We start from the raw sequence: 60948 nt of genomic DNA on the forward strand, positions 1-60948 counted from the left end.
GAAACACTACATACAAAGTGTAGCGTTCTTTGCTTTTTTTTTATGAATTATGAAACACTGCATTCTTTGTTATAGAATGCGACACTCCAGTCAGAGCATTTAGCAAAGTGCTCAAAATGATGTCATATATATATTAGTTGTTTAAAGTGATGTCATATTTTATTCGACATAAATTTCAAAAGATCACACTTATATAACCTATTTTAAAATATTACATATTGAAATATATGTTTATTTTTATTATCTTGGATAATTTTCTGTATAATAGATAATAGATAGGTAAATAACATATTTTCCCCCTATAAATAAGATCATTATTTCTTGTTATTTATTTGATCTTATTAGAAAACTTCAGTTAGCACTTAGCAATTAGCTAACAAAATAGTAGATAAAAATATATTAAAAGTGAAAAAATTTGGCCAAAAAAAGTTGATTTATTGATGCAAACAGAATTATAGCATTTTAGTTTTCATCAAAATCTGAAGAAGTTCTGTACATTACTGGACAAAAATCACCTTAGGTTTTTCTTTTGAATTTCAACTGATGAGAAATTTGTAAACTACTACACCTTTATTGGTTTTCAATAGGAAGGGGTCAATGTATTTTAGAATTTAGAGTAAGAAACGACAATATCATGATAATCTTGGTTTGAAAAAAAGAAAAAGAAAAAATTAAAGTGTTCTAAATATTAAAATCATTAGCCTAGACTTGTTCATTTTCTTTATATTACTTTTGTGTTCATTGTTGTTTAATCTATTTCTTCTGTATTATAGTGTGAATTTGTGATGGATTAGATGATTCGGACAACAGTGTATTCCTTGAAATTGCATGCTTTTTCAAAGGAGAATGCAAGGATAATGTCTTAAGGTTTCTAGACTCATGTAGTTTCTATGCGGATGTTGGAATAGACAATCTTGAAAGTAAAGCTCTTATAATTATTTCCTACAATAGAATACAAATGCATGACTTGATATAGCAAATGGGTTGGAAAGTCATTCGTCAAGAATCGAATAAAGATCCTACAGAGCTCACTCGAATAAATAAGCCTGAAGATTTCCATAATTTATTGAAAAATAGCAAAGTAAAAACACACAGTACACTCATTTTGTTTTTCCTTGTTTTGAATTAATACAATAGCCTTTTCTTACCATAAGTTTTTGTTTTTAAGGAAAAAAATTTAATTGAAAGTATAATAATAGACTTGTGTCAAATTAGAGATCTACACTTAAATGCTGACAACTTCAAAAATACGCCTCAACTAAAGTTTCTTAAGTTTTATGCTCCATGGGATGAAAAACAATTGAATGTGTACATTCCATACCCCTGAAGCCGTTTTCTGCTAGACTCAAGTATTTGGAGTGGAATAGTTATCCTCTGAATTCTCTATCATCAATGTTCTGTGTGGAGCAGCTTGTTGAGTTTAGGATGACAAACAGTCAAATTTCTAAACTTTGGGATGGAACGTAGGTACTAATACCAACATGAACTTCATTTTTAGCCGTTTTGTTTTGATTGGAAATTGAAGATTTTTGAATGTGATGAATGTATCTCTGAATTGTTACAGGAACTTCCGAATTTGATAGTGCTTTACCTTTATGGATGTAACAAGTTGGTAAAGCTTCCAGATTTCAGTAAAGCAACAAAGCTTAAAATGATAGATCTTTGGAATTATGAAAAACTATATCAACTTCATCCATCTATTTTATCCAACCAAACTCTTGAGGAATTATATCTTACTCGTTGCACAAAATTGGAGTGTGTCAAAGGCAATTTGAAGTCTCTTAAAACATTTTATGGTTATAATTGTTCAAGCCTAAAGGAATTTTCAACGTCATCAGAAAACTGCCGGATTTGGATATCTCTTTGTGGAGAATTAAAAGTATACCAAATGAAATAGGTAGCTTTTTTTCTTTTGAGTATCTTTGTCTTAGTAATTGCAGAGAACTAATTGAGTTCCCAAACAACATCAAAGCTCAATCAAGGTTAAGGGCTCTTGATGTAAGTGGTTGTAGTGGTCTTCGATCTATACCAGAGCTTCCACCAAAAAATGTCACTCAGATTCAGTGTTGATAGACCTAAGAAAGGGAAGAGAGTCCAAATAAGGAGAGAAAATGATGGGGTTATTCCAATGTATGCCTCAACTCTCTTGGATGCCATTCAAAATCTTGAATTGGAGTTCAACTTGAAGCCTCATCATAACCCCATCCCAAGGATAAATTTGGACGAAGTAAAAAGTATGATGATCTGGAAGAGCAGAGGAAAATCAAAACTCCACTGATATCGCTTGCTGTATGAATATGAAATTAAAAGAAAATTCTTCATCAACTTATGACAAACTTTCCTGAGAATGATTCATTGGTAAATGATTTTAATAAGAAAGTTGGAGTGACTCAGAAGAAGAATGAAAGAAAGTTAGTTACTTCATCAAAAGGTATTATTAATTAACCCCTGTATATATATTAGGGACGATGCAAGTGCCTGCGATATACAACATTTATGGTGGTGTTTTTATTCCATCCTTTAAAGTTCAACTAAACAGGGAATTCGAAAATGTGCATTCATTACTAATTACTAGTACATACTAGATAGATTTCCATGTAAATTATCAGAATAAGCTATATACTTACTCCCATGAATGTATGTATTTGGGTTCCTGGTGATTGGGAACTGCTTCTGAATAAAGTGTGCCTAATTTCATTTAAGATGTTATTGAAATATACTTATTTATTTGCTGAGGCAGCAAGGGGGAACACTGCATTAGCTTTTTTAACATTAGCAAAAGCTTCATGGCTGTAATTCCACCTTGTAGTACAAACTGATGTACCTACATTCACTTTTGTGTATCTCAATGGCTGTCTGAATACTGGGCATTAATGTGGATGGATAGTATCAAAGGCAATTCAGGAATTCTTGCATTTGATGTCATCCCCTAAGTAATAGTATAAGGTAAATTCTGCTTTTTTGAAAAAAGTACTCATTGTAAATATGTATACAATAATATTGTATATGCACCTTCCTTTTATATCTTCTTTTACCAAAGTATTGACCTTTAAACAGATCAAGGTACACATTCCTAGTAAAAACACCACATTTTAAAATAAGTTTTGAGATCAGTTTGCTCTCAAACTAAGAAACCTATATGATCTGTAATGATTTCCATACAGAGTTGATAACAGAATGCACAAAAGACTATACCATAGCTAAAAGAAAGCTAGTGCATCTAATTTGAGGAAGAAACTTAAAAAAGTATGTAATTACAAGAAAACAGAATCTAAACCAGTGAACCCTCAATCCGCATTCTCCAGGTGATTTCATATGCCCCTTAGATCAGCCTTGTCAGTTTTCACATAGTACTTTTTTGCATTTTCTTCTTGGTTAATTTTGAAGACTAGTTCTTGTCACATATCACCTTAGTTTCTGCGTTATTGATACTTATAGGCCCATGCATTTCTGTAGTAGTTTACAAATTGCTATTTTTTCATCGTAATTTGCAGTGATAGTTTATGCATATTATATTATAGTAAGATGTGATTTCTATTTGTTACTATGTGACAATTGGCTTTGCTAGGTAGACAACGGAGAATCTAAACGACGTGAATAATAGGTTGGAAATTTATGGCGTAATTGAAGGGGGATGAGCCCACGGAAGAAAAGGAAAGCAAAGCATGGAGTTACATCAAATTTATGGCGGATTGGGAAAAAGTAGCCACCCACGAAACAGAGGCACAACCACACGATATTCTGTTTTAGATTTCATTAAAAGCTATCATAATAGAGAGCTCCAAATCTCCAATAATGAAGAGGAATCAACGAAGAAACAAGAAGGAATTGAAGAACCTAGCTACCTATATATATCTTGGTTGACTTGACTTAACTTGCTTCTTTATTTAACCCTTAGCAAGCTAAGGAATCACACGCATACAACAACACTACAAGCATCATCAACTCCAACTTTCAATGGCATCTTCTTCTTTCGATGTTCCTTTAATCAAACATGATCTCTTCATAAGCTTTAGAGGAGAAATTCGCACTTCTTTTCTTTGCCATTTGATAAAAAGATTGCGCGATGACGGAATCATTCGTTTCTTTGTTGACGAGGAAAATCTTGGTGCTGGAGATGAGATCTCATCCGCACTTCTTCAAGCAATTGAGGAATCTTCCATTTCATTGGTCATCTTCTCGAAAGATTATGCTTCTTCGAGATGGTGTATGGAGGAGCTTGTGAAGATTATTGAATGCAAGGAACAATATCAAAGGACTCTGGTACCTGTTTTTTACAATGTTGATCCTTCTCATGTAAGGCACCAGAAACGAACTTTTGAAGAGGCTTTTGATGTCCACACTGAGAAGTATAGAGAAAACATGGCAAAGGTGCAGAATTGGAGATCTGCATTAAGAAAGGCTGCTGATTTGTCTGGAATCCATTATCCATCAACCTTGATCAGGTCAAACTTTACTTCCAAACAAAGGAAAAAACATGCTTTCGTTGTTTAGACTCTTTATTTTATGTTTTAATTTATTATTCTGGCATATGCATGCATGCATCCTTAGATCCTTTAAACATGTTTTCTAGTTTAAATTCTTCACGTAGTATAGTGTTACCCCTAGTTTAATACTATTGTGTTACATTTACACACACAAAAAAAAGGATACATTATATATATACATATCTAGTAGTTGTTAGCTCATTTTTATGTAGTTTTCAAGTATTCATCATGGAATATATGCTTGTGTGTAATAACTAGGTTTAGATCCAAACAATATATATAAATTCAGGATTGCTACACATTCAAGTATTTTTTTATCCAAGTTCATTCAAGTAAGTCTAATACTAACAAAAATTTTCTAGTAGTGTATTAATTTTAATTGATCTATTGTAATATTATATTATAACACAGAGAAAATTATTCAAAAAAATTAAAATATGTATTATAATATTTTCTTAATTTTTTTATATTTAAGCTTTTTTGAAAAATTTAAAATAATGGATGTTGCAAGGAAAAAGAAAAAATGAATTATACATACCTCTTCAATACAAGCTTTGTTATTATTTAATTAATATCTTTTGTAGATGAAACACTACATAGTAGTACATACAAAGTGTAGCGTCGTTCTTTGCATTTTTTTATGTATGAATTATGAAACACTGCATTCTTTGTTATAGAATGCGACACTCCAGTCATAGCATTTAGCAAAGTGCTCAAAGTGATGTCATTCATATATATATATATATATAGAATGCGACACTCCAGTCATAGCATTTAGCAAAGTGCTCAAAGTGATGTCATTCATATATATATATATATATATATATATATATATATATATATATATATATATATATATATATATATATATATATACACATTGGTTGTTTAAAGTGATGTCATATTTTATTCAACACAAATTCCAAAAGATAACACTTATATAACCTATTTTAAAATATTACATTATTGAAATATATGTTTATTTTTATTATCTTGGATAATTTTCTGTATAATAGATAATAGATAGGTAATAACATATTTTCCCCCAATATATAAGATCATTATTTCTTGTTATTTATTTGATTTTATTAGGAAACTTCAGTTAAAATTTAGCTAACAAAATAGTAGATAAAAATATATAAAAGAGAAAAAATTTGGGCAAAAAAAGTTGATTTATTAATGCAAACAGAATTATAGCATTTTAGTTTTCATCAAAACCTGAAGCAGCTCTGTACATTACTGCACAAAAATCACCTTAGGTTTTCCTTTTGAATTTCAACTGATGAGAAATTTGTAAACTACTACACTTATTGGTTTTCAATAGGAGGGGGTCAATGTATTTTAAAATCATTAGCTTAGACCTGTTCATTTTCTTTATATTACTTTTGTGTTCATTGTTGTTTAATCTATTTCTTCTGGATTATAGTGTGAATTTGTGATATATCTGCCTTTTTTTTGTTCTTTATGGGACATGATAGAAATGAAGTTGAGCTCATTGAAAAAATTATTGAAGTTGTGAATGAGAAGTTGCCGCCTATTTGTCCAAATAAATCCAAAGGTGTTGTTGGAATTGATGAACAAGTTAAGTCTATTGAATCGTTATTGGCAAAAATGGAGCCGAATGAAGTTGGAATCCTTGGAATTTGGGGCATGGGCGGTATAGGTAAAACAACCATTGCTCAAGTTATATTCAATAAATATTCCTCACAGTATGAAGGTTGTTGCTTCTTGAAAAATGTCAGAGAAGAATCAGAAAGGCACGGTCTGGATTATTTGTATGAGCAACTCTTTTCTCAACTACTGAAGAAACAAAATCTCCTTGTGAAAGGTTCTGCCAATGCAATATCTGCCATTTACGAGAGAAGATTGAGTCAGAAAGAAGTTCTCATAGTACTTGACGATGTGGATACATCAGATATATTAGATTATCTAACTGGAGAACAAACCTGCTTGGCACCAGGTAGTAGGGTCATTGTAACAACCAGAGACAAGCAGATACTCATTGCTGCAAGAGCACATGGAATATATGAGGTCAAGCGATTGAGCTTTATGAGCTCCCTTGAGCTTTTTTGCATAAAAGCCTTTAACAAAAGCTATCCTGAAAATGGATATAAAAAGCTTTCACAAATGGCAGTTAATTATGCAAATGGCATTCCACTAGCCTTAAAAGTATTGGGTTCTTTTTTATGCTCAAAAAGTGCAGTAGTTTGGAAAAATGCACTAAAAAAACTCCAGAGTTGCCCTGATAAGAGGATTTTCAATGTGTTGAAATTGAGCTACGATGGATTAGATGATTCGGACAAGAGCATATTCCTTGACATTGCATACTTTTTCAAAGGAGAATGCAAAGATAATGTCACAAGATTTCTAGACTCATGTAGTTTCTATGCGGATGTTGGAATAGACAATCTTGAAAGTAAAGCTCTTATAACTATTTCCTACAATAGAATACAAATGCATGACTTGATACAGCAAATGGGTTGGGAAGTCGTTCGCCAAGAATCAAATAAAGATCCTACAGAGCTCACTCGAATAAATAAGCCTGAAGATTTTCACAATTTATTGAAAAATAGCAAAGTAAGAACACGGTACCTCCACTCATTTTGTTTTTACTTGTTTTGAACTAATACAATAGCCTTTTCTTACCATAAATTTTTTGTTTTTAAGGGAACAAATTTAGTTGAAGGTATTATGATAGACTTGTCTCAAATTGGAGATCTACACTTCAATGCTGACACCTTTAAAAATATGCCTCAACTAAGGTTTCTTAAGTTTTATGCTCCATGGGATGAAAAACAGTTGAATGTGTACATTCCCATACCCCTGGAGCCGTTTTCTGCTAGACTCAAGTATTTGGAGTGGAATAGTTATCCTCTGAATTCTCTATCATCAATGTTTTCTGTGGAGCAGCTTGTTGAGCTTAGGATGCCAAACAGTCAAATTTCTAAACTTTGGGATGGAACGCAGGTACTAATACCAACATGAACTTCATTTATAGCCGTTTTGTTTCGATTGGAAATTGAGGATTTTTAAATGTGATGAATGTATCTCTGAATTGTTACAGGAACTTCCGAATTTGATAGTGCTTTACCTTTATGGATGTAAAAAGTTGGTAGAGCTTCCAGATTTTAGTAAAGCAACAAAGCTTAAAACCATAGATCTTTGGAATTGTGAAAAACTATGTCAACTTCATCCATCTATTTTGTCCATCCAAACTCTTGAGGAATTATATCTTACTGGTTGCACAAAATTGAAGTGTGTCAAAAGCAATTTGAAGTCTCTTAAAACATTTTATGCGTATAATTGTTTAAGCCTGGAGAAATTTGCAGTGTCATCAGAAAAACTGTCGGATTTAGATATCTCTTTGTGGAGAATTAAAAGTCTACCAAATGAAATATGTAGCTTTTTTTCTCTTGAGTATCTTTGTCTTAGTAATTGCAGAAAGCTAATTGATCTCCCACGCAACATAAAAGCTCAATCAAGGTTAAGGGCTCTTGACGTAAGTGGTTGTAGTAGTCTTCGATCTATACCAGAACTTCCACCATCTATTGAAGAGCTTTATGCTGTTGATTGCACATCACTTGAAACAATATTCAATTTGAAGGCAGTATTTAGTTTGAATAGGAGAAAGATCTCATTTGCAAATTGTGTGAGATTGGAACAAGAGTCAGTGAATGATATTATGGAAGATGCTCATCTCACAATATTCAGAAATGTTTTATTGTTGTCAGCAGATCCAGATCAGATGATAAATTATTATTATTATCATAAAATGTTAGGTTGTGTTTGTTATCCTGGGTACAAAGTTCCAAAGTGGTTCGGATGTGAAACAAGAGGAGCATCCATAATAATTGAACTTCATCAACCTTACTACGAGTTGTTGGGTTTCTTCTTCTGTTGTGTTATTTCTCAAAACTTACCTTCTTATTATTTTGAAGAATTGGATCTTGTCAATATCAAGTGTGAATACCGCCACTTCGGAGATGGCGTAAAGGACACATTTGTAAGTAAAAATCTAAACTTTGTTTCTAAACGACGATGTAGCTGTGATCATGTTTTAATATGGACTGATCCATTTGGTAGTGAAAACATATTGGGTGAAATTGAGAGGTGCAGACTCAGAGGTGGCAGTGATGATGATGATAGCACTTGCAACCAAAAGATGTCATTCAGATTCAGTATTGATAGACCTAAGAGAGGGAAGAGAGTCCAAATAAGGAGAGAAAATGATGAAGATTGTTTTATCAAAGGGTGTGGGGTTATTCCAATGTATGCCTCAACTCTCTTGGATGCCATTCAAAATCTTGAATTGGAGTTCAACTTGAAGCCTCATCATAACCCCATCCCAGGGATAAATCTGGACGAAGTAAGAAGTATGATGATCCGGAAGAGCAAAGGAAAATCAAAATTCCACTGAGATCACTTGCTGTATGAATATGAAATTGAAAGAAAATTCTTGATCAACTTATGACAAACTTTCCTGACAATGACTCATTGGTAAATGATTTTAATCAAGTGCTTATATAGTGTTTAATATAAAAGAAAGTGAATATTCAATCAAAGATTCTTATTTCATTTTTAACGTTTTCAATTGTGTATCGCAGTTTAAATCACTAAATCAGAGACAATTCAAATATATTTTTCAAATAACATTCTACCTTATATAAATTCTTTGAGTCATTGTCAACTATAAACTCTGAATATTGAAAATTTTTTATTATATAATTTATGGTCAGTTAATCTCTAGTCTATGAAATCACCTTTTCTACCAACTTTCAATGGAATCTCCGATAAACTATGCTGTGGCTAATGATATATGAGTGCAATTCAAAATTAATTTCTCAACCAAAATTTCTCATATTTATTTATTGTTTTGTGTGGCTGACATATCCATGTATTCTAAGAACTAAAATAATGACCATATAATAAGACAGCAATATCTTTTATTAGTAGATATGAGTGTATGGTTTGAGTAATCATTCAAGCCCTGAAACCAACATAATACAACCAATAATCCGAGTCTGCCTCCATTGAATTTTCAAGAAATAACATATCCTTACTTTTAACTACCATGTTTCTTCATAAAAAATAATGATAACATTCTTCAACTTAAAATGAACTAAAATCCTACATCCACATACCCGAAAACAAAAGAGAAAAATTTACTATGATCAACTAAGAATACAAAGAGATTACAAGAATTTGAACTCAATTGGGGAAACTAGCCAAAGCTTCTAATTATGAGAGCTATATTTTTTTTTTTTTTTAATATTTTCTCAAATAATTAATTACGAACTTATTTATTTATATAAATAACAGCCTTACCATTTTCTGATTTCTCATTTCTCTGTACCTTCTGTTTTCCGCATTAATAGTTAATCTTAAACTCTTAACCATGGAAGCACATATTAAAGAAAGTAATAAAAATAAGAGAGACAAAACTTGCTCATACCTATTAGTATTATGTATCTTTTTCTACTTCCTAAGTCTCACTGTCACTGATGAGACTTTCTTTGCATGTTAAATTTAAATTTTCATATGACACACTACACTTTGTTTTGCTGCCACAATTTTAAGAAATTACTATATTCGTAGCTTGAATAATTGAATCTATGCAATAACATAGCCAACTGCTCATCAAGCCAAAACATTCACAATCTCAGTGCTGGAAAGTAACCAAGACTTCTCAGCTTTGCTATCACTTCACCAAAACCCATGGCCCATATACATCCAACAAATTCAGTGTTTCTTCGAACTTTTTCGCAACCACGCAGTTGGAGGTAGTACTCAAGCAAGCCTCAGTACAGCCAGAGCTAGTAACACCACAGCTCGAAAGCAAACTTCTTTTACACTCTTATCCACCTTTCGAATTGCTCCCTCATCTTTTAGTCCTAACTTCCCTGCATGCTTGCTTATGTTGATGATTGTATCCCTTAGCTTGCTTACTGCCCAAGAAAGCCAAACTAGCCCAAATCCAAATCCAGTATTTAAGAGCTTAGATGTGCAAAAGGGAACTCTCCCACATGCGAGTTTACAGATGACAGAAAGCAGGACAGCAAGGTCAGTACCAGTAATGCCAACAGAAAATTGTGTCAGAAGGTGTGGAAGCTCGGGGCAGGATTTCTTTAGCGAGAGAATTGCTGTTTTCCGGTGCTGTCTCTTGCAAGGATAGAAGACTCTCACACGCGTGTAAGTAGTTCTTCTTGTAGAGATCCCTCTCGGTCGCAACTTTCTTGTTCTTTTTCTTCAATGGCTTGCCTTTAACTCTCTCAGGACTGTAAATCAAGAGAAAAGCATTAACTTAATACATTTCGTTATCAAGATATTACATTAGCCATTACATAAGAAAGATTATACAATTTCTTTTGTTCTTTTTTGGTTTGGCAACACAAGTGGAAGTTACGCACAATAAGTGGTTCATCTTTAAACAGCAAAGGAAAAAAAACACATTTTAAATGCTACGAAAGATGGAAAAAATTAATTTTCTCAGAGTAACATTGAGCAAAAATAAGGAGAAGGGTTCAACTGTCAAAGAAATCATGTTTTGAATACCTTCTTAAAGGAACAGTTATTGTAGAATGAATATCCATTGTGGAGGAATGACTTCTGGTTTCTGCTTCATACATGTTCATGATCAACCTGTCCATAGAAAAATCTCAATAAATTCTGTTCGTTGATACGAACTGAAAAATCTACTCAAAAGAAGGTTCATTAAATAATGATTAGTAGTGTGTTACAAACACAGTTGACATATTCAAGTGCAACTACAAAATAGTATGCTTTTAGTAACATAAATAGTCCTTTTTTTTCTAGAAACAATCAGAATTTCAAGCATGGAGTTGAAGCTAAATCAACAAAATTATACCTACTGAAGTGTGAAAAAAGAATAGACTGTTTCTCTCCCTTATGAGATTTGTGATAAGTATGACTCAGCAACTAGAGAAAGAAAATCTTTCATCTCAATTGCGAAACCCAAAAAAGTAACTTGACCATCTGGATGAACTTGAATCTTTGAACTTAGAGCAGGGTCTTGAAAAACATCTAGCAAAGGCTTCAATGTATAGCCGATTTGATAGCTAAGAGGTGTAAACAGTTGTTGACACTCATCAATGTGAAAGCTGAAAATAATTGTGTTTGGGAATGTTGCTGCAACAAAAGATGAATGAAATTAAGCAAAATAGATTTCATCAGAATAAGTTACATTTATCAGCTAATGAAGTCTAAAGACGACAAACATAGTGAAGAAGCTTTTGTAACCGGGTAAACACTAATAGTTAAACATCATGGTCATGCTTTCTTAATGCCGGTGCCTTAACCCACAAGTCCTTGGAGCTTATACTCTAAGAGAACCTTTGATCACCCTTCTGAGAGTTGAAATAGGTTATTGGTGCCTTGATCAGCATGTCGAAATAACATAACCTTTCTTGTAACTACAATATTTTTTCATAAAAGTAATGATAACATTGTTCAACCTAAAATGAACTACAATCCTACATCCACATACCAAAATACAGAAGAGAAAAATTTAATATAATCAACTAAGAATAAGAGGACATTACAAGAATTTGAACTCGTGGAAAACTAGTCAAAGCTTCCACATTTGCCATGAGACAACTACGAAGAAAATAGAAGAATACATAACTCATGTACCTCACAAATATTCTAAGTTCTAATAGTACACGGAAAAGATTCGCGAAACTATATAACACTTCAATGAGCAGCATGCACACCTTGGGAATCAACAAGCATAGGCCTTTGAGCTGTGAAGTCAACATTGGCAAACTGGTTCAAATTTCACCATTCATTTTTGTGATTTTCTTGATTCCTCGCCAAGAATAGGACTAAGACAAGGATATTGATATCTAACGATGGTTTCCATGCAACAGAGGAAAACAGCTGTTGAGAACCCTGTCATAAACAAGAATTCAAGAACAAACAAACAAATTATGTTAATCAACTGTAAAACTATGCATGTATTGATGCTCAAATTTATCAGTCATACAACTGTAACAAAAAAAGTTACTAAAACAAAGTCACAAAACATAGCATAGCCAATTTTGTCTTTTAATTGAGCTACTCTATTATGATTTGAGTTAAGCCAGCTTACAATCCAAGTTGCATTTGGAGGAAACCAATTCATTACTGCTAGCATACTTGAAATTTTAAACAAAATATAAAAATTATACATCAAAACCCCAATATTATTACACATTAAAAAAACTAAAAACTTTGCCATGACTTTTGATACTATAAAAAAAGGTGTTAGTTACCTTGAAAATGTTGCTAAACATGCAAGTTCTTGCTGTAAGACAAGCCCTGCTGAAGAGCAACCAAAAGAAGCCATCAAACACAGCTTCTGAACTATTTTTTGTGTTTTATATGAGAGAATTAAGGTTTCTTTTTAATGTTTTCCTTAAAATAACAAAAATTCTCCTACTTGTGTGACTTTGTGACAATCCCATCAGTTTATCCCTTTCCTGCACCTCAGAATCAAAAGGATATTTTTACAAATTGGACTTTTGGGTGACACTGAAAAAGTTTAAGTAGGAATATAAATAAATGAAAATAAATGATTTTCTTCTTTTAAAAAAAAAAGAATAAATAAATAAATAAATAAATAAAGATTTTTATGTGAGCCATTGAAGTCTGAACCGTAATCATCCAAATAAATAAATGAATAGAGGTTGGAAATTAGGAACCGTTTTTGACTTTTTGCTGTAGCTTAAAGGATTATGAGATGAGAATTAATTTCAAACATGTTTCTGCTAATCAGTCTAGCCTTTGGTCGTAGCTAGTTTCTGCTTTTTCTTTCTGGACCCTTGACAATAAAAGTTTTATTTTTCTTATGTAGATATGCTTCCGAAAACTAGTAGGAGTTTTGCACTATATTTATGAAAGTTGTTTAATTCGATTTATTTTTATTGTTTTGAATTGCATGATATGAGTACCTGATATTCAAATTGTTGTGCATGTAGAGATTGGTTTCATAAAATAAATTGCTTATAAATATAGTCATACTTGATAAATAAAATTTTGTGTTATTTATCAAATTATCAATTGCATCGTTTCGATTTATTGTTTTCTGGTGTTGCTATGCACTGGAGTGGAGAGATTGTCACTGAAACCGGAGAAAAGAAAGTACTGATCAGGTTAATGATTTTCTACCATTATAATACTGGCTACTAAATTGGATAGCTTAATACACTGCATATCTATCATCATCAGGTCTTGTTCACTATTCACATGTATGGTATACTTTTTAGTTTTCTTTCTCTTAATCTAATAAAATATGGATTTGCCAATTGATGAATCAGCTTAACTTAGATACAAAAATATTATTTGTGTCCATCTTAATCCTGCATCTTGTATTCTTAATGTAAAAAAAAATTAAAAATACTATTAATAACGTCACATTCATCCCAAATTGAACAATTATTGTGAAAATTGAATTACAAAGGAATTCTTTCAAAAATTCAACCCAATTCTTTTTCCAAATCTACAAAATACAATTAGAAGTAGCATGTCTTTTTAATTCTTAAACCATAAATACATCAAAGCAAAACCTAAACAAAATATCAATAAAAGAAGTATGTTAAAATAGAAATAACTCTAGAAGAGCTTTGGCCTCTTTTGACTCAGGAGAAAGAGAATCATTTGACTCCATCCAAGAAAATTTCTTAATTTAATCTATAAATGGGTACAAGTCATCCCTTCTTAAAAGAGCTCTCAAATCATCTACCATGGAATAGACATGTTTACTCTTTATATTAACAGTTAAGAAGTTTTGAACCTTTCGAGAAGCAGAACTGTTAATGTAATACATATCAATAGCATCCTCCATGAAAGATAATTGAAATACAGATACACAAATCAATGGACATTTAGATTTATGATGCTCATCTGCAAAGCCAATTAACATGGCACAAACCAAGTTGCTACAAAGGTAGACGAGAGCCGGACATGCAGCAGAAAATGCAGGTTGGATGCCCTTAAAAGAACCCTTGATTGGCTGAACAAATCGAACACCTTTTTTGTTCACAAGCAAGGCATGTAAGGTTGCTTTATACCCATTTTTCCATTCACCAAAATAATCGGATCTTTCAATGTGAGAAGTAGAGAAATGAAGACTATAATTCCCGAGAACTGCAACAAAAAAACATAACGAAACTGCTTTATCGTTATGTTTTTTGTTGCAGTCCTCCGGGATTATAGTCTTCATCTCTCTACTTCTCACATTGAAAGATCCGATTATTTTGGTGAATGGGAAAATGGGTATAAAGCAACCTTACATGCCTTGCTTGCTTGTGAACAGAAGAGGTGTTCGAATTGTTCAGCCAATCAAGGGTTCTTTTGAGGGCATCCAACCTGCATTTTCTGCTGCATGTCCGGCTCTCGTCTACCTTCTTAACAACTTGGTTTGTGGCTTTGTGCCATGTTAATTGGCTTGCAGATGAGCATCATAAATCTAAATGTCCATTGATTTGTGTATCTGTATTTCAATTATCTATCATGGAAGATGCTATTGATATGGATTACATTAACAGTTTTGCTTCTCAAAAGGTTCAAATTTTCTTAACTGTTAATGTAAAGAGTAGACATGTCTATTCTATGGTAGATGATTTGAGAGCTTTTTTAAAAAGGAATGACTTGTACCCATTTATTGATCAAATTAAGAAATTTCCTTGGATGGAGTCAAAGGATCCTCTTTCTCCTGAGTCAAAGAGGCTAAAGTTCTTCTAGAGTTATTTCTATTTTAACATACTTCTTTTATTGATGTTTTGTTTAGGTTTTCCTTTGATGTATTTATGGTTTGAATAATTAGGAAGAAATGCTACTTCTAACTGTATTTTGATTTGAAAACTTCACACCGAAGGAATTGGGTTGAATTTTTGAAAGAATTCATTTGTAATTTAATTCTCACAATAATTGTTCAATTTGGGATGAATGTGATGTTATTAATAGTATTTTTAATTTCTTTTACATTAAGAATACAAGATGCGGGATTAAGATGGACACAAATAATATTTTTTATCTAAGTTAAGCTGTTTCATCAATTGGCAAATTTATATTTTATTAGATTAAGAGAAAGAAAACAAAAAAGTATACCATACATGTGAATAGTGAACAAGATCTGGTGATGATAGATATGCAGAGTATTGAGCTATCCAATTTAGTAGCCAGTATTATAATGTTAGAAACAGAGATCATTAACCTGATCAGTACTTTCTTTTTTCCGGTTTCAGTGACAATCTCTCTAGTACATAGCAACAGAAAATAATAAATCGAAACGATGCCATTGATAATTTGATAAATAACACAAAACTTCATTTATCAAGTATGACTATATTTATAAATAATTTATTTTATGAAACCAATCTCTACATGAACAACAATTTGAATATCAAGTACACATATCATGCAATTCAAAACAATAAAAATAAATGGAATTAAACAACTTTCATAAATATAGTGCAAAACTGCTACTAATTTTCGGAAGCATATCTACATAAGAAAAATAAAACTTTTATTGTCAAGGGTCCAAAAAGGAAACGATCAAAGGCACTGATTAGCAGAAACATGTTTGAAATTAATTCTCATCTCATAATCCTGTAAGCTACTCCAAAAAGTCAAAAACCGTTCCAAGTTTACAACCTCTATTCATTTATTTATTTAGATGATCACGACTCAGACTTTTAGTGGCTCACATAAAAACCTTTATTCATTTATTTATTTGTTCTTTTTTTTAGAAGAAGATAATCAATTATTTTCACGTATTTATATTCCTACTTAAACTTTTTCAGTGCCACCCAAAAGTTCAGCTTGTAAAAAAATCCTTTAGATTTTGAGGTGCAGGGAAGGAATAAATTGATGGGGTTGTCACAAACTCACATAAGCAGGGGAATTGTTATTTTAAGGGAAACATTAAAAAGAAACCTTAATTCTCTCATAAAAAACACAGAACATATTTCAAAAGCTGTGTTTGATGGCTTCTTTTGGTTGCTCTTCAGCAGGACTTGTCTTACAGCAAGAACTTGCCATGTTCAGCAACATTTTCAAGGTAACTAACACTTTTTTCTATAGTATCAAAAGTTATTGCAAAGTTTTTAGATTTTTTTTTATTGTGTAATAATATTGGGGTTTTGATGTATAATATTTATATTTTGTTTAAAATTTCAAGTATGCTAGCAGTAATGAATTGGTTTCCTCCAAATGCAAATTGGATTGTAAACTGACTTAACTCAAAGCAAAATAGAGTAGTTCAATTAGAAGACAAAATTGGCTATGCTATGTTTTGTGACTTTGTTTTAGTAACTTTTTTGTTACAATTGTTGACTGATAAATTTGAGAATCAATACATGCATAGTTTTACAGTTGATTAACATAATTTGTTTGTTTGTTCTTGAATTCTTGTTTATGACAGGGTTCTCAATAGCTATTGCCCTCTTGTTGCATGGAAACCAGAGATCGTTAGATATCAATATCTTTGTCTTAGTTCTATTCTTGGCGAGGAAATAAGAAAATCACAAAATGAATGGTTAAATTTGAACCAGTTTGCCATTGTTGACTTCACAGCTCAAAGGCCTATGCTTGTTGATTCCCAAGGTATGCATGCTGCTCATTGAAGTTATATAGTATCGCGGATCACTTCCGTGTACTATTAGAACTTAGAATATTTGTGAGGTACATGAATTATGTATTCTTCTATTTTCTTTCATAGTTGTCTCATGGCAAATGTGGAAGCTTTTACTAGTTTTCCCAATTGAGTTCAAATTCTTGTAATATCCTCTTTTTCTGAGTTGATTATAGTAAATTTTTCTCTTCTATATTTTGGTATGCGGATGTAGGATTGTAATTCATTTTAGGTTGAACAATGTTATCATTACTTTTTATGAAAAACTATTGTAGTTACAAGAAAGGTTATGCTATTTTGACATGCTGATCAAGGCACCAATGACCTACTTCAACTCTCAGAAGGGTGATCAGAGGTTCGCTTAGAGTATAAGCTCCAAGGACTTGTGGGTTAAGGCACCGGCTAAGAAGGCATGACCATGATGTTTAACTATTAGTGTTTACCCGGTTACAAAAACTTCTTCACTATGTTTGTCTTCTTAAGATTTCATTAGCTGATAAATTTATTTACTGCATTTGATGGTGAGATAAATGTAACTTATTTTGATGAAATCTATTTTGCTTAATTTCGTTCATCTTATGTTGCAGCAATATTCCCAAACACAATTATTTTCAGCTTTCACATTGATGAGTGTCAACAACTGTTTACACCTCTTAACTATCAAATCGGCTATACCTTGAAGCCTTTGCTAGATATTTTTCAAGACCCTGCTCTAAGTTCAAAGATTCAAGTTCATCCAGATGGTCAAGTTACATTTTTGGGTTCCGCAATTGAGATGAAAGATTTTCTTCCTCTAGTTGCTGAGTCATACTTATCATAAATCTCATATAAGGGAGAGAAACATTCTATTCTTTTTCCATACTTCAGTAGGTATAAATTTGTTGATTTAGCTTCAACTGCATACTCTAAATTCTGATTGTTTCTAGAAAAAAGAAAAGGACTATTTATGTTACTAAAAGCATACTATTTTGTAGTTGCACTTGAATATGTCAACTATGTTTGTAACACACTACTAATCATTATTTAATGAACCTTCTTTTGAATAGATTTTTCAGTTCGTATCAAGGAACAGAATTTACTGAGATTTTTCTATGGACATGTTGATCATGAACATGTATGAAGCAGAAACCAAAAGTCATTCCTCCACAATGGAGATTCATTCTACAATAACTGTTCCTTTAAAAAGGTATTCAAAACATGATTTCTTTGACAGTTGAACCCTTCTCCTTATTTTTGCTCAATGTTACTATGAGAAAATTAATTTTTTCCATTTTTCATAGCATTTAAAATGTGTTTTTTTTTTCCTTTGCTATTTAAAGATGAACCACTTATTGTATGTAGCTTTCACTTGTGTTACCAAACTAAAAAAGAACAAAAGAAATTGTATAATCTTTCTTATGTAATGGCTAATGTAATATCTTGATAACGAAATGTATTAAGTTAATGCTTTTCTCTTGATTTACAGTCCTGAGAGAGTTAAAGGCAAGCCATTGAAGAAAAAGAACAAGAAAATTGCGACCGAGAGGGATCTCTACAAGAAGAACTACTTACACGCGTGAGAGTCTTCTATCCTTGATGGTTGACAAGAGACTGCACCGGAAAACAGCAATTCTCTCGCTAAAGAAATCCTATCCCGAGCTTCCATACCTTCTGACACAATTTTCTGTTGGCATTGCTGGTACTGACCTTGCTGTCCTGCTTTCTGTCGTCCGTAAACTCGCATGTGGTAGAGTTCCCTTTTGCACATCTAAGCTGTTAAATACTGGATTTTGATTCATAATAGTGATAATACTAATAGGTATGAGCGAAATGTGAAATCAGAAAATGGTCAGACTGCCATTTATATGAATAAATAAATTTCTAATTAATCATTTGAGAGAAATATCAAGTGAGAAATATTAACCAATCTAACACAAAGCATCATTTTAAAAAAAAAAATCTAGACCATTCAAGTTGGGGGGATTGTCACATTTGTCTAGACTCTAGACCAATAATTATATTGGGTACTTTTTCTCAAAAAAAAAAATCAGAATTATTTGCCTTATGCTGTAGCTTCTTGCTTGCTGTTTCTTCACGGGTTCCTCTTCCTGAAGGGGAAAAATTATTAAAAAAAAAAAAACAAAAAACGATTTGCTTTTGTAGCTTTACTTAATTATTAATTAATTCTTTTATAATTTAAAATAAATAAGTTGTGTGCATATATATATATATATTGAAATGAAATTTATAAATATTTCAAACAATATACTAGTTATTACGAAAATAATAAAAGAAATACTAATGTGACATATGATGTGGTATTACCCAATTAAAAACAGTTGTTACTTAAAAAAAAAAGGAAATAAGGTTGCTTGAATTTTAATATCCGATGACAACCTATATGAATTATATCGATTTAATTGAGTTCTTATTATTATAAATAAGGCCATGATATAAATCAATCCGTTTGTCCATTACGATTTCTGTCTCTATAACTTGATTTAATGAATCTTAATAGATATTACCGGAATAAAAGCTAAATTATATTAGTTATTATTAAAATGACACTCTTCTCTCCTCTATTTGTAAAATATATATTTTTCTCTCTTATAACTTTTAAAAAATTTCTTTAATCAATTTTAAATTTTTTGTCTTAACTTTATCTATTTTTGAAAAAAACATTATTTTTTACAAAAATACCGTTTAGCAAAAATTTAAATTTTTTTATTAAATTTTAGTTATTATATTTTTACCAAAATATTTTAAAACAAAATTAATAATTAAATTTTTTTTTCTAAGATACTCTTCAATAATTTTTTAATTATTAAATTGTGATTTTGTTAAAATTTTCGTTAATAATTATTTTTTATATTTTACTATTAATTTTTTTATATCAATATCTTACTTTAACATTAAATAAAAAATAACAATTAATATATATTATTTTTTATGAAAAATGAATAAAATTAACATTAGTTAATACACAAGATTGAATGAATTTGAGATGAATTTGAAAGGTTTTGAGCAAATAAGATGATGACAAGAAGGAGCTCTTTACCTTCAAAGAAGTGGACTCAATCTCTAAACCACCTATACATTTCGGTAAGAATGTGTACGAAAATTAGAGGAGATTATTATTTTATTGTGTTCTATACTATCAATCTCTACCGTCTCATCCCCTCTTGGACGTCAATCTTCATAATGTACTTATAATTTATTTAAAAGATAAGGCACAAAAAGCATTTATAAGCAAAAAGGCTCACATCCTATATTAGAGATTTTGAAAGTGTATTTTTCTATTAGTTTGATACATTCATGGGAGATAAGACATGCACTATACCTTGTGAAATTGATGAATTCCTAAAATCTTTTGGCTTCATCGATTTCAAGTATAACTATCAACAATAATAATGAATGAATTAAAATTTTTATGTATTTAGCTTTGAATACATTGTTAAAGTATACAATTTATTTTAATTGAATTGTATTAGATTATTAAGGATGATAATATTCATATTTGTAATTGAATTCAAATCTAACCATTATGGTTTTTTACAGACCTCAAGAGGAATTATATCTCTCTATTTCTCACGTTGAAAAATCCGATATTTTTGGTGGATAAAAAATGGGTATAAAATCACCTTACATGTCTTACTTGTAAAACAAAGAGTTTGAATTGTTCAGCCAATCAAGAGTTGTTTTGACCACAACCAACCAACATTTCAAGTTCTCATTTACTTTGATTACAACATGATTTGTGTCATGTTAATTGAATTTTTAAGAGAACATCATAATTACAAATGTCCATTTATTTGTGTATCTATATTTCATTTATCTATTGTAAAAGATGGTATTTACGTGAATTACATTAACAGTTTAGTCTTCAAAAGTTTTAAAATTTCTTCATTGTTAAGATAATGAGCAACCATATCTATTACATGGTTGATTATTTGAGATGTCCTTTCTCCAAAGAAGATTTTATTTATTTTAGATGAAAATATGAGATTTCTTTGGGTAGAGTTAATGGATCTATTACTTCCTCCTTTCCTAAGCCAAAAAGACCAAAGTTCTAGAATTATTTCTATTTTAACATGTTTCTTTTATTGATGTTTTGTTTAGGTTTTCTTTAGTTGTGTATATGGGTTAAGAATTAAAAAGACATGTATAAATTTAAAATTAATGTAATGTTGTTAATAGTATTTATAATTTTTCTTTACTTTAAGAAAACAATATATGTGATTAAAATGAACACAAATAATATTTTGACAACCAAGTTACGCTGATTCATCCATAGACAAATACATATTTAGTTAGTTTATGAGAAAGAAATTTCAGTTTATCATACCCTACGAGAGAAACTAAGAAAAAAAAAATTCATTTGATGTATTCTTACGAAAAAAATTACTTAGAGGTACTAAAAAGTATATTTTCTCTCAATTATTCTCTAATTAGTCACAATTTTTCCCCTATGTTTTATCATTTCCAAAGAAAAAGTACATCTTATTCTAATTCTATCTGCTTTTTTAAAAAAATATTTTATATACTTCTATTATTAGTTATAAATTTAAATTGTGTTGTTTAAAATATAAATAAATATCAATCATTTTGATACTATTAGTATATACTTAGCAACTCAATAAAAACAAATTAATATATCATGAAGAGAAATTTTCTAAAAATAAATCATATTGTCAATCCTTTTCATTTTTAATGGATAATCAAATAACATTATAAAATATATTATTAGCAAATTAATATTTTTTTTTTTTAAAATAATGTTCCATCCTAATATACAAAATAATTGTTTGAAAAATGGTAACCCTATAATGAATTCATATATGTAAACATTATAATATTATATGTGTGACAAAAATATACCCGTTCTATTTTCTTCTGATGACAGATGTGCAGCGTTTCAGATTCTTAAAGCATCAATAAGCAAATCAGCATCTCCATGTTACTTAGGCCGCCAGACTCTTCATAGACAGGAATTTGGTATGTTAACTCATCTATCTAAGAATAGAACATAGAGGTGCATGGGAATGTTGAACAATGATTGGTGTGTAATTCTGGGTAGGTTTTTATAATTGTTTTATTAAATTGGTTAACTAAAATATGATTATGATTTTTTACCAGTTATTTATATACCCTAGTGCTAGAAAGTGAAGAAATCCCAAGTAATGTCACAAATCACAAGACCACATATTTCATCACTAGTAACTTGGTAAAAAAACACAGGTATCGCCAGTAGCAATTTAATAATACATATGATCACACTATAATAACAAGTCATCGATACTAATCCAGGTGAATATAAATCCACACAAGTACTAGTTGGAAAGTCCTTGGAGAAATAAAAATTAAACTACATATTAAATATAAATATAAGTTACACAGAAAAACATAAGAGGTATGAATCATGCAAGAAAATAATTAGAAACATAAATTCTGAAGCAAAAACTCTCTTCCAGAGATAAAAGTTAAGCAAAAGAAGTGGAATAAGATGGCAAAGAAAAAACTTTAGAACATAAATTTAGATGTGAACTTATGCAGGTTTCGATCAAGAACTGTGAAGCCTTAATAATCTAGGATTGGAGAATACTCATTCTTTAGGTCCAAGTATATTTTTTATTTTATTTTCCTCTTCATTTGCCGTTCTCTTGGTTTTTTGTTAGAAAATTCGTCCAAAAACATAGGATAGACGTTGAACAGAAAAAAAAATGAGGAAAAAAAAGGAATATCTCAAGACTAAATATAAAATTTGAAATCTTCTTTTTAAATTAAAATTAGGCCAACAGTTTATGAATTGCAATCCATTTCTTTTTGTAAATATATATTTGGAATGAAATAAAATTAAGCCATAAAATTTATCATACTCTAACACAGAAAAATACATTTATTGAAATGCAATGTTGCAAGTGAAATGCAAATATTCTAACACAGAAAAGCTAAGGGAATGAGTAAATAGATAATTTAAGCTAAGGGAATTAATTTATGCAAACATTCTATGCTTATTGACTCCAAGGTTCTCTTAATTTTTCATATTGACGCAGAGTAGTATGTTACATAAAATATCCTATTGGAAGTATTGGCATTCAGGTAACATGTTTAGATAAAAAACATTCTTTTAGTGTGTTTGAAACACATTAAGAAATAAAAGGCACTAGATTCGGATAACATTAGCATATTGGTAGTTCAACCCAAATATAGGATAGAGAGACATTTGTATCTAACCTGATTCGGGACATTTGTATCTCAAGTTGTTCCAACTCACCATTACTCCATCCACTTTGGTCTTCCTCAATTGTTCCTTCTCATCCTCCTCACTATAATCATTGACATCAAAATCATCTTTTGCATGCTCCATCTGCATTACAAAAACAACCTGTCAATCACAAATAGAAAATAATGAACCACTATACTTGCAAAACATTCTAGAAATCTTGCATCACCAACATTTACCTCTTCAAGATTGATATCACTGTACTCATCCGAAACATTGTCACTTTTTCACATCATCTTAGATTTCTTTGCGGAAAATCCCACTATCAAGCCTAACTTTCAAAAAAGTAAAAAGAAAATTTTCCATCAAATTCAGAATAAAGTAAAACCATCGTTAGGAAACAAACATTACAGAGAGAGTAAATGAGTAAGCAAACAGCTAAAGTAGGCCTTAATCCATGTAAAACCTTAGCACTAAAAGTAACCCCAAAAAGCAAGTAATCAAAGAAGCTCTATCTGTATTCGACTATTCGTCTTGGCAACTACAAATAGTTCAAGTCGCACAGTCAATGTTCCACTTGATGCTCATAAAAGATAGCATTTTCTATGCTCTAAATTGTTTTAGAATTCAAATTCATTAACATGACAAACGAAAAAAAAATAACAAAGAACAAATTGGAACAGATGGTGACATCTTTGACAACAACACTGTACAAAAGTTTTTTTTTTTTGGCTCCTCTTTAAGGATTTGGCACTCATGCAGCATATCACCAAGAAAGTTTTTTTCAAACGTTAATAAAAAATAGAAAACAAAAATGAATTTAAATTTTGATACCAGAGAATAACAGCACGGAGAGACGAACAAATCCCCAGAGATTCTCAAAGGCCTTTATCGAGAACCCACTCCACGCGTCCCCTTTTGTGCCGCTCAGGATGTACACAATCTGTGCCACCACTATGAACCACCACGACCTGTTCAGCGCCGCCGCCCCCAACCGTCCCCCACCCCAGCCACAGCAGATAACAGCTTCTCGTGCTCTTCATTGTACACCTGAGGCTTAGCACCATCCTCGATTCAAAGCTTCCAATGATCCCCAAAATCTTATTTCTTCATAGGAGCCTCAAAGTACAGATCCTATATTAGATTTTTATGCAAAAATGAGATGTAGGTACAGCTTCTCCTTGACCCGTGTTTGGCTACATAGCATGGATAGAGTCACCAATCAAGGTCACACAAAGATAAAGGGCAGAGCAAAAAGTTGAGTTTGTAGGTGCCCATTGAAATGGAGGAGCAAAAATTGGAGTCTCAAGGGATTTAGGGTTTGTTTTGAAGTGGGTGGTACGTTTTGGGGAGGTGAAATCTGGTGAGACTTGAGACTTGATAGTAAAGAGGAGAGAGGGAATGAATTTGAAATGGTGGAGATATCTCGTCGTAGAATAGCCTCCTCTTCTGTTGCAAGTTGCAAGTAGCAAATCTCCCTCACAAGATGATCTTCGCGATGATGAAGATCCCTAAAGCTTAGTTTTCTTTTCTTTTGTTGCTTTTTAATGTTCAATCACCAAAAGTAAAAGGCGAGAGGGAATTTGATTTTGAGAATGGATTTGTACGGGAAGATTCCCGCTTCGACGCAATGGAGGAAATGCTGTTCTTTGCCTGCCACGTGTCGTCACCACCGATAATGCAAAATAGGAGGGAACATTGTTCTTTGCTTCGTGTACCCAACTGCATAACTATAACTATAAGTCTATAATAACTACTAGTGTGTTTCCCGCGCTTCACTCTTTTTATAAATCTATTTCATCGTATAATTTTTTAATTTATAGATAAAGAATTTTATAAATGAATAATAAAATTTTTACACGTTATAGGAAATGAGAGATTAGTCTCTTTATATTATATTGATATAAAAAAATACTATTTGTAAAATAAAATTAGTCACTAATATATTTATATATAAATATATGTATATTTTTATTTATTTCAATATATATTATATTACAATATATATTTTATTCTGATAATTGACTTTGATAATTAATTAATATGCATAACACAGTTGATTAATATTTAATCATATTATAAAAAATAAATATTTAAAAATTGGAATAAATTTGTTGTTATATAAAAATAAAATTAACTATTAAAATTGTTCCTCTTATATATTAATAAATTATATTCATCCAATATTTAAATTATCTCTTTTTATTTGTAAAACTATTTCGACATAATATTTAGTACATATTTAATTCATTTGTTTTTACTTCATCAGACACAATTCTTTGTATGATAAATGACAATATAGAGTATAGAAAATATTCAAATAGCAATTTTTTTTAAATATATTACTTGAAGAAAATACTTTAATATCATGACACCTAGTGAGCTCTTTTTCATCTATGATGTATGTGTATAATTCAATTAGTTCATTCATCATTATTATAACAATTATGTATTATTTTTCATTTAGTAATTATATCATCCTGAAAACAAACTATTAATTATATCATCCTGAAAACAAACCAAAAGCAATAGCGAAAAGCTAACTTAGAATAGCAATACAATTTCAAGCAAAAGAAGCCCAGCAAATCACCACATAAAATTTCCAAAATCAACTGCTTTTTCTCAAATCAAATAATCGATACACAACCTTACCCTAGTTCAAAAATAACGAAACACAAATTATCAACATATATAAAATCAGAAATTTGAACAAATGGAAAATTATGTTTAAATTTTAAAAAACCAAGAAACAAAGGTCAATGCAACAACTTCTGGAATAACAAATAATAAAGGGCAAAAATGGAGGAACAAAACCAACTCAAATATAGATTAAAAACTTCATAGCTTACATGACTGACCTGGTTGTGATGAATAGCAGGCACAATCATGGATGCCGGCCACAATGCAGTCACAGCAGCGGCAGGATCAGAGACAGCAATGAACAAGAGTTGCCACTTGAAGCTTTAACTGCCGCCACAGCAACAGCAACCGGACCACCAGCAGGAGCAGCCTTTGGAGGATGACTTGGGTTCCTCTTCGAGCTAGGAGGATACCATATCCGACACAGCATAGCAACAACTGGCCCAACTCATATACTTAGAATATATACTTTAGGTTCATCGCACCACATCTATGTCCACCACCTTCATCACGTAGAAAATAAGAGAAACAAAATAAAGGAATGAGAGCATGGGACATTTTCAAATGAATGAAATGATAGATTCAAAAGCTTTTTTGGGAAATTTTATGCTCAGCTAATATCAAGTTTCAAAAATTAAATCTAGATAACATAAGCATTAAGGCCAAAAGGATGAAGAAGTTTCATGTCAGTAGAAAATGCCCCATTACTCTCCATATAAAACCAAAAAAAAATGTTAGTATCCAACTCCAGCTAGACAAAACAACAATGCCAACATTCATTGAACATTTTTTGAATTCCAGTTATCATTCTATTGGAATTATAGAACTTCTGATTACCTACCTATATTCACTTATATCTTATTGGTATTTAAATAAAATAAAATAAAATACCCCCTTGGTGAGCTACCCAATTTTCTTCCCCTTCCTCTCCAACTCCGAACTAAGCCCCAAAACCTTGACATCCCACCTTTAAGACACTATCAATAAGAAAAGCCTTAAGACAAACTTCAAGTAACTATCTTCCACTTGCAATCACTATCATTGCTAAAAGAAAAACATATCTAAATGCCCAATTGTAACATGGATGTCAACAACCCAAGCAATTTGTGATAATAATGTGAATCTTGGTTATGGTTTTAGCAAAATAAATCACAGGCAAGTAAAACTGTTTATAGTGTTGTATTTTTTAAATATATACCAAAAAAACTGATAGTGACATTTAAAGATGTTGATATGCAGTTCTCAGTTGATGGACACAGAGATAAAGATGGAGGATTTTCTGCACTCCAAGATAATCAAGTTTATTTTCACTGTACAAATATTCAATAAGAAAAAACATAAAATCTTAAATTAAGATATTCCAAATTTGAATGAAAATAATTACAATATAAAAAAATTGAACAACTTTTAACGGTGATAATGATAACCAGGGGGAAAAACGAACATAGATAAGGGGTTACCTAAAATTGAAGATGGGTAATGAAATGGTAAAAAGATTTGAACTTCAGAAATTTTAGAAAATGGGTAATTAAATTCAATAGTTTCATATCTTTAACAAAGAGAAGATAATAAAGTGTACCTTCAGTTCAAGTCGCTGGAGAAGCTTTGTTGTTGTTGGGTTTGGTGCAAAACTTGAGGTTGGTGTAGAAGCTGCAGAAGAAGACGCTGCCATTGAAGCCATTGTTGGTTGTTACTTGTTAGAAGAAAAGAGCTTAGAAAATTGAAAGGCTGTGTTTACAACAAAGCATTATATATATATATAAAATAATTGTGTCAATTTATTGTATTCTGAAGGCATCTACAAACAGATCAAAGTGTTTTTCAGAGGAGAAACCCTGGAATCAGAGCTGCATCAGTTAAGGGTACAACGGAATAGAAAAAAAAAAAAAGCAGCTTCCATTGTGCTTACCTGTAACATCCTTTGAGTATCACCACCGGTCTCACCTTCCTGCTCGGATCCGACGATCTCTTCTAGAAGAAGAGATCAGCATCCCAGTTATCAGTGCCACCAAGGTCGTCACCGTCAGGACCACTGAACCCGACACGGTGTTGCCGAGCGACACGCCCAACACTGACTGGAACGTATGCACAAAACCGGTGTTCGAAATATCGCGAGCGAATGTGAGTGAGAAGGACCGATTCTCTGTTTCGGTTGTGACCTATTAGCTGAGAATTGAATTGAGAAACAAACAAAATGTGGGCAAAAAATATATTTTAAAGAATAAATTTGAAATTAAAAAATTTTTTGGAAGAAGATTCCCGCTCAACGAACGCGTTTTGTCTGAATATTGAACCGAGGAGAGAATTGTTGAACACAACACTTCTCATTTATTGGTAATAATAACAAGAAAGAGCAACTGTGGCATTGTTCCATTTGAGTGATATCACAGTCTTTCTCAATATAATAATATTCCAATTTTAATGCAGGAATACTTGCATTTTTAATAATCCAACTGAGGAAACATAATTCAATTAAGCGAGCACGTTTTCAATGAATGCACAACAATTATGGTTCTGTTTCTTTTATTTTTCCTAGAAATTTTGTCTATAGTAGTGCAGATTCATAAGAAGGGAAAGAGAAGAGGGGAGAGGGGTGTTAAGAAGCTGAGCTTGCTTGCACAATATTTCATTCGAAAACTTGAATTATCATCAAATAAGTTAGTAATATTTTATTGGTAACAGTGAGGAGCATAAATAAATAAATAAAACTAGAGAGCAATGGTAGTATATGTTGCCAAATGTCCTTTTAATTCCATACATCTAAAGAAAAATATAGATGATAAATAATAAAGATAAAAAATTTTAATACTGGATCAACCAGATAAAATACACGTAAAAAGAAATTAAAATAAATTAATTTAATTAATTTCTAATTATTTCAGATTTTGAATTTAAAAAAAATAAGGATTTACAAATGATGCAGTTATATTCAGTATTATGCTAACCTTTTTTGTAATGTATTTTTATTTTATTTGGCCAATTTTAAAATTTATTATTCATATTGTTTACAAAAATTATTGTTTTACTTAACAAAATCATAATGTATTTTTATTTTATTTGGTCAATTTTAAAATTTATTATTCATATTGTTTACAAAAATTATTGTCACTTAACAAAATCGTATATATAATAGTACTACGAAAATAAATCAGCAAACCGAAAAATCTCCATTCAATTACAGTACAAAACAACCCAATATAAATACTATACACCAAACGTAACAGTTGGGTATGACTTGTGATGCTATACATATAAGGAAAAGTAGCAACAACTTTATTAAATTCTGACCAGCATATAATTAGCAAAAGAAAAGTGAATAATTCTATATTATTGGATGAAATCTCACATTATTAAAAATATCATTGATGACTGCAAATCACAAAAATTGCTGACCCCTAACACTCCTCTAAATATAATGGTTACATTAGAAAAAATAGTTTTGTCCAAATTTTATGCATGATTTCAATCTCTGACAAAAGTAAACTCTAAAATCTTCAAGTTACTAGTTAGAAATATATATAATTTAATATTTTTGTATTTTTCATGTTAAAATAGATATAATTTAATATTTTAAAATATAATATTTATATTTTATCTTATTTATTAAATATAATTTTATATTTCTATATATTTTACTTTAGTGTTCTGTATTTATAAATACCGCCTTTATGATTAAAGTAATTTTTTCTTTGGTTTAGAAGGATTAATTAGATGACCATTTCAAATGAAAAAATCAAATCACATAGCAATTATGCTCATTTCTTAATCAATAATGTAACTTGTTAGGTGAAAATAACAGGTCTCGTGTAAATGTGTAATGCTCTAATTATATTAAAGTCTTTTCATTTTTTGTTCAAAAGAACTAATTGGATTTTAATTTATAAGTTTTCCTAAACAAGTTAAAATTGTTGTGCAAGTATGATAAGCTAACAATAATTTTATCTTAATTTCTTTTTAATACTTCAATAAATTAAATTTACTTTTAATTACAACTTTTTATTTATTTTGGACTTGCTTTTGATTAAAAATATTATCTCCATAATTTTCTTTTTCTTTTTAAACAATTGTACCATGTTTTAAATTTATTTTCCAAATAATAACATTCTCTTTTTGGAGTTGCTCATAAAATCTTAATTAAAAGTATATTTATCACAATATTTTTTTTAAGGATAAACTACTAAAATAGTCACTAATTTTTGAAAAACACTCACAAAAGTATTCTTTATTTTGGTTAACAATAATTTTTTTTAAATTTTAAAATACAATAAAAATACCAACATTAAATATATATATTCTTAAAAAAAATTAAATTTAAATTTTAATGTGATTTTTTGCAAGTATGATTAAAAAAATAAGATATTTTATTTTAAAATTTCATAATTTTATACTAAGCATTTTTTTTGTACTTTTTTTTAATAACCAAGAATACTTTTAAAAATAAAAAATTATAGAGATTGAATTTTATCACTTTTTTGGTATGATTTTTTAAATAGTTATCCAATTATTCTTATAAAATTTTAGATAAAATATATAAATGGTATGATAATATAAAAATTATTTGTCATTTATAAAAAAAATAATATTTTAATTATTTTTGTCATATTTTAAAAATATTTTTATTGTTAACAAAAAAGAAAAATTTCGTTGTCAATATTTTTAAAAATTGATGCTGAATTTAGTAGTTTATCTTTTCTTTTTAGTTACAATAACAAGATTCATCCGCCCTATAATTTTTTGAAGAATTTGAGAAGAGAAATGGAAAGTAATTGTTACCGTTGACAGCTTCAGGTTGTCATGTTTTTATGTTTGTAATTGATAATTGATTAGTAGTTGTAATGGGTTAATGTGTAACTTTTTTTTTTATTAGCTGTTCAAATGGGCTAAAATTTTTATATATGATTAATTTTAATGTGAAATACAAAAATATTTGATTATTTTAGTGTTTTATATAACTGTGATAATAATACAAAAAATAAATTTTTAATTATAAAAAAACAAAATGTCACTGATATTTTATAATAAAAAATATTATTTTAATTATTAAAACACAAAAATATTATTTTAGCTGTAAAAACACAAAACGTCATTAACGTTTTGTAAATAACCATATTTAACATATAATTTAGTCTATCATGGAGGATTTCATATTTAGTAATACAATGCAAAAAATAAAAAGTTCGATCCTTATATTTTGTATATTTATTTTTACAAATATAAATGAATATATAATTAACTTTGAAAAAAAATTAAAACAGTGCTTTGAACAAGAAAAATTACCTGAATTTTATTTAAACAACTAATTTATCCTCACTAGTTAGTAGAAAAAATTACTGATTTGAAATAAATATTTATTTTATTTTTTGACTTATTTGTTTGTGCTAATTATTAAAAAATATAAATAAAAAATAAATAGTGTTTTGAAATTTTTGAGAAGCAAATAAAGACTTGCTTTTGGCAAAAATAATATCAGTAGAAGAGAACAAATATAAACATTTATTATCATTAATGTTATTAATTAATATTTTTTATTTAGAATCGTGTATAGGACTATAATCGCTATAAATCGATTCACTTTAATCATATTATGTCAAATTAATCCAAAAAAATTCTACTAGCCTAATTAAGTATTGCTATACTAAGATTTATTAATTATTAATTATTAATTATTAGATACGTTTTATAATTTTAAAAAAGTCACGTCACCGTCGAAAGCAAAAAATGTGTCTAGGATAAGCATATGTCAGTGGCTCCCTTGTTTATTAGGATGCTAATGTTCCAGTATTTTGGAGGAATATCTTAGATGTGACTAATTAAATAATAAAGTCTCTACACTCGAGGACAAAAGAAAATTTAGAGACCAATAAAAAATAAACCAATCAAAACAAGTTGTTCTAAATACATGAATCATCGAGTGAAAAAATAGCATGGGAATCTCTTTTCTTATCATTATTTCAGTTTTTATTGCCAATAATAATAAGAGATAATTTTTTAGTACAAGTCTATCTAAAAGAGGTGTCACATAACTCCTGATGTTGTAAGACCGAAAACCAAGAATTTAAACTTGTAAAAGCATCACATGGACATGAACTTCTCAGTTCTCATTTATAAGGGTTGGGCAGGGGTGATTTTTAAAGGACCTTAGAGTTGACGGCTCATCCTTAAACGCTCCTTGCTAAGTATGGAGTGCTGCACACCTTGTGAATTCATTAAATCTGAACTCTTCATTTATTATATTTTATTTGAATGGTCTGGATTTAAGAAGATAACCTATTAATCAGGTTAATCATTTTTTTCAAGTTTTAGATTTTTTTTGTAAGTCTCAAATATTGGACTGAAGTTCAAAATAAAAAAATAGTATATAAATATTAAAAACAATATGTCTGTACACAAAAAAAAAGTTATTGGACTTTATAATTAAAATAAATAATACATAAAAAATAAGTTGAAAATTCATGTACTAAATCTAGAAAAAAAAGATATATTAGAATCTTAAAAAAATAATATTAAATATATATTATGTATATAATATTAAAATTTAACTAAATTTTGTTTTGTGTGAAATAAAATTATAATATTAAATATAAACACAATGATAAAAAATTTTGTGTTACATATATATTATGTATATAATATTAAAATTTAAATAAATTTTGTTTTATGTGAAATAAAATTATAATATTAAATATAAGCACAATAATAAAAAATTTTGTGTTTTATATATATATTTATTTATATATATATATATATATAATTTTATTTTGTGAGAAACAAAATTAAAACATTAAATATGAATAAAATGATAAAAGATTTTGTATTATATTAATTTAATTGAAAAAACATATATACAACGTAAAAAGCAAACAAACATATAATAATTTTATTTTGTGTGAAACAAAAATTCATATAATTTTTTATTAACAATTTTTTTATTGAAATATGTCATTTTACTATATTTATAATATATTATTTGGAATAATTATATCATTTTAGTTAATATATATTATTTAAAAAATATTTAAAATTTATTATTTTGTATTAAGAATATTATTAAAAATATATTATTAATTTTTCTTAAAATAATACTTTCTTTTCTTTGGTTCAAATACTATGACAATAAAAAAATTTTACGTAACTGCGTCTACTCAATAAATATTATATTCATTTATTTTTATATTGTATGTAAAATAAATAATTAATGTTTAAAAAAGTTAATAAAAAAAGAAGTATTCTTTTTTTTTTTTACCAACTCTTAGGTGAATATAGAGACTATGTCATTTGAACTATAACTCGTTGACAAAGAAACAAATACTCTTAATTATATATTAAATAGAATAATTATTTATTAGACTCATTCTTATACAAATAAAATTTTTTTTAGTTTTATATTTGTAATATTTTATACCAATTAGCTTCAAAATTTAATTATTTTTTGAATAAATTAATAAAAAAATACAAATAATTGTTTAAATATAATTGTATTTTAATTTTTCATTCTATTACGTACACGTTGAGGATAATTTGAAATAAAAAATAATGGACTTGTTGTAACTGTCATGTATTTGCTTTGACTGCGTCGTCATCTGAGAATCATGGCGCCTTCATGGAGACCAGGTTCTTCTACAGAATCAATTTTACGTTCGGAGTTAGCCAACCAGCAGCGGCGATAGACAACGTCTTTCTTTTCTATGGTAGCAATTTTTCGGGCTTTGAAGGCCAATTTATGGTAGAGGTGAAATGGGGTGGGTTCAAGAGCGTCAAAATCTGTGCCTAGACAGAACAATAGTGGAAGAATTCGATCAATTTTTTCTGAGTACTTTTCTGGTGTAAAGATAGTCCTATGTTAAACGAGCGAATTAGTTTTTTTTGTTAGTGTCGGTTTGTTTGTTCAACCCATGACAAAAAAAATAACAATAATAAATAAATTTAATTTACTTGATCACTTTTGATAATAGGTTAACTTTTAAAGAGTGCTGCACTCCCTACTTTGTCTGGAGTGCACTAGCTTTCGCCAGAGTTGACAGCTAAAAAAAAAAAGTTGCTGTTAGTACTACTGAAATATTTTCTCATGTTTTATTTTATTCATACAACTAAAAACACTTAGCAACAAATTAATATAATTTAAATAATAAAACTTAAATTAAATAGAATCTTTATAAAAAATAATTTTAAAATTAAAAAAAAATCCATTTCAATATAAAAATTAAATTTTTATTATAGAAACAAAAGAGTTGGTTTTAATATATATACAATTTTGTTTCTGATCACTTCATATTTAAATTTTTTTATAATTTAATAACATATTTAATTTTTTTATAATTTAATAAGATAGTGATATATATATATATATATATATATATATTTTATAAAAATTATATAATTTTTTTGGTTGTCCGCGGTATTCCTCCAACCCGACTGGCCAATGGGTTGCTGCATGCATAAGGCGGGATTCGAACTCCCCGACACTTGCTTAAGCGAACGAATGAGCTGACCACTTGACCAACCCAAATTGGTTTAAAAATTATATAATTAATAGTGATTAACCCCTCACTCTATTAATTTTTTCACTTTAAAAGATTTAAATACAAAAGCCACATTATGTTTATTTTAGTGTCATTGTCTTGATAAAAAAAATTTAATAAAAGATATTTTTTATTTTTCAGTGAATTTATCAAATTTTTAGTAATAAAAATAAAAATACTAAAAAATAAAAAAATATTTTTTTAAAAAATTACAATTTATATTTTTTTAAATTTTTTTTAAAAAATGATATTTTTATGTAATAAATAAAAAAATAATTTTATATTATTATAACTAAACATAACTGATAAATAATAAAAAAATTTTACATAAAATATCCAAAGTTGACCGGGTTAACTGCCGATTAACTTTAAAATGTGTCTAGCAAAAAAATCGGTCAAAAATCGGTCGAACCGGTGAACCGGCAATACCGGCCGTTTTTTTTAAAAGTTTTTCGGTTTAAAAACCCCTTCAAAACAGCGTCGTTTTTGGCCTTTAAAAAAAAAACCTAAATAATCTACCCGAAGCCCAGACACCCAACAAAAGTCCAACACTCCCAATCATCTCTCTCTCTCAAAAAATCAAAGTTGAAAGAACAGAAAGAAACCCTAGCGGACTAGCCGCCGCACCCACCGCAACCACCGCAGCCCCACAGCCCCGCGGAACCCACAGACACTGAATCTCCTCTCCTCTGCTCGAGCGTGCTTTCTCTCTGTTCTCCGGTGTCGCGCCGTTGAAGCTCCGTCGCCGTCGCAGCAGCTGTGTCGCCGTCGTAGGAAGCTCCGTCACCGTCCTAGGAAGCCGTGTCGCCGTTGTAGGAAGCTCCCTCGCCGTCGCGTGGAAACTCTGGCCGTCGCCGTCTCCTCTGTTCAAGCGCTCTCTCTCTCTCTGTGTTTGCCGGCGTGGCCGTCTCCTTTGTCGTCGCCGTCACTCCCCTTCCTCCTCGCCGCCGGGAAACAGTAAGCACTCTGACTCTGAGTGTTGATGCAGGTCCCAATCTTCATATATGCAATTCACTTCACTCGAAAGCATGGCAGCAAAATTTTCATTATTTCTAAAATTGTGAATGAGTACATAGTCTCTTATTTTATGAAACTGGAATAATCCTGTTGATTGTTGATTTATGATTCTAGAATGATTTTCTAAAATGATGATGTTGTTACTGATATGTTGTTGGCTTCTTGTTGATTTTCCGATGATTACTGATTAGTGATGATTAGTGGCTTTGTTTAATTCTGAATTGGAGTTGGATTTAGTTGTGAGTTACTGGTCTGAGTTGCTGAGTTAATAATATTGATTTTGTTGATGTTTGCTTATTCTGAAATTCTGATTTTCTGATATGAGGATGATGTTGCTGGTTTTCTAATGATTACTAATTAGTGATAATTAGTTCCTGTGGGTAGTTGAATTTTGTTAATATTTTTTTGGTGTTGAACATTAGGTGAAATTTTGAATTTTATTAGGTTAGAAATGATCAAATTTAAATATTTGAAACTATATATTAAATTTTTAATTAATATTTAATTAAACCGGTCAAATTTCGGTTGAACTTCGATCGAACCAATGAATCAGTGAATCAGTTATTCTACCGGTTCATTGACCGGTTCGGTTGATCCAAACATAAAATACTTTTATTTTTGTAAATTATTTTTTTTAAAAAATAACTCGAATTTTAAAAAAAATTCAGCCAAATAAAACCTATTGTCTTCTTCAATTTTACCAAGTATTCCAAAACACCCTGGCCATTTTAAAGAAAGCCTTGCTCACTTTTGAAATTGTTTTTCTCTTTTCCACGTCCAAACTAATTTGGATTCTACTAATAAAGGTGCTCCTACTAATTTGTTTTTCCCTTCCCGTATCTTTATATAATCAATGAATCAATCTATATCTTCGTCCTTTTAGATTTTCAGCAAATTTGTTTCCATTTCTATGAAAACTAACAAGGGTCATGCATTACACCATTAGGTAAAAGGGCTGGCCATTTGCATTTAAAGTTTCTCTCATAAAGTCTCACCAACAAACTGTCCTTGTAGAATTTGGACTGTGTCTTTTATTGTTGCTTTCGTGAGCTTGCTCTCTTTTACCCAGTCTCAGTAGCACGGTTATATAATAGAGGTGTTCAACTATATTCCTCTAACTCAAACTATCACACCATTTCTTCCTTTGCCTTCTTTTTTTTTTCTTCCTCTTCTCTGAACTTTTTCTGTATGTATCTTTCTTTGTTCATTTCTTTTCTTGTTCTTTATAATGTTGTTGTGCTTAAACTTTTCTTGTTCTCTAATTATTCTTTTTACTTTGTATATTGTTGGAATGTTTTGCAGTTGTTTTTGTTCAATATCTATCAAGATGGCAACTGGTGAGTAATATTTTAAATTTAATATTTTCAGTTAAAATGTTTATTTTCGTTGGTCTCCGGAAGAGTGGACCAATAATCAATCTCATGCATGGACCAAAAAGTTACAATCTTCAAAGGTTTTACCTGGTGGCCTATAAATCAAGCAATAACTAATAATTATGAAGGGAAAAATATTAGAATTGTTCTCGTAGCTAATTTTTTTAAGAAATAATAATACTAATTTTTTTTATAATTATTTGTCGTTAATTATTTGACCTGTGATTATCAAATTAACATTTTCTAATACCTATATTCTTTTTTGCATGCATCAGGTAGTATTCCATTATCATTGTCAGGGGCCAATCTTATTGAACAGAATTTTGAGAGGGGTTATGAATTATATGAAGTACTTTTAGACAGAGGATTTCAACAAGAAGAAACTTTAAAACTGAAAAAAATTGATTTCCAGAATGTTTCTATTTATGATCAAGAAACATTATTTTATAAAAGTTCAATTGAATGGAATCATAATAACATAATCAAGGGAGAATATTTTTGCAATGATAACAATGGAAATCAATGTTTTTATTATGAAAACTATGAAAGGTTGGATAGTGCCATTGATCTCAATGTTAGGACTATCAAACAAATCATCATAGAATTCTGTTTAGCATTAGATTGCATTCACAAGAATGGTTACTGTGTTAATGAGTTTTATAAAGATAATTTTGTGCTACGGAAAAGGAGTCATAAGGTGGAAGGATGTCTTGTCAGCTTGGACCTACAGCCAATTCCGCAGATCCGAAGTCATGCACAATGTGCAATCAGAAAGGATTTTGGGAATCTGGCCAAAACAATTAAAAAATGTCTGAGTCAAAATCAATATGCACAAGTGGAGTTACTTTTGCAATTCATCAATGATTTTGGAACAAGGTTAGTATTTGAATAATATTTTAAATGATTATCTTCAAAGATTAAAGTAAACTAGTACTGTTTTAGAGATTTAGTTTACACTTTTAAAATGTGAGGCAGTTTATTTAGTTTTCCTATCTTTTATGTGTGTTTATTTTCTTTTTGAAAATTTTATGCATTCTATGAATATATAATTTTTTTTATGATAATTTATTTTTATTAAGCTTATTTATGAATTTATTATGTTTTATTAAGGACTTGTGTCTATGTTAAAATATTTAGGTTATTGTATCTATTGTCTTTGTTTAGTTTTTCTCTTTGTCCTTATCTTTGTTTAGTTGGGTGTCATCAAAGTTTAAATTTTTATTTTTAATTTTTTTATTTATGTTTAATGATGTTATTTTTGTAGTGACACTTTATGGAGTTTTCCTTCCTTATTGAGCCCTTCGGACAGAATCTATTATTACAACAAAATTGGAAATATATTCCAAGGGTTAGGTGATGATATTCAATCAAAAATAGAAGTTGATTTCATGAAAAAAATTGGACTAGAAGGACAATCTTTTGAGTGGGTTGACAAGGCAAAGAGGAATCAATATCTTATAGCAGTCCTAACATATGATTCAGAAAAAACTGGAGATACTTCAGTAAAATATGAAGATGGATATAGACAATTCATCCGGTTTTGCCAAAATATATCAGCACATGTTAGGAGAACAAATTTGGTAAGGTTTTTATTTGTTTATTTTTGATTATTCTTAATAAAAATTCTAAATATCTATTTTTGTTTTAACAGGGATTTCTGATAGATATTGAGAATCAAATTGATGAAGCACTCACTCAATTGTGTCCAAATTTTTTGGATGTGATGCACCTGGTGCTATACAAACATTATGTTTTCATTGTGAAGAAGTAAGTATTGATAAAGAGTTTAAGTTTTTTTATTATTGTTAAATATTATATTAATTAATTATTTTATTTATTTATTTTAGGCAACGAGAATAGACTTGAGAAGGATCACAAAGAACTCTGACTTTGGAATTAGCTTTTATTGATTTTTTATTATGGATATTGCAAGTGTGAGTCATTTAAATTTGACAGATGTTGATTCGTGTTAGTCTTTTGTAATTTAGTTATTTAGTTGTAACTAAGCTCCAGGTTTTACTGTGTTTCTCTTTTGTTGGAGCATAATACTTTGTTAATCCTTTTAATTATTGGATTGATGCTAGTACTTATTTATTGGTTTGTTTTGTACTTTTATGGTTATTAAATTATAATCTTAAGAATTGTATTCACATCATGGCATCCTGCGGATTTACGTGGATAACCGTTAACTGTTGACCCCTTTTGTATTCGCGCCTTTGCTGCCCTGCCTTACGCCGTCGTGCCATCGCTGCCCTGTCTCGAGTCGTCATGGGGTCTCCTCCCTTGAGTATGACTCACTGCTCGCGTCTGCTCACCTCTGCTCTCTTAATTTGGTTTTGCTTTTGTCTTAAATTTTGATCATTCTTATGGATTTGATTAGGTTTTAAACATGCTACCCTTGCTGAAACTTGGAATAGGTGTGCATCATTCTCGTTCACATACAATTCTAAAGGAAGTGATTGAGATTTTATTTCAAGAAGGACTAATAAAGGTTGGTAGATAAATTATGATATAAGTTGCTTTGTTTATCTCGAAGCTGTGTACCTGCAACACAATTTTTTACTTTAATTTTGTAATTTACTTTAATTATTTTCCCCAATATGATTTTCATTTTGTAATTGATCTTTCCGTGTATGATGTGTGTATATGTGAGGCATATTGAACCCAAAATTGTTGAGTTTTATAACTACAGCTTCTCTGAATTAACATACTGCTGTGTTCTTAGTCAAATGAAGATTAAGCTTTATTTTAAGGGTTTTTTGTACTTTTTTTATTTAGCTCTATTTGCAAGCTGTCTTACTTGTACTTTTCATGCTTCTGCAGTCAGTTAGTGAGGATTATTTCACAAAGAAAAATATTAGTTGTTGAAGGACCTCACTGGAAAATAAACTTGTGTGGCCATTCATTGACACATTATTGCACAGAGGAAAAATCCATTGTTTGAAGGATACTCACATGTTTGGTTCTTAGGGAAGAAGATTTTAAGGATAACAACTTCTTTAATGAGGATTTGGAAGAAGTTTTCTGATATTGTTTAATTTTGAGTAGTATTTGATTGTTGTTAATTTGAAACTGACTTGAAACAATTGTAAATATTATGTTAGCATCAATGACATTGTTTATATCATTAATGTTACTCTCATTGTTGATTTCATAGTGCAAAAAATGTTCATTTATGTCTGATTCTGTATACTATGTTGGGCGTGTTCAGGTTTTTACATGTGTTGGTCTCACCATAACAAAATCTGTCACATATAATATAATATAATCATTATAGAGCAGGTCCAAGAAACCAAAAAAGATCATTATATATAATGTTTACAAGAATGAAAATTTCAATTTGTGCAGAGTCTATTACTCTATTACAGTAATGCATTATATTTAGGATGTTGTTAGCATTAGTATTAAGTCACATTATGTCTATTATAATTCTGTTATAACTATAGTTTGTTAATTAGATGATTTTATTCTGTTTATTAGGTAAATCAGTTATAGTTCTGTTATAAGAATTTCTTATGTATGGTTGTGAATAGCTATATTAATTATTAGATTTTCTTATAATTTGTGTGATGATGTAAAAACACATTGGCCTTCTTTAGGTATGATTCTCTCATGTAATGAATGTTATATTTGCATGAAAGCACTTGAATACAGCAATAATTGCTAACCTGACCTAATATTGTTACTTAATCTACAAAATTGGCCTTCTTTAGTTATGATTCTCTCATGTAATGAATGTTATATTTGCATGAAAGCACTTGAATACAGCAATAATTGCTAACCTGACCTAATATTGTTACTTAATCTACAAATGTTGCTTTGTATGTAACTATGCTTTGTATATTAGCATGACATAGCATCACTTTTTGTTTTGTATATTGGGTTGATAATGATATTTTTTTGGATTATAGATTATTGGGATATTAGTATTAAATGTGACATCGTTTAATTTAAAATATAGAAATCGAATCTTCGATTTTTTAAAAGAATAAAAATCGGACCATTTGATTTCCACTTCAAAAAAAATTTGAGGTACAAAAACTTTTTACAATTTTGAAAAACTCTCAAAATTACAATGATAAAAGAAATACTCATCTACCTTCTACCAAAAAAAATTAGCCACGTAACACTTGAAATGTTGCACTTTAATTTTTACTTATACAAGTGGCCTGAGGCATCTCTATAACGGGCATCCCATCCCAAAATAGAGAAAGTTTCAAAGCTCAAAAAGCAATTATAGGAATACTTATGTTTATCTTGCAAAATTATAAGCAAGGGCTTGAAATTGCAACTTTGTCTAATGTGGTATTCTAATTTATATTGGCCATTGCTACGGTGCTTAAGGTAGATTCCTTCATTAGGTGTAGAAAAGTGGTGGCGAAATGTGAGGATGACGCGTGTGAGGGTTAGGCTGACACTCAGTGGCAGATTCTATGCAAAAGCAAAAGGTGCAGTAACTCTTGGGTAATGAAGTTAGATTAATCCACACTTAAATCATTATAATTATGTTAGTGGACTTTTTTGGTGTCGATCCATGACCGTTTTTGTAAGAGGGCAGTTGGTGTACAATATAAAAGGTACAGCATTTTGGGCCTCCGAAAATTTGATAATTCAAAAATAATAATAATAGAAAGAGTAATTTGAATGTCAACCCAAAACAAATATATACACACAAAACATTACCCTACTTTGTGTTATCACCGTTTGAGTCTTTAACGAAATCTCCCCTGCATCATAAGAAATCTTTCGAGGTACTCATACGGATTTAAATATTTAATTTGAATTTTGAACTAAATTGATAAGCCATTTACAAGGAATAACAATTTCATTTTACTGCTTAAATATGATTTTTAAAACATATTTCTATATATAATTATGTCAAAAAAATATTATTAGTATTGAGACAATTTAACCTATTTTACTTCAATAATTAGACCCCTAAATAACAAGAGTGTTTCCCAAAAAAAATAAGAAAAATAGAAGACAAGAATTTGTATAAAGAAAAAAAAATTTATAAAAAAATAATTATATACCGAAAAAAAATAAGAATTTGTATAAGAAAAATTTTGTTTAATTTTAAATTTTTCCTTTATTTTGACAATGATTTAAATTTAGAAAAATCAAAAATAAAAATATTGTTGAAATATAAAACATTGTGGTCTTTTGTTAAAATTTTGTAACATTTTAAAGAGTTAATAAATATTGTATAGTTATAGTGACAAGAAAAAATATTATATAATTACTAGAAGGAATTATAAGTGTCATTTATTTAAAAAGTATAATGTCTAAATTATTTATAAGTATGAGACAATGTTCAATTCGTCTCTTAAAATTTTAATTCTGTATTTTGACTCTGTATAGTTTAGGATTTATGGTTTTAGTATTTATTATGTAAGGTTTTTAATGATTGAATTATGTGTGTTGTGTAGGATAGCAAGTATAAACTTCAGAGTTTAGACTTTAAGATTTTGGAATTTTAATTTGTAACGAGTCAATTATATTTATCGTTTTGTAATTAAATATAAAACATAATATATAATTATGTAATTTATAATTGAAATTAATTTGTAATTTTATAAGTATGGTTACTATTATTATTATCATTATTTATTTTTTCGGGCTTTACCTTTTTTTTTATGTCAACACCCAACATTTGTTGGACCCAAAAAATGTCATGTCGCATAATTTTTGGATACCTCAAAAAAAGTCTAACAATAAAATATGCTATCGTAATTAAAGTTAAATTATATTTAGAAATTAGAAAAAAAAAACTTTTTTTAGTATTTTGTAATTTGATGATTTTGATCTTTTAATTTTTTATAAAAAATTTGAAGAGTACAGTATATACAAAATAATTATTAGTTAATGAATCATTAAAAGTTTAAAAGAATAGTGAATTTATGAGAAAACAAAACTAAAAGAAATATATATTGGATTTAAAATTAAGGATAATTTATGTTAATAAATTGATTGGAAGTCAAAATTACACCGATGTTCTAAATAAAAATTGGTTACATACATATCCTAAACAGGTTTATATAAATTGAATCAGACAAACTTGATTTTTAGGTATTTATATATAAATTAAATCAGATTGAAACAATTTATTATGCACAAGATATACACAATAAATCGAATACATACATAATAAATAAGTATGAATTAAAATAAAAATTTTATTATAATTAAATATTTATTTTAATTGATACATTAAAATTTTGTAAAGTATTTATTAAAAAAAATTTATATTTAGGATTTATAATAATAATTTACATATTTATATGAATAGACATGTTAACAACTTAATATTTAGTTGTATGAATATAAAAAATGAAAATAATAAAACATAAAAGTTATTATTTATATTACAAATTTAAAAAATATATATTTGGAATCAAATTTTTGTATTGACGTTTAAATATCTATATGTTAAAAATATGTGTAAAATAATGGGGTAAAAAACTAAAAATAGGCATGATGACAAACTCTTTTAGGAAAGAGGTGATAATAAATTTCATCTCATTTTTTTTGGCCCCCTTCGTGAAAAGAAGGTGAGACACTCCGAAATGTGAGTTTTGCTTCAAATAAAGTTCTAATACTCACCACATCTTTAGTTGTTGTTATTATTATTATTATTATTATTATTATTTTTTTTTTTTTTTGGTTAAGGTAAGGGGCCAGAAGCCCAAACAACAAAAGGAACTACACTAAATTAATCATTCTGGGCCAAGAGGTGCCAGTAATATCACTAAGTACCCAAAGATCGCTCCCTGGAGGAGGGGAATTCCATACCATGAGGCTTTGTTCTTGTGCCGCTCCAAGATTGGCGAGAAAATCTGCACAACCGTTTGCTTCGCGATAAACGTGCTCAATCCTAACTTGCCAACCCCTGTCAAGGAGCTCGCTGATCCTGTAGTAGAGGACCGACCCAGAATTCCTCTTCAAGGAAGGGTTTTTGACACTGTTTACTACTGCACTTGAGTCACAATCAAGCCAAATTCTTCTGAACCCCATCGTCCAGGCTATTTCCAGGCCGGTGTATACCCCCAAAGCTCAGCAAGGTGTGCGGAACAGACACCCAGATTTCTGGAAAAACCCATGATCCATCTTCCTTCACTATTTCTTAGAATACCACCGCATCCCGCCCTCCTTGGATTATCTTTTACTGCCCCATCTGTGTTAATTTTAATCCAATTACTTTGTGGGGGTTGCCACTTGATACTGATAGTCATTCTCCTGTGAGTATTGGTCCCAACGAGATACTTCTCAAAGGCTTTTTGAATGGTGTTAACATAATCCTGAATAAGATTGTACGCTACCACTGGTCTCTTGAAGGATCTTTGGAATATTTCCATATTTCTCCAATTCCAAATCCTCCAACAAGCAACCATATAGATACTAATCCATTCCGCTTGAATCGAGCAACCCCAATCCTTGTTCAAACACTCATGGAACCAATCAGACGTTGGAATGGAAAAGAACTCCAACGCTAACTCGCTTCTAACCAGCTTTTTCCAGATAACCTTTGCCCCCTCGCAATCTCTCAAAACATGCATAGTGTCTTCAACTTGATTTGTGCAATAATGGCAGAGGGGGGAAGTCCCATACCATTTACTCCTTCTGTAGTTAGTGATCAATCTACCATGTATGGCTTGCCACATGAATATTTTTATTCTTTGAGGGCCGTGCCATTTCCAAATCTTCTTCCACACATTGCTGGTACCAATAGGAGGTTGGATAATAGCTTTATAAGCTTCTCTAACTGAGAATCTTCCATCTGAGGAATTCTTCCATGCTCTGCTATCAGGAGGATCTGAGGGTCTAGGGGCAGGGATGGCTTTAATTAAGGGAATGCACTCTGTCTCAATTACAGAGTTGAGCACCTCCAAGTTCCATTCTCCCTCTGAGTTCACATAATTCTGGGCACTTGCATCCATATCTTCAATTTGCACGTTAGGCCTAATATGGTCCGCAAGGCACCCATCCATGTTAAGCCATTTATCCTTCCAAAATTTGGTATTTTCCCCGTTGCCAATTCTGTGAACAATATTCTCCTCAAAGGTTGGCCATACTTGCTGCAAAGCTCTCCAAAGGTTGGAGCATCCCACTGTAGGGTTATGAGGTCTATTAGTGTCCCCATTACAATACTTATACCATAACACCCTCGCCCACAAAGTGTCAGGATCTTCGTTCAAATTCCAACAAATTTTAAACAAGAAGGCTTGATTCATCACTTCCAGCCTTTTGAACCCCAAGCCTCCAGCATCCTTCGGGAGACAGAGGGTTTCCCAACTAATGAGATGCACCCTGCGGTGATTTTCGTCCGAACCCCAAACAAAATTACGTTGAGCTTTCTCCACTTTGCTGCAAATGCCTTTTGGCAATTTGCTGTGTTGCATCGCAAAATTGGCAATCGGGCCAATAGAAGATTGAGCTAGCACTACCCTTCCCGCTATGGACAAGCTTTTCTGCTTCCATCCCTTGAGTTTATTCTTCACCTTGTCTAGAATGTGCCCATAATTTCTCTTGCTATCCCGTCCCTCCACAATATAAGATCCCAAATACCTTCCAATCTCTTTTGTTTCTTTATAGCCTGCCTCTTTAACAATCATTTCTCTACACTCATTATTCACCTTTTTTGAGAAGAAGATTTGTGTTTTCTGGGCATTGATCACTTGACCCGAGGCCTCACAAAAAATTTCAAGACATTTCTTGATGTTACGAATTTGTCCCTGAGAAGCTTCAGCAAACAACATGATGTCATCGGCAAACATCAAGTGGGATATAAGAGGTCCGTTTCTCCCAACACGGAAAGGAATCCACTGCCCCTCATTTACCATGTCCTCAATCAGATGAGACAGCCTATCGATACATATGACAAAGATATATGGTGAAAGAGGGTCACCTTGGCGGATGCCGCAAGTTGGAGAGAAGACATTAGTTTTTTCCCCATTCCACAAAACTTGAAAGCTGGTCGACCTAATGCAATTCATAATGACACTGATAAGCTCTGGAGGTATTGAGTAATCTTGAAGACATCTCTCAATGAAGTTCCAACTAAGTCTATCATAGGCCTTTTCTAGGTCAATTTTGATCGCCATGTGCCCATGCTTAGCTGCTGACTTCCTCATCGAATGGATGATCTCATGTGCGATAATAATGTTATCTTGAATTTTTCTACCCGGGATAAAGCTAGACTGAGCAGGAGATATACGGTTATTCAAGGTGGTTTTGATCCTATTAGCCAAAATCTTTGTTATGGTCTTGTAAGATACATTACAAAGAGAGATTGGGCGAAATTGATTCACAAACTCAGGGTGGTCCACTTTAGGAATGAGAGTCAGGAGAGTGTTATTCACATCCTTGATGCCGCTTGGGTTCCTCCATGAGTCCAATACAAAATTAATGACACTGCTTCCAACTACCTGCCAATTTTCTTTAAAGAATCCTGCCGGGAGTCCATCATCTCCGGGAGCTTTGAGGGATCCCATAGCAAAAATTGCATCCTCAATTTCCTTTTTGTTGACGAATTGACTCAGGTTGTGTATCTCCCCATCTTCCATCGGGGGGTAGAAGGTTGTGGTGTTGATCACACTATTTCTTCTAGGGTATTTGTCCTGGAAAAGGTTTTGGAAATACTGACAAACATGACTTTTTAGAGCTTCGTGGTCTTCCATCCAGACCCCACTATCATCCCTCAGCTTTAAAATCTTGTTCCTCCTCCTCCTAATGATGGTTTTGGTGTGGTAATATCGCGTGTTGCGGTCCCCTTCCACAATCCAGTTCTCCCTCGATTTTTGGAGCCAAAACGTTTGCTCCCTATCAAGAATAGCTTCTAGCTCGCCATTGAGCCTTTCCTCCAAACTATCCAAAAATTCACTCTTCCCATATCTGGGTGAGTTTTGGATGCCTCGAAGCCTGTTCAAGATGGTTCTTTTTTGCTTAAACAGATGCCCAAAATTATCCCGATTCCACAATTTAATTTTTTCCACAAAAGAGCTGATGGCACTAGTCAAATGGTGGTTGCCGAGCCAGGCTTGTCTAATAAAGGGTTGGAAGTCATGGTGTTGCATCCACATAAACTCAAATCTGAATGGTTTTTCCCTAGGGTGATTGTGCGTACCTTTGCATTTAATGAGGATAGGGTGATGATCCGACCTAACCCTTGGCAAAGTATCTACCACCGCTTCCTGGAATCTGAGTCTCCAATCCACATTGCACAAAGCTCTGTCCAGACGTTTGAAAATACGCTCCCCATTTTGCCAAACTGGTCCTCTCCAAGTAAATTTTGTGCCATTAAAACCCAAATCAATAAGACTGCAACGGTCAATCCACTCTGTAAACCTCCTAATTTGAGCTTTATCTGGAGGAGCCCCACCCTTTTTCTCATCTATTCTTCCAATATCATTGAAGTCTCCACAAAGTAACCAGGGGCCTTGGACTGTGTCTGCAATGTCGCTAATGAAGCTCCTAATTTCTCTTCTCTTGGTCTCCTGAGGACTAGCGTATACCACGGTTAGATTCCAATGCTCCATACCATTCTCAATCTGAACGTGCAAGGCTTGGTTATGCCTGCTAATTTCTTGAATGTGAAAATTTGGGTTATTCCACAAAAGCCAGATCCCTCCAGAGAAGCCTTGGGCATCCACCGTCAGATGAAAATTGAAGCCACAATTCTGAATAGATCTCTTTGCTACTTCTCCGCCACACTTGGTCTCCTGAATCGCAACCAAGTCAGGTTTAAATTGCTGAGTATATTCCTTTAATGTTTTTGCAAAGCTTGGGCCAGCAGCCCCTCTAGCATTCCAAGAAAAAATGATCATTAAGACTTATTTTTAAAGAAGCCCAAAGCTTCAAGGATCCAAAATTCAGAGACAAGTTAAACCATGATTGGCCCAACTAGGCCATGTGCACATCGTTCCCCTTCGGGGCTTCTCTTTTTCCCCATTCCACTATTGTCGTAGTCCCTTCGGCCATGACTTCGTCCAGATCCGAGCCCGAAAGGAAAGGTTGCCTTGGGTCTGGGGGTTTTGGATCCATACAAAGGTCCACTTGGGTCTCCAACACCATATGAGTGTCAGATGTCTCTAAAGATTGAGACACATGCGATAAGATTGGGCTGGGGGTAGGGTCAGAAATGGGGGCTATAATATGGGCTTGATGGGTCATGGGCTGTCTTAGGGACAGTTGAGGGGTTGGCTGTGATGAGGCTGGAGTAGCTTGGTGGTGTTGTTGTGAATAAGTTGGGCTTTGGGGTTTGCGTTTGGATGATTGGGCTAGGTTTGGATGGTCAGAAGGATATTCATCATTGATCTGCACTGAAGTGGTAGCCTTGGCCTTTCTCATTTGGGAACCTGTTAGAAATTCCTTCGAAACAATCTCAGCCTGCTTCCTAACAGGGGACACATTGTTTTTCTGAAGACTGCCTTGATCATGCATTGGTTGGTCCCCTTTGTCCTTTTCTGCCAGAATCTCGTACCTTCCTTTTTCCTCCACTGCCTCTATTTTGTCTCTTTCGCTTTTATGCTTCGACCCACTACTTATGTTGGAGGTGTCCTTATTAGTGGGTGTTCTTCTTGTCCTTTTCTGCTTTTGTACTATCATCCATACACCAAAATTTTGGCTTGTTACAATGACTTCTTTACCCTTGTCGTTACATTTCCCTCCTTCTTTGTTCATAGGATCAGCCTGCATCTCTTCCGTCGGAGTATTCTTTTCTGCTTCTTGATGCTGCACTTCTTTAGCCTTTCCTCCCTTACCTTCTTGATTGGTATTAGCCATGCAACTATCACTCACATGGCCAAACCTTCCACAACTGAAGCATACCATATGCAGGCCCTCATATTCTATGTAGAATCTTTTTCCATTCACCAAGTAGGAGGCTTCCAAGGGCTTGCTCAAGTCTAGTTCAACACAGAGTCTCGCGAACTTACCCCGGGATTGATTCGCTGTGTTCATGTCGACTTTAAGCGTCTTACCAATCTGATCACCTACTGTCCCCAGGAAACGCTTGTCGTAGTATTCAATGGGAAGGTCTGGGAGCCTAATCCAAGCTGCCACCTTATTGATGGTAGTTCCGAAGGGGTTGAAGTCTGGGGTCCAACTTCTTATCGTTAGATAATGATCGAAAAGTAGCCAGGGACCTCCTTCCATCACATGCCAGTAATCTTCTTCATTAAACAATCTCACCACATAGAAGTCATTACCAACATCGATGAGGTCCATGCCTCCTGACTTGGCCCACATGGTGTCTAACCTTCTTTTCAGCACTCCATACGTAATCTGCCTCCCCAGGAGTTTCACTATCAACGTGTGTTTCCAAGGCTTCTCTAACCTTTTCTTCTCTGTTTTATTAACTGTAATACTGATGGTGCCGTTAGGGAGTCTTTCAACAGAAATTGATGGTTGACGGTTGGCCTCCTTTCTCTCCTTCTTTAGAGCGTCTCTTTGCATCTGGCTCATATTGAAAAGCTCTTCCATCGGTATTTGCTCTTCCGTTTCCTCTTCAGAATCATCTGATGAACTCCTATCAGAGTCAGACTCTTCGTCATCCGATCTTGGTTCTGCACTTCCATTCATAACAAGATCGGCATACGTTCTTCTTTTGCCATTAGTTCCCACAAAAGACGTTTTCTCGCACATCCACTCCTCTTCTCTAGCTATCCTTGATGTCTCCCCTTTAAATTCTCCTCTGTCATTACGGAGTTTCTTTTTGCTTCGTTGCAGTTGATCCGCTTCTTCAGCGGTAGTTACCGGTGAATTCATGGGAAGGGTTTTTCGATTCCAGTGTCCTACGATTCCAGTGGCTGGTCAAGTGTAATATGACCTTCATTATTATTATTATTATTATTATTATTATTATTAGACTGGGACTAAGCCCAAATAGGAATAAGGCAGCACCCCAATTTATTTTTGTTGAATGAATAACCTAGGTTCAAAAAAATTTTATTGGACTTGAAATAGAAATAACCCAAACATTTAATCACAATAATTAACATAAAATAATACTTATCTCATAAATCAGTTTCAGCCTGCTGTCTCTTCTTTTGTTCAGAATTACTGTTTCTTGGGGAACAACTCTACACACGTCCACCAATTCTCTACTCCACGTTACTTCACCATGAAAGAAAAATTTTTCCTTTCATCAAGATAGCACTGCCCATATTTCTTTTGATTTATGGTGCAGAGAGGTAGACCTACCTGTATGTGTATGCTACTGAATGGGACCCATCCTCCTCTCAGATTGTACTATACGATTGTCGCCTCTTTTTCTACAAAGATCACATTTATTTATACTTGCCTGCTTTTTACCATCTGATCTTGTTTTTACAGAGTTTCATTCATCTATCATCTTGTTTGAAATTGCAAAATGAAAAAAGAATTGGCAAAAAGTTGTTATATCCAAATGAAAGGAGTCAAAATTAGAAGCTAATAATCTGCAACCAAAAGCAAAAAGACTTTATGTTTTTTGGTAAACTATAAAATAGTATCCGAAAATGTACTTAATTTACATAATTGACAAAAATAATTTAAAAAAATGTGAATGATAAATAAATTATAAAAGATTAAAAATGTGACTAAAAGAATTAGATATTAAATATATTCTAAATAAAAATTTTATGGTTTTTATAAATAAATAAATTAAATATTTTATTTATTAATATATATAATTTATGTAGTATTTGTATTTTTAAATCGTATAAAATCTTGTTTACAATGTAAATAAAATCAATATATATAGTTATACTGTTATAATTTTTAAAATGTTATCTTAGATAAATACTCTTCAAAATTACATATATTGATAAATAAAATATTTAATTTATTTATTTTTAAAAAATTCAGACTTTAGAAATCAAATTTTAATATAATTTTTTTAAATATTATTAGAAAAATAAAAATTTTTTACCTTTAAAATTAAATAATTTTATGACACTTGATTTAAAAAAATATATTTTATAATGAATGACCAAGTTTTTCTAAAAAATAAAAAATCTAAACATCAAATTGTTCTATTTTTTTTTTGGACCTAAATATTTATTATTTATTGTTATAAAAATTTGGATCAAATAGATAATTTATTATTAAATACAAATTTTTTTATCAATTATAAAAATTATAATATTTATTAATTATTTTTTGTTAATTTTCAAATTAACAGTTTATTTATCATTCGTATTTCATGGAATATTTTTGTCAATGATATACACTTTCCTGTACCATTTTAAGATTTTACCTTACAAATGTTAGTGCATACATATTTTGTTCTGTAGCCATGGATAAATCACCCATGCTGCACGAACTTGAAAACCTTAACAAAATTTAATAGTTTATGGAATATAAATGTCGATAATTTTTATACTCAAATAAAATATCAAAAATCAAAATGATCAAGATTAAAATTTTAATTTTAGATTTTGGTTCGTCCGAACACTGGGGAGGCCGAGCTTAAGCGCTTCCGAGTGGATTGACACCGAGGAGGAAGAGCTTGACGTCGGCCGGAAGTCAAACACCGCGGCGGGAATACCTGCACAAGATACTCCGACGCTCAAGTCAGTATTGATTCACAGTGAGTGAGTTAAGAGAAAAGAGTGAGAGAATGAGAGTGATAGAACCTGAGACCTAGCCAAGCATATTAGCTAGGTTTTATAGAAGTTGTCTTCTGCCCGTTAGTGGATAAGTCCTAGTTTATAGGTTAGTTGAGATATTCTGTTTTGGTGCTATAAACTAGTTGAGCATGTTTCCTATTTTCAGTTGAGTGATGCTGTTTCGGTCCTGATCACGTGCCGAGATTTTCGGACGGCTGATACGGGACCGAGCTTTATGATGCACGTGTCTTTTTATTTGAATGGGTGAGGCCGAGCTTATCTGCTATTGTTCCGAGCTTGTTTATCGTGACGTCAGCTTCGGATATTTGTGTGCCGAGTATTTCGGGCGACCGAGGATGCAGGTAACGTATCATAGCCCCCAAGCTTGCCTTGGTTTGGACAAGACTAAGGCGAGCTTTGTATACTTCGGATGGCAAAATCCTCGGTCGCTTGGTTTATTATGCGTGCTCCTTACAGCCCCCGAGCTTGTCTTAGTTTTGGCGCATTGGTGTTTTGAAATGGTTTGTGGCATTTATTGCCTGCGTTGTTCTTCGTGTGGTAATGAATGATTGATTTGATTGCATTGTAAGTTTCGAGGAGCCCCTGATCGTTTGATCTGCTGAGCGTTGATCGTGGGCTTTCTAAGGGTGTAGATCAGAGGGAAACGTTTCATATGTAACTTCCTTTCCACTATGTAATAAACGTGCTCCCCTTCCCTAATATTTTTCCTTTTTGTGCTGGGTGCTTCTGCGTTTTCGGAGAAAATGAGTAAGAAAGGTGAGTGTTGATTCATCTTTTTGCTGCTTCTCTCTTCTTCTCTTACTTTTGACTTTCTGCTCCCTGTTCATATGGAAGTTAAAATGTCTAATGAGGGTGAGGGGGGTTTATATAGTTGGGTTGATTCTAGGGTTAAGGAGTATGTGTCTCAGTTCAGTGATGAAGAGTCTGTTGATATGCTGGGTTCGAATGTTTGGGTCAGGAGTGGTAGTGATATAAGGATAGAGATACTTCCCTGTGGTGTTGATGACCGGGTTTTTCATTCTCGTGATGATTGGGCTTACTTTTATATGTACAGCTGCCTTTTTACTGAATTGGGAGTTAGGGTCCCTTTTACTGATTTTGAATGTGGTGTGCTTTATTGGTTGAATTGTGCTCCGAGTCAACTTCACCCAAACTCCTGGGGGTTCGTTAGGGCTTTTGAGGTGTTGATGGAATTCCTTGAGCATCCGCCCTCTCTTCGGTTGTTTTTCTCCTTGTTTCAAGCTAAAGGGGTTAACCGAGGTCTCTGGGTTAATCTAAGTAGTTACCCTCGTCGCGCTATTTTTGGCCTCTACAAGTCTTCTTTTAAGGACTTTAAAACCATGTATGTTAAAGTGAGGAGTGTACCCGAGGAGTTTCCTTTTTATTTAACTGAGTTTCTTGTTGAGAAGTTCCCTTTGTCTTGGTGTTCCGAGCCTGTGCAAGCTTTAGACGTGGATGATAGGTCGGTTGATGATCAACTTGTGATGGAGTTTCTGTTTGAGAAGTTGGGCCCAAAGGGGTTGCTATCTGTGTCTGAATTGTTAAAATGGGATTCTGATAGAGAGGCGGTTCTGAGATATCTAGGTAAATTAGTTGTTTTTAGCTTAGTTTGTTGTTTTGTCCTTGTCTGCTCTTACCTTGTTGGCTTTTTGGTGCAGGTGAGAAGGTGCCTACGATTACTACTGCTGGCTTGAAATCATTCTTCAATCAGCGGAAGAAGGCTGAGAAGGAGAGCTCGGCTACTAATGCTGATAAAGGCCCTGTGATTCAGTCCGAGGCTGCTCTTAAGTCTAAGCGAAAGAGGGGTTTTGCAAAAGAAAAAATTGCTGAGGCTTTCCTGAAGGAAGGGGAGTCTTCTGTGGAGCTTCAGCGAGTGGAGTCTGCTTATGAGTCTCAAAAAAGACTGCATGGCTATTCGGAAAATGTTCATTGTCGTTCATTATGGGGAAAATTGTATCCTTTTTCTGTCATGGCTGATGAGCTTTGTTGCTTCCCGGATGATATGAAGATGATCGAGGATGTCGGCCATGTAGGAGTGAGCCGTTTTATGCAGGTGAAGGTTGTATTTTGTCTTGGTGTGCGTTTGTTATATTGTGTTTGATGTTCTTTGTTTTTGTTTCTAGGTGATTGGTGCACGTATGGTAGCTGTTGGTCGTGCTCAAGAGCTGGTTTTGGAGAGAGAACACAAGTCTGCTCTGGATGTTGCTGAGCTTTCTTCAGCTTTGGAGAAGAAGGAGAAAGCTATTACGGAATTGTCCTCCTCATTAAAGTTGAAGGAGTCCGAGCTTGCTGAGGAAAAACGTCTTCACCTCTCTTGTGCTGAGGAGATGAAGACTGTTCAGGCCGACAATGATCGCTTGGGGTCAAGGGTGAAGGAGTTGCAGACTGAGGTTTATGAGTCGTATGCACAAGGCTTTGAGTGCGCTGTTTCTCAAGTGCGGGTGTTATTTCCTGGATCAGATGCGGACATGCTTGATGCAACTAAAGTGGTTGTGAACGGGCAGCTTGTGGATGATGGTGCTGCTGCTTCAAATGATAGCGGGGAGTCTAGCATTGGCGATAAGGCAGACTAGGCCTTTAGTATTTGATTATTTTGTACATTTGTAGCCTCTTTTGAACTTTGTGGCTGTCTGTCTTGAACTTTGTTTTTGAATATTTGGCGGTAATGTTTTGGGTACCAAGTGTATAACTTGGTTGTGGTACTTTTTGTTTTCCGAGCCTATAGCTCGGCTTGGTGATGACTTATCTTATAAAATTTGATTTTTTGGATAAACTCATGATTGTGTGTTGGAAGTAATCGTATGTATCGAAGATGGCCAAAGCTATTCTCTATTTAAGTGAACTTGTTGGAAATGAGAGTAGATGTTCTAATGTAGAACTTGTATAATGGAAGCGCGTTAGGTTTTGTTTAAATGACTTGGTGATATTGTTTGTCTGTACTTCCTCCGAGCAGTATGCTCGGCATGCGCATGTTGTATTCCGAGTATGAAGCTCGGATCAGTTTAATTAGATAAACTTTGACTTATTCTTATGCTGGTAATTTTTCGAGGAATATGCTCGGCTCATGATGTTTAGGGTTCCGAGGCTTATGCTCTGATAGTTTGGAGTGTTTTCTAACTGAAATGTATGCTAACTGTCAAAATGAGAACATTAAGTCGTATGGATACAATGATTTGTTGCGTCCGGCCTCGTTAAAACCCTTTCCGAGTAAAACCCTTGTGTTTTGGGAAAAAACCGTCGGAGGGAAAAAGAGTACCATCATTCGCTTATTACACAGGCTGTGTCACGATTGATATTCCCTTAGAGAGGAGATGTTCCATGTTCCCGGGAGTTGCTCTCCTCTAAGGGTTTCTAATTTGTAAACTCCCTTTCCGAGGTTTTGGAGAACTCGGAAAGGACCTTCCCAATTTGCCGCTAATTTGCCATGTGCTGGTGGTTTCCGTGCATCCTCTGTTCGTCTGAGTACAAGGTCTCCATTGTTGAAAGACCTGTGGACTACTCTTTTGTGGTGTCTTTGCTCTAGGTATCATTTTCTGGCTCGCTGCTTTATGGCAGAGATGTCTCTGTCTTCTTCTACGAGGTCCAGTTCAGCTGACCGAGCTTGTTGATTGTTTGGTTGGTTATAGAGCTCGGTCCTTAACGTTGGGACGCTGACCTCTACTGGAATGAGCGCTTCTGCGCCATATACCAATTTGAAGGGAGTTTCCCCTGTGGCAGATTGGATGCTGGTGTTGTAACTCCATAGAATTTCTGGAATGAGGTCGGCCCACTCCCCTTTAGCTTCGCCGAGTTTTTTCTTTAATCCCTGCAAGATAATTCTGTTAGCTGATTCAACTTGTCCGTTAGTTTGCAGGTGCTCTACTGAGCTGAAGTGATGTTTGATGTTAAAATTTGTCAGAAAAGTGGCGAGCTTATGATCTGTAAATTGTCTCCCGTTGTCCGAGATTATCTCTCGTGGGATACCGTATCTGCATATGATATTTTTCCATATAAAGGATCGCACTTTTTCTGCTGTTATGTGTGCTAGTGGTTGTGCTTCTATCCACTTGGAGAAATAATCGATTGACACTAAGAGGAACTTTACCTGGCCTGGCGCTTTCGGAAAGGGTCCGAGGATATCCAATCCCCACCTATCGAAAGGCCAGCTTACCTCTATGGTATGGAGCTCCTCGGCTGGGGTCTCTGAGAGGGTGGCATGCTTTTGACAATTGTCACATGCTTTGACTTTTGTGATGCAATCCTGTTTTATCGTCGGCCAATAGTATCCTGTTCGCAAGATCTTTGCTGCTAATGCTCGGCCGCCGATATGGTTGCCACAGACTCCTTCATGCGTTTCGGCCATGACCTCCTCGGCTTCCTCTTTGCTGATGCACTTGAGTAATGGTTGTGAATGTCCTCGCCTGTATAAGGTGTTTCCGAGCACTGTGTAGAAGCTTGCTCTTCTTCTGAAGAGTGGCAAGTTCGGCTCACCTTTTGGAATGGTGCCTGTATTGATGTAATCGAAAAAAGGTGTTCGCCAATCTGGGACCTGTGTAATACTTAAAATTGTTTCTTGCTCAAAACTTGGTTTGTCAAGTGTTAGCTGGGACAGTGCCGATGTGTTTTCGGCTTGCCGTGTGGTGGCTAACTTAGATAACACATCGGCCCTGGTGTTTTGTTCTCGGTTTACATGGATAATATCAAATTCTTTAAATTGTGAAATTAGATCCTTTGTTATGAGCCAATATTTCTCTAACAAAGGATCTTTTACCTGAAATTCGCCCTTTATTTGATGTACCACCAAGGAAGAGTCGCAGTAGGCTGTTATTCGGGGTATTTGTAGTTGTAGGGCGAGTTTTAGCCCAGCAAGTAGGGCCTCATATTCTGCCTGATTGTTGCTTGCGTTGAAGCGGGGCTGTAGTGACTGTTCGGCCACCACTTTGTCTCCTTCTTTTAGTAGTATCCCTGCCCCACTGCCTTCTTTGTTTGATGCTCTGTCCACATGTATGCTCCACCTGACCTCTGTATTATGTGTGTCATTAGTCATCTCCGATATAAAGTCGGCCAGCATCTGTGACTTCAGTGTTTTCCTTGATTCGTACTGGATGTCGAACTCGAAGAGCTCGACCGACCATTTTATCAATCTGCCGGCGAGCTCGGGTCTGGTTAATATCTGCCTTAGTGGTTGGTTCGTTCGAACTATGATTGTGTGGCTCTGAAAATAGTGCCGCAGTCTTCTTGCTGTGGTGATTAGTGCTAGCGCCAGTTGTTCTATCTTCGGGTACCTTGTTTCTGTTGGTTGTAGCACCCTACTGATGAAGTATACTGGGCTTTGCTTTCTTCCTGTTTCTGTTACTAAAACCGAGCTTATAGCATGGTTAGATACTGATAGGTATAAATACAGTGGGTTACCTGTCTCTGGAGGATTGGTGGTGATGTTAAGTGTTGTTTAAGTTCGGTAAAAGCATTTTTGCATTCGTCTGTCCAGTTGAACTTCCTGCCTTTAGAGAATGTCTGGAAAAAGTGATAAGATCGGTTTGCCACTGCAGGTAGGAAACGTGACAGGGCAGCTATTCGTCCTGCAAGTTGCTGGACTTCCTTTACCGTTTTTGGGCTTGTCATGTTCAGCACGGCCCTGCACTTTTCTGGGTTGGCCTCGATGCCTCGAGATGTTAACATGAATCCCAGGAACTTCCCCCCTTGTACTCCGAACGCACATTTGTCTGGATTGAGTCTCATGTTATATGCTCGGAGTTGTCTGAAGATTTCTACTAGGTCGTCACAGTGTGACCCCTGCATAGGTGTTTTTGCTACCATGTCATCTACGTATACCTCCATATTGCGGCCTATCTGTTGTTGGAACACTTTGTCCATTAGCCTTTGATATGTCGCACCTGCATTCTTTAGGCCAAAGGGCATTACCTTGTAACAAAAATTCCCATGTTCTGTTATAAAAGCTGTTTTGCTTTGGTCTTCTGGGTGCATTAGAATCTGGTTATAGCCAGAGTATGCATCCATAAAACTCAAAGCTTTATAACCAGAGGCGTTATCAACTAATTTATCAATGCAAGGCAGTGGATATGCATCTTTGGGGCAAGCTTTATTTAAATTTGTGAAGTCGACGCACATGCGCCATTTACCTGAGCTCTTCCTTACCATTACCACGTTGGACAACCATGTGGTGAAGCGAATCTCTCTGATGAAACCTGCATTGAGGAGCTTCTGGGTTTCTTCGAGTGCTGCTTGTTTTTTCTCTTCTCCGAGGTTCCTTTTCTTTTGTGCAACTGGTCGGATTGTTTTGTCGATTGCTAGCTTGTGGCAGATGACTTCGGGGTTGATTCCGGGCATGTCGTCTGGTGTCCATGCAAAAAGGTCGGCGTTTTGACGCAGTATGTGAATGAGTCTTGCTCGGTCTGCTCCTTCTAATGCCTCTCCCACATATGTACATTGTTTGTCGTCTGTTGTTAGTGTTATTTGTTGAAGATTGTCCATTGGCCGAGGTCTTTCGCCGAGGTCTTCCCTTGGGTCTAGATCGGCTAGTGTTGCTGAGTTGGCCGTCGTGTGGATTGCTTGAACCTGGGGCCGAGCTTCCTGTTCTGTTTGGACTGGTTTTAGACCAGCGTTGTAACACTGCCGAGCTTCCTGATGGTCGGCGTACACCGTAGCGATCTTGTTTTCCTGCACTGGGAACTTGACACACAGGTGTAATGTGGACACCACTGCCCTGAATATGTTCAGTGCGGGTCTCCCAAGTATAATATTATAAGGGCTGTAACAGTTTACTATTAAATATTGAATATCAATTGATTTTGACATAGGGATCTCTCCCATTGTGGTCTTTAGCCATATGTGCCCCATGATCGGGACTCTCTCTCCGGAGAACCCAATTAGCTCTCCAGAGGAGGGTTGTATCAATTTCTCTGATAATTTCATTTTGGTAAAAGTAGAGTAAAATAAAACGTCAGCACTACTACCTGGATCTAATAATGTTTTTCTTACCACCAGCTCTCCGACCTGGATGGAAATTACCATGGGGTCGTCGAGGTTAGGGCTTGCCGATTTGAAGTCTGTTTGGTTGAAGGATATTGTGACGTCTGGCTCTTTGTCCTTCCTTGGTTGTATGGTTCCTTCGATTGCCAGCATTGCTCTATAGCTTCGCTTCCTGGCCGAGCTTGTTCCTCCTCCGCCTGCGAATCCTCCCGATATGTGGTTGATGACTCCTCTTGGTGGATCAGGAGCCGCCTTCTCTTTTTTGTCGTCGGTGACTGCTCGCTCATATTCTACTCTGTCTGAGTTTCTGCCCTTCCGGGTCTCAATGTATTTGTCCAGGAGCCCTTGGCGTGCTAGCCTTTCCAGGAGGTCCTTTGCCACGATGCAGTCATCCGTAGTATGACCGAACTTCCGGTGGAAGGCACAATGCTTTGTCTTGTCCACGAACCGTTGATCATGGTAGTTTCCTGCTCGGGCTGGTGGCTTTATGATTTTGGCGTTGAGGATTTCTCTGATAATGTGCTCTCTTCTGGTGTTGAATCTGGTGTATGTGTTGTACTTTGATGCGGGCTTGGGAGGTTTCTTGGTGTCCCTGTTGCCTGGCGATCTGGAAGTCCTTTCCTCATCTCTCCGATGTGGCTGTTTGTCTGATTTTTGGGCTTCTCGGAGTTCTTCAATCTCCATTTGCCCAGCCGCCCTTTCTCGGAATTCCTCTAGCGTCTTTGGTTTTGTTATGGCAATGGTCTCCCGAAATTTGCCAGGCCTGAGGCCGGCCTTAAGAGCGTGCAGGTGAACGGCTGGGTCCAAGTCTTGGATCTCCATAGTGGCGTCAGCGAATTTGGTCATGTAGTCTTTCAGACTCTCGTGCTGACCTTGTTTGATGGTGCCGAGAAAGTCCGAGCCATGTACATAGATTCTTGATGCAGCAAAGTAATCAATGAATGATCTGGCGAGGTCTTCAAAGGAGGAGATCGAACCTGCAGAAAGTTTAGAAAACCAGAGTAACGCAGCACCATCTAGGTAAGTGGGAAATGCTCGACAGAGGACGGGCTCATTGTTCGGGCCGTTGAAGAACATCATCGATTGGAACTTCTTCACATGGGCTCGGGGGTCGCCGAACCCCTTGTACGGCTCCAGCGCGGTGGGCAGCGTAAAGTTTTTTGGCATCTGGTAATTCGTGATCTCCTCGGAGAAAGGGTTGTCGAGGGTGAGCTTTTCCTTTGGCGGGACGATGTTTAAAGGGTCCGTCGCACTTTGAGCCGAGCCTTTGGAGTTCTCTCCATTGTTTTGCGTTGAGAGCTCGGCTATCCTTCGTACCTCCGCCTGAAGCTCAGCGATTTGAGCCAGGAGGTCGTCCTGTGAGAGTTGTGGATTTTCCTTGTCAGCCATGTCCGAGGATCGGGAATCCTGCAAAACAAAGTAGAAGACTAAACGAAGGAAAAGATGGGGTTAGATGTACTCCGGGCCCCACGGTGGGCGCCAAGTGGTTCGTCCGAACACTGGGGAGGCCGAGCTTAAGCGCTTCCGAGTGGATTGACACCGAGGAGGAAGAGCTTGACGTCGGCCGGAAGTCAAACACCACGGCAGGAATACCTGCACAAGATACTCCGACGCTCAAGTCAGTATTGATTCACAGTGAGTGAGTTAAGAGAAAAGAGTGAGAGAATGAGAGTGATAGAACCTGAGACCTAGCCAAGCATATTAGCTAGGTTTTATAGAAGTTGTCTTCTGCCCGTTAGTGGATAAGTCCTAGTTTATAGGTTAGTTGAGATATTCTGTTTTGGTGCTATAAACTAGTTGAGCACGTTTCCTATTTTCAGTTGAGTGATGCTGTTTCGGTCCTGATCACGTGCCGAGATTTTCGGACGGCTGATACGGGACCGAGCTTTATGATGCACGTGTCTTTTTATTTGAATGGGTGAGGCCGAGCTTATCTGCTATTGTTCCGAGCTTGTTTATCGTGACGTCAGCTTCGGATATTTGTGTGCCGAGTATTTCGGGCGACCGAGGATGCAGGTAACGTATCAGATTTTATTTTAAATTTATAAAAGATTGTATTTTTAATTTTCTACATATATTTTAAATATTCGTAATATGAAAAATTCAAATATTATTTAAACTCTTCATATCATAAACTTTTAAAGTACATATTATTTATGAATTCAAAAAAAAATAACTGATTTAATAAGTTTTATTAATTTTTTTTAATTTTTATTGGCATATGAAAAATTTTACCATAACTTTTATTTTAAAAAAGACACCTAATGATTTATTACACGAAAAAACAAACAACACAATATTCCACTCCAATCATTCCACTTCAACACAATAATTCAATAAAGTGTCCTGATATATGATGTACTGACATAAACACGATACAACAGAAGACACATAGACATACGAATTTAAAATTTTTATAAAATACAGAGACACAATATATCTATATATATAATATTTAAAATATTTTTTAACAATTAATAATATATAATATTTTTAAATTT

General features: G+C 33.1%; 3 protein-coding genes and 1 pseudogene across 4 annotated transcripts; 2 read left to right on the forward strand and 2 right to left on the reverse strand.

The window, feature by feature from the left end:
- Positions 1-3712: 3712 nt before the first annotated feature.
- On the forward strand, positions 3713-9049 carry LOC112730622 (TMV resistance protein N-like). The gene is made up of 5 exons (XM_072209840.1): positions 3713-4445; positions 5966-7064; positions 7155-7454; positions 7552-8490; positions 8571-9049. The coding sequence occupies exons 1-5, from the start codon at positions 3958-3960 to the stop codon at positions 8571-8573; spliced, it is 2829 nt and encodes a 942-aa protein (XP_072065941.1). The 5' UTR covers positions 3713-3957; the 3' UTR covers positions 8574-9049.
- Positions 9050-9908: 859 nt separating this feature from the next.
- Positions 9909-28243, reverse strand: LOC112728441 (uncharacterized; annotated as a pseudogene).
- A 6724-nt stretch (positions 28244-34967) lies between these two features.
- Positions 34968-38959, forward strand: LOC112728440 (uncharacterized). 2 transcript variants are annotated; one of them, XM_025778580.3, is made up of 6 exons: positions 34968-35436; positions 36799-36833; positions 37145-37745; positions 38134-38449; positions 38521-38636; positions 38717-38959. In XM_025778580.3, exons 2-6 carry the CDS (start codon positions 36824-36826, stop codon positions 38727-38729), a joined length of 1056 nt encoding a protein of 351 aa, XP_025634365.1. In that variant the 5' UTR covers positions 34968-35436; positions 36799-36823; the 3' UTR covers positions 38730-38959. The 2 variants fall into 2 exon arrangements, with proteins under 2 accessions (XP_025634365.1, XP_029146717.1); XM_029290884.2 differs by lacking the exon at positions 34968-35436 and adding an exon at positions 36619-36682.
- A 16045-nt stretch (positions 38960-55004) lies between these two features.
- LOC140176883 (uncharacterized) lies at positions 55005-59836 on the reverse strand. Its single transcript, XM_072208443.1, has 3 exons — positions 57614-59836; positions 56870-57379; positions 55005-56672 (listed from the first exon to the last, which is right to left on the reverse strand). Exons 1-3 carry the CDS (start codon positions 59834-59836, stop codon positions 55005-55007), a joined length of 4401 nt encoding a protein of 1466 aa, XP_072064544.1.
- Between the last annotated feature and the right edge of the window lie 1112 nt (positions 59837-60948).

This window comes from Arachis hypogaea, chromosome 12 (genome assembly GCF_003086295.3).
Source record: "Arachis hypogaea cultivar Tifrunner chromosome 12, arahy.Tifrunner.gnm2.J5K5, whole genome shotgun sequence".
Lineage (NCBI taxonomy): Eukaryota > Viridiplantae > Streptophyta > Magnoliopsida > Fabales > Fabaceae > Arachis > Arachis hypogaea.

Bases quoted from the DNA above. Each gene is read 5' to 3' on its own strand.
- LOC112730622 (XM_072209840.1), top strand. From the start codon at position 3,958: ATGGCATCTTCTTCTTTCGATGTTCCTTTAATCAAACATGATCTCTTC. The intron at 7,065-7,154 runs GTAAGAACACGG...TTTGTTTTTAAG, and splicing joins ATTTATTGAAAAATAGCAAA to GGAACAAATTTAGTTGAAGG. The intron at 7,455-7,551 runs GTACTAATACCA...GAATTGTTACAG, and splicing joins AACTTTGGGATGGAACGCAG to GAACTTCCGAATTTGATAGT.
- LOC112728440 (XM_025778580.3), top strand. The intron at 37,746-38,133 runs GTTAGTATTTGA...TTATTTTTGTAG, and splicing joins ATCAATGATTTTGGAACAAG to TGACACTTTATGGAGTTTTC. The intron at 38,450-38,520 runs GTAAGGTTTTTA...TTGTTTTAACAG, and splicing joins ATGTTAGGAGAACAAATTTG to GGATTTCTGATAGATATTGA.
- LOC140176883 (XM_072208443.1), bottom strand. From the start codon at position 59,836: ATGGCTGACAAGGAAAATCCACAACTCTCACAGGACGACCTCCTGGCT. The intron at 57,380-57,613 runs GTAAGGAAGAGC...TTTTGTTACAAG, and splicing joins GGTTGTCCAACGTGGTAATG to GTAATGCCCTTTGGCCTAAA. The intron at 56,673-56,869 runs GTAACCCACTGT...CACTATTTTCAG, and splicing joins CACCAATCCTCCAGAGACAG to AGCCACACAATCATAGTTCG.